Source organism: Chlorocebus sabaeus, chromosome 4, assembly GCF_047675955.1.
Source record: "Chlorocebus sabaeus isolate Y175 chromosome 4, mChlSab1.0.hap1, whole genome shotgun sequence".
Taxonomy (NCBI): Eukaryota; Metazoa; Chordata; class Mammalia; order Primates; family Cercopithecidae; genus Chlorocebus; species Chlorocebus sabaeus.
Genome location: NC_132907.1, coordinates 93,581,154 through 93,651,382, shown reverse-complemented (window position 1 = coordinate 93,651,382; position 70,229 = coordinate 93,581,154). Strand labels below are relative to the sequence as shown.

The 70,229-nt window shown below is 51.7% G+C and overlaps 1 protein-coding gene and 1 pseudogene across 4 annotated transcripts; one reads left to right on the top strand and one right to left on the bottom strand.

Annotated features, from left to right (window-relative positions):
* Positions 1-23,865: 23,865 nt before the first annotated feature.
* Positions 23,866-26,543, bottom strand: LOC103215233 (uncharacterized; annotated as a pseudogene).
* Positions 26,544-34,729: 8,186 nt separating this feature from the next.
* On the top strand, positions 34,730-69,645 carry CEP72 (centrosomal protein 72). Of its 4 annotated transcripts, none has more exons than XM_007961084.3 (12): positions 34,730-34,833; positions 41,659-41,786; positions 42,671-42,863; positions 47,195-47,303; positions 51,964-52,142; positions 54,470-54,682; positions 56,403-56,704; positions 57,846-57,981; positions 59,118-59,314; positions 62,636-62,762; positions 66,287-66,398; positions 69,084-69,645. In XM_007961084.3, exons 1-12 carry the CDS (start codon positions 34,752-34,754, stop codon positions 69,247-69,249), a joined length of 1,944 nt encoding a protein of 647 aa, XP_007959275.3. In that variant the 5' UTR covers positions 34,730-34,751; the 3' UTR covers positions 69,250-69,645. The 4 variants fall into 4 exon arrangements, 2 of the variants coding, with proteins under 2 accessions (XP_007959275.3, XP_072870976.1); XR_005237353.2 differs by lacking the exon at positions 69,084-69,645 and adding an exon at positions 63,721-63,926 and having other exon boundaries at positions 34,733-34,833; positions 66,287-66,393; XR_012092828.1 differs by lacking the exons at positions 66,287-66,398; positions 69,084-69,645 and having other exon boundaries at positions 34,733-34,833; positions 59,118-61,080; positions 62,636-62,733.
* Positions 69,646-70,229: the final 584 nt, after the last annotated feature.

Genomic DNA, 70,229 nt, shown 5'->3' with positions numbered 1-70,229 from the left:
GCACCCTGCGCCTCCAGGCAGAACAGGGTCATTGGCTTGCAGGCAGCCTCAACCCAGCCTGGAGCTCCTCCACAGCAGCAGGGCCACGGCCCACTTGTTCCCTCACACCCAAGGCAGAGCTGGGTGCACAATAGGTGCTCAAAGGTGGCTTCGCTTTGCAAATAAGAATCTTTGGCAAAGCCCCAGGATCCGTGCAGGGGCCCGCCAGAGTTCACCACATGAGAGCACAGGTGTTAACCCAGTGCGTGAGCATCCTTTTAACATGATCCTTAAGTTGGTGGCAGAATTTCCTTCTCCGATAAGCTCTGCCGTGTTTTGAATTTCGTCCTGCCTCCCGGTGTGTGTTTTAAAGATCTCTTTACATTTGCTCTGCCCAGGTAGAGCATTCATGGAACGCCAAGACCAAGGCGTTTCCTTCTTTGCTCTTAATTCTTAAATTCGGCTGGTATTTAATATTTTCAACTTTCAAACATTCACACGCGGATCTTTACTAACCTAGATCAGATTCATTTGTGTTCCTGGTTCCTACAGAATTAGAAAAACAGGAAGAGAATGAACAAAGTAACTCATTTCCGGGGCAGGTTCCCCAACCCTGTCTTCACGTTTCAGCTGTGGACGGCAGGACCTGTCTGCGTGGTGCATACCTGAGCTGCCCAAGTCACCTCAGAAGGCGAGAGGATTCCGGACTTTTGCAGCCACAGCGAGGACACGGGTGGGCGGGGAAGCATGGGATTTGAGGAGGGTGAACACACATCCACCATGCGTAGTTGTAAGTTTTCAGCACGTTTACATCCAAAGTCACTTAGGAAATTAGTAACTTTGTTATTGGAGGTAAATGTTCAAGCTGCTGGTTGGACCTGGCATTTTGTTGTTGAAGCTCTAGATGGAGGCACAAGCAGCCGGAACGCAGGGACAAAACCCTCTGCCATTTTCAGTTCGTGAGGAAAACGAGCCACAGACAGGGAAATGCTGCTTGGTGCAAACGGAAAAGAAAATGAATACAGAGATGAGCGCATACCAGACCTGTTTCTGAAAGGAAGAGTGAAGAGCAAAACCTTGGCAGGGCTGACCTGGCCAGAGGCTGGGCAGGTGCTGCTGGTTTCTCTTCATGCCTCTCTAGGTTGAAGCTCCTGGTATCACCCACCTGCACTTGATTACTTTCTAAAGACACAAGCAGAAGTTTTATAAAGAGTGAGGTACTAGTCTACTTTTTGTTTTCTCTTTTGTACTTCTCTGAGTAAAGGACACTGAGCCAGCATCCCCACAAAGGCTAAATGCATGCCGAGCCACCTTCCCCACAAACGCTCAGTGCATGCCAAGCCACCATCCCCACAAACTCTGAATGCATGCCCAGCCAGCATTACCACAAATGCTGAATGCAACACACACCTCAGTTGGCAGACGCCATTAATCTGCATTTCCGGGACAATGCGAAAAAGTGGGTGTGGCCTAGGGATTGGCTGATGTGAGGGAATCGTGCTTGTTTGGGGCCTACCGTATTGGGCTCCATAGGAAACAGGACTTATTCTTTAGAGACATCTGCTCTGCTGAGTTCCCGAGGGGTCTGATGGCTTGCTGTCTGTAAGTCGAGCCGGGTCCCTCCACCAAGATAATAGGTGAAGTAAACACGGCCAAATGTGAGTGTGTTCAAGTGGCTGGGTGCGGGGTGGGCTGGCTCTCTCTGCCTCCCTGTATGTTAGAAACTTTCCATAATTAAAACTTTCTGGCTGGGTGCAGCGGCTCATGCCTGTAATCCCAGCACTTTGGGAGGCAGAGGTGGATCACCAGAGGTTAGGAGTTCAAGACCAGCCTGGCCAACAAGATGAAACCCCATCTCTAGGAAAACACAAGGCATGGTGGCAGGCGCCTGTAATCCTAGCTACCGGGGAGGCTGAGGTGGAAGAATCGCTTGAATCCGGGAGGCGGAGCGGAGGTTGCAGTGAACTGAGATGGCGCCACTGCAATTCAGCCTAGGGGATGGAGTGAGACTCCATCTCAAAACAAAAACTTTCTTTTGCCCTCTGTCCAGTGGATGCAGCCAGACCCTGGCATAGAGGCTGCCTCCCTCTGTCCCCTGGTTCCCTTGTGTCCGGAATTGGTTCCTTCCAGTGGGTTCTTGGTCTGACTTCAAGAATGAAACCGCGGACCCTCATGGTGAGTGTTACAGTTCTTAAAAATGGTGTGTCTGGAGTTTGTTCCTTCAGATGTTCAGATGTGCCAGAGTTTCTTCTTTCTGGTGGGTTCGTGTCTTGCTGACTTCAGGAGTGAAGCTGCAGACCTTGTCAATGTTACAGCTCTTAAAGGTGGCGCGTCCAGAGTTGTTTGTTCCTCCCGTCCTCCCGTCTGGAGTTGTTGGCTCCTCCGGGTGGGTTCTGGTCTCGCTGGCTTCAGCAGTGAGCCTGCAGACCTTCACCATGAGTGACACAGCTCATAAAGGTCGTGCGGACCCAAAGAGTGAGCAGCAGCAAGACTGACTGCCAAGACCAAAGAACAAAGCTTCCACGCCCTGGAAGGGGACCCTGGCAGGTTACAGCTGCTGGTGCAGGTGGCCAGATGTTATTCCCTTATTTGGCCCCAGGCACATCCTGCTGATTGTTCCATTTTACAGAGTGCTGATTGGTCAGTTTTACAGAGTGTTGATTGGTCCGTTTTTACAGAGTGCTGATTGGTCAGTTTTACAGAGTGCTGATTGGTCAGTTTTACAGAGTGCTGACTGGTCCGTTTACAAACCTTTAGCTAGATGCAGAGTGCTGATTGATCCGTTTTTACAGAGTGCTGACTGGTCCGTTTTTACAGAGTGCTAATTGGTCAGTTTTACAGAGTGCTGATTGGTCAGTTTTACAGAGTGCTAATTGGTCAGTTTTACAGAGTGCTGATTGGTCCATTTTTACAGAGTGCTGACTGGTCCGTTTTTACAGAGTGCTGACTGGTCCGTTTACAAACCTTTAGCTAGATGCAGAGTGCTGATTGGTCCGTTTTTACAGAGTGCTGATTGATCCGTTTTTACAGAGTGCTGACTGGTCCGTTTACAAACCTTTAGCTAGATGCAGAGTGCTGATTGATCCGTTTTTACAGAGTGCTGACTGGTCCGTTTTTACAGAGTGCTAATTGGTCAGTTTTACAGAGTGCTGATTGGTGTGTTTTTACAGAGTGCTAATTGGTCAGTTTTACAGAGTGCTGATTGTTCCATTTTACAGAGTGCTGCTTGGTCAGTTTTACAGAGTGCTGATTGGTCTGTTTTTACAGAGTGCTGATTGGTCCGTTTTTACAGAGTGCTGATTGGTCCGTTTTTACAGAGTGCTGACTGGTCCGTTTACAAATCTTTAGCTAGATGCAGAGTGCTGATTGGTGCATTTACAATCCTTTAGCTGGACAGAAAGGTTCTCCAAGTCCCCACCTGATCCAGAAGCCCAGCCGGGTTCACCTCTCACTACCTTCTGCAGTTTCCCACCTTCAGCAAGGCTGCACGTTGCCCACCAAAAGCCCAGGCTGGCCACCACTGCATCTCATCCCCTGCCTTTCCTGCCGCTTTCCTTCACCCACACTCACTTCTTAATTGTGCGGCTCTCTGTGTCTATTTTGCCTCTTCAAATGCTTTTGACAGCTAAACAAAAGTATGTGTTTCCTATGTCAGCTTTACTCAAGAAGCACCCATGACTGGGGATCACTCTGCCCTTGGCACAGGTGTCTCTGGCGGCGGGCAGCCCACCTGTTCGGGGCCGGCAAAGGCTCCAGGTGTTGAAGTGGTAAAATCATGAAGCTGCCCAGCCCGTCTCTTACCCCTGCTCTCCTGTGCCTCTTCCTCCTCAGGCCACCCCACCCAGCAGCCTTGCTATAAAGATTTTCCGAGGGATCCAGCAAGACTGTGGCTCTCACTCAATTACTTCGCGTTGCCCACTCCTGGTGCCCTTGGACACCTGTGAGCAGAGAGTGGGAGAGGCAGTCCTGAAGGAAATTCGAGGTGCTGACACCAGGAAAAAGGCAGTGGATGCTGGGCTGGCAGACACAGCATGTGTGTCGTGATGGTGAGGGGTGAAGAGGAGTCACTCCAGTGTGAAGCACATTATCTGAGAACTCCACGAGTGAGCGCAGGGCTGCGGGGGGCTGGGGCAGTGTGTGGGAGGTGGAACAAGCAGGGGATGTGTCAGGAGCTTTCCCTGCAGGCGGGCAGTAGCAACTGACGAAGGCTTGCAAACAGAGGCAAGTGTACATGCTGGGGAGGTCACTCTGACTGCCAGAAGTTTATAACATCAGCAAGTGTGCAAAGCTTGGCACCTAGTAAACCTTTAATAGATGGATGAACAGAGAGGTGAATGGGTGGGTGAGTGGGATGGTAATGAATGGGTGGATAATGGATGCATGGATTGCATGGATGATGGATGGATGATGGATGGATGATGAATGAATGAATAAATGGGTGGGTGGGTAGATGAATGGATGGGTTGATAAATGGATGAATGGGTGGGTGGATGGATGGTAGGTAAATGGGTGGATAAATGGGTGAGCGGGTAGATGGGTGGGTGGGTTGGTGGCTGGATGAGTGGCTGAGTGGCTGGGTGGATGGAAGAATGGGTGGGTGGGTAGATGGCTGGGTAGCTGGATGGATGGGTGAGTGGATGGGTGGGCAGGTGGATGGATGGGTTGCTGGATGGGTGGGTGAGTGGGTGAGTGGATGGGTGGGTGGGTGGATGGATGGGTGAGTGGGTGGATGGATGGGTGGATGGTTGGCTGGGTGGGTGAGTGGATGGGTGGACGGATGGGTGGGTGGCTGGGTGGGTGGATGGGTGGATGGATGGGTGAGTGGTTGGTTGAGTGTGTGAGTGGGTGAGTGGATGGATGGATGGGTGGGTGACTGGATGGGTGGATGGATGGATAGATAAATGGGTGGGTGAGTGGCTGGATGGATGGGTGGGTGGATGGGTGGGGGCAGATGAATGGGTGGGTGGGTGGATGAATGGGTGGCTGAATGGGTGGGTGGGTAGATGGGTGACTGGATGGGTGGGTGAGTGACTGGATGGATGGATGGATAAATGGGTCGCTGGATGGGTGGATGGATGGATGGATGGATGGACGGACGGAAAAGTGGGTGGCTGGATGGGTGGATGGATGGATGGATAAGTGGGTGGCTGGATGGGTGGATGGATGGGTCACTGGATGGATGGGTGGGTGGGTGGGTGGGTGGGTGGATGGATGGATGGATAGATAAGTGGGTGGCTGGATGGGTGGATGGATGGATGGATAAGTGGGTGGCTGGATGGGTGGATGAATGGATAGGTAAGTGGGTGGATGGATGGGTGGATGGATGAGTGGCTGGACGGGTGGGTGGGTGGATGGATGGATGGATGGGTAAGTGGGTGGCTGGATGGGTGGGTGGGTGGATGGATAAGTGGGTGGCTGGATGGGTGGATGGATGGATGGATGGATAAGTGGGTGGCTGGATGGGTGGATGGATGGATGGATAAGTGGGTGGCTGGATGGGTGGATGGATGGATGGATAAGTGGGTGGCTGGATGGGTGGATGGATGGATGGATAAGTGGGTGGCTGGATGGGTGGATGAATGGATAGATAAGTGGGTGGATGGATGGGTGGATGGATGAGTGGCTGGACGGGTGGGTGGGTGGATGGATGGGTGGATGGATGAGTGGCTGGACGGGTGGGTGGGTGGATGGATGGGTGGATGGATGGGTAAGTGGGTGGCTGGATGGGATGGATGGATGGATGGATGGATCACTGGATGGGTGGGTGGATGGATGGATAAGTGGGTGGATGGATGGGTGGGTGGATGGATGGATGGGTGGATGAATGGGTCACTTGATGGGTGGGTGGATGGATGGATGGATAAGTGGGTGGATGGATGGGTGGCTGGATATGTGGGTGGGTGGATGGATGGATAGATGGATAAGTGGGTGGATGAATGGGTGGGTGGATGGGTGGATGGGTGGCTGGTTAGGTGGGTGGGTGGATGGGTGGATAGATGGATGGATGGATAAATGGGTGGGTGGATGGATGGATGGATGAATAAGTGGGTGATTGGATGGGATGGATGGATGGATGGATGGATGGATGGATGGATGGATGGATCGCTGGATGGGTTGGTGGATGGATGGATGGATGATAAGTGGGTAGATGGATGGGTGGCTGGATGGGTGCGTGAGTGGATGGGTGGGTGGATGGATGGGTGACTAGAAGGGTGAGTGGATGAATGGATGGCTAGAAGGGGGAGTGGATGAATGGATGGCTAGAAGGGTGAGTGGATGGATGGGTGGCTAGAAGGGTGAATGGATGGATTGGTGGCTAGAAGGGTGAGTGGGTGGCTGGATAGGTCAGAGAGTGGGTGGGTGGGTGGATGAGGGAATGAACAGGTTGAATGGTTGGACTCAGAGATGGATGAGAAGGCAGTGAGGCATGAGAAGACCATGGACTTTGACAACATGCTGATTTGACCCTGGCCGTGTCACTCACTGGCTGTCCCATCTGAGACAGACCTGCAGCTCTTGGGTCTCCATCTCCTCATCTGGAAAATGGGATAATATTTCTGCCCTGGCAGGACTTGATGTAAAGGTAACGGGGTTATGCAGAGCCTGGCACCCAGCAGGTGACTGAACACGGGGGCAATGGCACTCCAAGAGTGCTCTGCTCCAAACGCAGCACTGGGGGGTGGGGCATGGGGGGGAGGTCAGGGTGTGTCCCCACTCCCCCCCATCAGCTTCAAAGGCAGGACCCTCAATCACACAGAACTCTAGGGAAAGAGCCTTGTTTGAGGTCCCCTCCATCCAGAGGTGCTGAGGCTGCACCCCTGAAAACACACATACTGAAAGTCAATGTTAGAGGTGGTCTAAATCTCATCCTGAAGAAACTCCAGTCAGGTGTGGCAGCTCATGCCTGTTATCCCAGCATTTTGGGAGGCTGAGGTGGGTACATTGCTTGAGCCCAGGAGGTTGAGGCTGCAGTAAGCCAAGACTGCACCACTGCACTCCAGCCTGGGTGACAGAGTGAGACCCTGTCTCAGGGAGAAAGAGAGAAGGAAAGAAAGAGAGAGAAAGAGAAGGCAGGAAGGCAGGAAGGAAGGAAGAAGGGAGAGAGGGAGGGAGGAAGGAAAGAAGGAGAAAAGGAAGGAAGGAAAAGAGAAAGAGAAAAAGAAGGCAGGCGGGCAGGCGGGCAGGCGCAAGCTCCATGCAGCATCATTAGGAAAAGAAAAGGTGAAGCGTAGTTTGTTGTATGAAATCTTTTGTGTAAGATGGGAGGAGGGTGATGAACTTGCACAAGCGTTCACTTGCATTTGCAAAAGTAATTCTGGAAGCCTGAACATGAAAGCAACAGGCACAGAGTCCAGAAGGTGTGAGAGCTGTCAGGGGAGGGGGCGGCAGTGGGACTTAGGCTGCTGACTGCATAACTTTTTGCTGTTTGATTATCAAGTCACACAAATGCATTGCCTTTTGTTAAAATCAAAGAAAATTAAAACCGCATCTTCCATTTGAGGGAGCAGTTAGCAGGGGTTGAGCCACTGAGGCACGGTTCACTGACTTTCCGCTGAGCCCCTGGGGTCGGGGCCCCTTCCTGGCTAACCTCGCACCACCCCCTGGGCTTCTGCTGCAAGGTGGCGGGGGCGGGGAGGGCAGCGTGTGAGGGTGCGGGCAGCTCTGACTCGCTGTTTAGGATCATTTCTCCATTGACACCTGAGCCTGGTGGCCCTCACCTTCTGCGTCCATCCTGATGTCCAGCTGCAGCAGCTCAGTGGGCGCCTGCCCCTTCTCTGTAGCTCCCACTGGCCCAAGTGCCCTCTCTGTGCCCGCCCTACGAGGTGCTCAGCCCTTTGGCTCTGCAGGGGCAAGCAGAGCCTCATAAATGCTGAGCTGACTGTGGGCTGCACACTCGACAGCATCTTTTTGTCAAAGATCCTGGTTTCATTGGCCAAGTGGTGCCCAACAAGCCCCCAGCCCCCCGGTGGATGGCATTTGTGGTACAGGTGCTGGCTGAACATCCTCAAGCTGGCATGGTGCCAGGCCTTGGGGGACAGAGTCCTGCCCATCCCTGCAGAGACCTGATCCCGGGGCAACCAGACCACGGGAGGTGCCCTGGACAGCCTGACTGGGTCTGAGTCCTGGGAGACTGGCTGGGCACCGTGCAGAGTCTGCGGCACCTGGGGCTGCTGTGTGGCCTCTGGGTGCTGCAGCTTTGGGGACAGCTTCACCCCTGAGACCCACAAGGCAATGACATCACTCCATAGGTGTTTTTAGAAAAATTAGTAGACTTTATTTTTAGAGCAGTCTTAGGGTTATGGTGAGCAGGAAGACAGAGGTTCCCATGTACCCCTCCCTCCCTCCCTCCCTTATTAAATCTTACGTTTGTGTGGAATGCTGGTTAGACGGATGAGCCAATATTGGTAAATTATTATTAATAGACATTGCACCTTATGCAACAGTACACACTATTCTGAGCTAATGGGTGCTCTTACTTCCTGGGCCTCCCAAGGCTGCAGCTTCTCAGGGTGGAGTGGGGCCCTCTCAGTACCCACCTTCCTGGAAAAGTGCCTCGAACATGGAGACACAAGCGTTGAGCAGACTCACCTGATCAGGATGCCAGGTGCCTGGCTCCTGCTCCGCCCCCACCTGCTTGTGAACTTACTCTTCCGGATCATTCCAGGCCACCTTGCAGTGCACAGAGCAGGCCCTGACACATGGAGGTGGTGTGTTCCATATGTGGAGGTGGCACGTTCCATGTGTGGAGGTAGCATGTTCCACGTGTGGAGGTGGTGTGTTCTGTGTGTGGAGATGGCATGTTCCATGCCAGGAGGTGGTGTGTTCCATATGTGGAGAATCTGTGTTCCATGCATGCAGATGGCATGTTCCATATGTGGAGGTGGCCTGTTCCATACATGGAGGTCCTATGTTCCATATGTGGAGGTGGCCTGTTCCATACATGGAGGTCCTATGTTCTATATGTGGAGGTGGTGTGTTCCATGCGTGGAGGTGGCATGTTCCATACGTGGGCTTGCATGCAGAGCTCTGCACAGTTCACACAGAGACTCAGGTGCATCCCCTGCTGGTTGGCTCATCCGGACAAGGCAGTGAAAACCAGGCCCTGGATTTATCAAGAGGGTGGGAGTCCGGGGTGCAGCACAGACCCTTCCGGTCTCGGCCTGTCTATCCTTCCAACATTTGTCAGGCAGCAGACAGGGCTGTTATGGGAAAGATGGAAGCATGGTCTTGCAGCCACCGTGTCCAGTAACAACCTCATTCCATCACATTTGCTGGAGAACACGCTCCTGTGAGTTGCCCCAGAGCACAGCGGTGGGTACAGCCGAGATTCTAGCCTAGTTTTACATCTTGCCCCAGCGGCCAAGCCTCCTGATACTAATTGTTATTTTTGTCAACTGTCTTACATTGTTTTTATGGACGCATCATTCACACACGTGTCTTCCTGCAGAACACCTGCCAGTGCTGTGCTGTGTTTCTGCGACACGTCAAAATGTTGTGTGGGCGAAAATGAAGTGGTGACAAAGATGTTCTGTTGAGGTTTCCTATGAAATCTTTGGGGCAGGGCACAGGTGTGAGGCCTTCTGTGTCTGTCGAGGCATCAGGGTCAGAAATTATCATGATGTTTTCAGTCTATAACCTTGAAATAAAAATGAACGTGGAATCATACCTGTCCCCAAATCCACAGAATGCGCCAGGTTGCTCCCTGCACATGTGTGAAATGGAGCCCAGGCTGTGCCTCGTTCTCTGAGCAGCAACCCTGAGGTGGCAGTGGACCCACAGCCCATCCAGGCTGGAAAGTAGAGGGTGTGTGTTATTCTCGGCACCCACCACGCCCACAACTGTCAGCACATTGGGGGGTCATCCTGCAGTTCACCAGCTCTGGAATTTTCTGCCTCAGAAAGAGGAAAAGCATAACTCCACACTGTCTGACACTGACACCTCCAGGAAGGCATCCTCAGGAGTGCCAGGCTCAGCAGATGCTGCTTTCTCAACCATGAATTCGAGTCAGGTGTTTTCTCGATTTCAGGATGCCATGATCTATGTCCTTGTCTTGCAGTGACACCATTGCCTTGCTAAGCCATAAATAATGTGATCGGGATCACATTTTGGCTTTGAAGACAGAAGCTCCCAAACCATCATTCATATGCAAGAGGGAGAGGAAGGCGTCAGCTGCCCACATAGTTCACACCTCCACCTCGGCTGCACCCTAACCATCCTGTTGAAAAGTGTATCCATTATCCATGGCTGTGTAACAAATCTGCACAGCTCAGCAGCTTGAGCGACAAGCACTCACCATCTCACAGTTTCTGTGGGTGAAGAAACTGGGAGTGGTGTAGTTGGGTGGTTCTGTCTCAGGGGCTCTCACATGGCTGCTGTCCAGCTCATGCCTGGGGCTGTGGTAATTTGAAGGCTCGACTGGGGCTGCAGACCTGCTTTTGAGGTCTCTCAAATGAGTTTGGCAGGAGGTGCTATTAAAATATCAAAAATAATGGCAAAGACTGCAATTAGTTTTGCACCAACCTAATAGTTTCTCTCCTTAAGTATCTCCCAGAGCCAGTGATATGAGAGTGAGCATGGAATGGAGCCATGGTTTTCCACAGTCTGATCTCAGAAGTGACACCCACCACATCTGCCACTGAGGCATCGTCAGGTTGTGGCACCATGGAGGCTGCTAGCACCAAAGTGGGCGTATTCAAATGCACTTCCTCTTGAAATGGTTTTTTCTCATGCTGCTATAAAGAACTGCCTGAGACTTGGTAATTTATGAAGCAAAGAGATTTAATTGACTCACAGTTTCACAGGGCTGGGGAGACCTCAGGAAACTTACAATCATGGTGGAAGGGAAGCCAACATGTCCTTCTTCACATGGCAGCAGTAAGAAGAAGTGCAGAACGAAGGGGAAGCCTTTTGTAAGACCATCAGATCTTATGAAAATCACTCACTATCATGAGAATAGCATGAGGGTAACTGTCCCCATGATTCAATGAGTTCCCACCAGGTCCCTCCCATGACATGTGGGGATTATGGGAACTACAGTTCAAGATGAGCTTTAGGTGGGGACACAGCCAAACCATATCACCTCTGTTGTAAACATTTACTGGCTGCCTGATGTATTTCTAATGTGTTGAATGCTATAGGAAAAAGTCATATATCTGACAGGACATGAACAATTACGCTGTTTAATTTTCCAATTTTGCTGCAGAAGGAACTTGCCTAAATGAGAGGGACAGAGACTTGCCCAAGATACAAGACACAATTAGCTAGTGATAGAGTTGTTATCAGAATTTTTGTCTCTAATTCCCATTTCTATTTCAGTCCACAAAATTCCAAAAGAAAAAGCACAATCCTTGCCTTTCAGAGTCTGAAAATATTCTTAGGGTGCTAAATGCTTTTTAAACAAGTTAATGAATCATGGCCATAGTATTTTATAAAATCTCAGAGTTTCCTGTAACCAAACAAGCGAATGTTAGGTATAATTAGATATGTTCCCCCAATATCCTAAAAGAATTTTCTTTTAAGAATGTTGATGTGTTGTCATGAATATATTATTTATATTGGAAAATATAGATTACCATTTTAGTCAATAACAGGTTGTCATGAACCCCATATATCAGCGAGGGCACAATCAAGAGACAGAAACCACAGCAATCATTTGAGCACAGAAAACCGAAATGAAGGATTGTTAAGCAGACTTGGAGTTTAGCAGGTAACTAAAAGATATCTTGAAGGTAAAGGCTACTAGAGGAAGCTACTATGCCTGTGGCCGGGGGAACAAAGGGAAAATATTGGAACTACTACTGTTATAAAACCAAGAACTCTGACGAGGGGCACCTGCCAGCTTTAGCTGTTGTCTCGGGCTTCAGAAGAGGGGCCCATGTCAGGTGGATGTTGCATTTCATCCATGTCTCCATGGAGGAGACATAAAACTGACCATTTTCTGAAAGGATTGCTTTTTCCCCCTACTGCTTTATCAGCATCTTTATGGTTCTCTCAGTTTTGTTTCATTTTGTCTTTGTTATAAAAATAGCTTTATTCTAACTTTGTTCTTGAATGATATTTTTACTGGGTATAATATCCTAGGCTGGGAGTTATTTTTTCTTTCTCACACCATTTAAAGATTTTATTGCATTGTCCTCTGGCTTCCATTGTTTCTGCTGAGAAGTTGGATGTCTATCAAATTTTTGCTCCTTCTAAAGTAATTTTACTTTGTATGCTGGTTGCTTTTATGAGATTTATTTTTATTTTGGCTTTCTGTAGTTAACTATAGTGTGTCTAACATGTGGATTTCTATTTATGCTATCTATTTCACTGGAGATTTTTCCCTTCAAATCTTGTATCATTTTTAAAAAATTTCATAAGTTGGACTTCACCTTTCTCTAGTAACTCCTTGATTAGCTTAATAATAGACCTTCTGAATTCTTTTTCTGACACTTCAGGGATTTCTTACTGGTTTGGGTCCATTGCTGGTGAGCTGGCATGATCTTTTGGGGGTATTAAAGAATGTTGTTTTGTTGTATTACTCAAATTGTTTTTCTGGTTCCTTTTCATTTGGTAGACTATGTCAGAGGGAAGATCTGAGGTTCAAGGGCTGCTGTTCAGATTCTTTTGTCCCACAGGGTGTTCCCTTGAGGTAGTGCTCTCCCTGTTCCCCTAGCGATGGGGCTTCCTGAGGGCTGAACTGCAGTGATTGTTCTGCTCTTCTTGGTATCTAGTCACCCACTGGAGCTACTAAGCTCCAAGCTGGTACAAGGGATTGTCTGCACAGAGTCCTGTGACGTGCTCTGTCTTCAGGTCTCTCAGCCATGCATACCAGCACCTGCTCTGGTGGAGGTGTCAGGAGAGTGAAGTGGACTCTGAGGGTCCTTGGTTGTAGTGTTGTTAAGTGTGCTGGTTTTGTAGAGGTTGGTCTCCAGTCAGGAGGTGGTGCTTTCAAGAGTGCATCAGCTGCGGTTTTACAGAGAAGATACAAGTTTGCCCTAGAGCCTGCAGGAAATTATGTCCTTTGTCTTCAGCTACCAGGACAGGTAGAGAAAGACCACCAGGTGGAGGCAGGGTTAGGCATGTCTGAACTCAGCCTCTCCTTGGGTGGCGCTTGCTGCAGCTGCTGTGGGAGATGGGGCGTGGTTCCCTGGTCAATGGAGTTATGTTCTCTGCTGTGTCATACAGGTCGCCAGTGAAGTGTGGGGAAGCACTCAGTTACAGGCCTCAACCCACTTCCACACAGCCAGCAAGGCCAGTCTCACTCCTGCCACTCACCCCCACCCCCAACAGCACAAAGTCTCAAAGTCTGTCTCCAGGCAGTGGGTGAGCAGGGCTGCAAACCTGCCCCAGGCTACCTGCTTCCCAGCTGAGAAAGTAAGCAGAGTTTTAAGGCTTCGTGCCTCCCCACCTAGACACACCAGCGGTCTGGGAACACTAACCCAGGATCAGGGACGGGGTGTCCTGGAGTTCCCAGATGACTTGGAGTTGAGCTGCAGCCCCTGGCAGGCTGGTTGACCTCAGTTTACCTTCTATCCCCATGAAGAGCTATATAGGTTCTCTTCTCAAACAGGGGATACAGAGCAGAAACTTTATTCCTCCTGGGTCTTTGTGCCAACACTTGTCCCCTGACCCCGAAGTACTTTCAAAGGAAAACGCTGATTTTTAGCCACTGCTCCTGGAATTGGCATGGCCCATAGAAGGCATGTCCCCAGATCCCAGGCTCACCCACCTACAGTCACATTTCTCTTCCCTTGCTACGGGCCAGGCATCTCTACACTACTTGGTTGGCTTCCAATGCCTTCAAGCATACGGTTCTATTTTGTCCAAGTTTTCCAGTTGTCCTTGGCATCTGGGTGGGTATAGATGACCTAGACTTCCATTTTTGGAAGTGGAATTTCCTGGGTTGATTTGTTTTCCAGTTTAATATATAAAGATGCACTGTGGGCCATGGGCGGTGGCTCACACTTGTAATCCCAGCACTTTGGGAGGCTGAGGTAGGTGGATTGCCTGAGGTCAGGAGTTTGAGACCAGCCTGGCCATCATGGTAAAACCCTGTCTCTACTAAAAATACAAAAATTAGCCGGGTGTGGTGGTGCGTGCCTATAATTCCAGCTACTCAGGAAGCTGAGGCAGGAGAATCATTTGAACCAGGGAGGTGGAGTTTGCAGTGAGCTGAGATTACACCACTGCACTCCAGCCTGGGTGACAACGAGACTCCATCTCAAAAACAACAACAACAAAAACAAAAAGACACACCATGCATGTCCCTGGCCTAGGGCAGAAGTCACAGCCCAGCCTGTTGCCATTAGACACTCTGTTCTGTGACATGTCCCACTAGTCCCACACATTGCCCAGGCCAGATCTTTACTGACCACTGGAGCCACCTTATGGCTGCAGGATGTGGCTTTGCTGACGTTTCTGTGGAAGAGGCACTGCCCCATCCATGGGCCACCCTGTGCTGTGATGGGGAGCCTGGCAGCTGCACTCACACTCGGGGTGGAAAGCAAAGCCCGACCCCTCATTTAGCTGGTGGGACTCAGGAGCAGGCCATTCACTCCTTCAGTTCTCTCCATGCTGAAGAGACCCCAGGCCCCTGGCGAGAGGCTACAGAGCCTCTTGCTTCCCTCAAAACCTCTCCTGGGGACAAGTTCCTGCTGTCCCTAAGTCAGTAATGAGGCTGAACCAAAAAGCAATGTGGCCAGGCCAGGGAAACCTTCTCTTCATGACCAAGAAGTGGGAATCTGCATCTTTGGCCAAAGCAGGCCTATGGGATTTAAGGACAAAGAGGCTAAATACACAAAGAAAAAGTGTGTGTATGTGTTTCCTAGGACTTCTATAACAAATTATTGCATACTGCATGACTGGAAACACTGGAAGTGTATTCTGTCACTGTTTCAGAGACCAGACGTGTAATTCAAGGTGTCCACAGGACCATGCACCCTCCAAAGGCTCCAGGGAGGAAACTTCCTTGCCTCTTTCCCTTTCTGGTGTTGTCCACAATCCCGGGTTGTCTTTGCCTTGTGACAACATCACACTATGCTGGCCTTCCTTCTCTGTGTGTCTGTGTGTCCAAATCTCTCCCTCTTATAAGGGTGTCATCATTAGGCTCACTCCAGTCCAGTGTGATCTCATCTTATTTAATGACATCTGCAAAGACCTGATTTCCAAATAAGGCACTGGGAGTTGGGATTTGGACATACTTTTTGAGGGAGGACACAATCGTACCCACAACAGCGTGCCTCCTCTTTTGCACAAGCTGGGGAATGGTTCCCTCTCTCTGGACCTGATACTGCTCTTTCCCCAAAGGTCATTGATAAGTCAACATGCTCCCTGGGGCTCATGTCAGCCAGGGAGGGCAATTGATTTCTAACCACCTGTCAACATCTGCTTTACCCCCTGGGCTGAGAGCTGAGTTTCCCACAGTGACAAGTAGGTGATAAATGACAGGTGTCCAAGTGTTTGCTGGAGAAAAAGCACTGGTTTAACTCATTTAATTAGTTCCAGAGAAGCAGTCAGACAGAAATGACACACCCCCTACAGGGCACAATAATCCAGACTGCAATTTCTCATCAGATGCTGTGCAGACCAGGATGTGGAAGAACATTGAAAATGAGAAACCAAAGGAAGCACCAAGCCAGAGTTGTGCATCTGCAAGAATTTCAGAAATGGAGGAAAAATTGACGTGAGAATACCCTTCAGAAATGAAGGACAAATCGAGGCGAGAATACCCTTTGGAAAAGAAGGAAAAATCGAGGTGAGAATACCCTTTAGAAATGAAAGAAAAATCACCCTTCAGAAATTAAGGAAAAATCGATGCAAGAACACCCTTCAGAAATGGAGGAAAAATCAACGCCAGAATACCCTTCAGAAAAGAAGGAAAAATCGACATGAGAACACCTTTTGAAAAGAAGGAAAAATCGATGCGAGAACACCCTTTGGAAAAGAAGGAAAAATCGACATGAGAACACCCTTAAGAAAAGAAGGAAAAATTGACGCGAGAACACCCTTCAGAAATGAAGGAAAAATCGAGATGAGAATATCTTTCAGAAAATAAGGAAAAATTAATGCAGGAACACCCTTCGGAAATGGAGGAAAAATCAAGGTGAGAATACCCTTTGGAAATGAAGGAAAAATTGATGTGAGAACACCCTTTGGAAAAGAAGGAAAAATCAAGGTGAGAATACCCTTCATAAATGGAGGAAAAATCAACACGAGAATACCCTTCAGAAATGAAGAGAAAATCGACTCAAGAATACCCTTCAGAAATGAAGGAAAAATCGAGGTGAGAACACCCTATGGAAATGGAGGACAAATTGAGGCGAGAATACCCTTTGGAAATGAAGGAAAAATAGACACAAGAACACCCTTCAGAAAAGAAGGAAAAATCGAGGTGAGAATACCCTTAGGAAAAGAAGGAAAAATCAAGGCAAGAATACCCTTGGGAAATGGAGGAAAAATCAAGGTGAGAATACCCCTCAGAAAAGAAGGAAAAATCGACACGAGAATACACTTTGGAAAAGGAGGAAAAATCGAGGTGAGAATACCCTTTGGAAATGGAGGGAAAATTGACATGAGAACACCCTTCAGAAATGAAGGAAAAATTGAGGTGAGAATGCCCTTCGGAAATGGAGGAAAAATCGAGGTGAGAATACCCTTCGGAAATGGAGGAAAAATCGAGGTGAGAATACCCTTTGGAAATGGAGGAAAAATCGACATGAGAATACCCTTCAGAAATGAAGGAAAAATTGATACCAGAATACCCTTCAGAAAAGAAGGAAAAATCGACACAAGAATACCCTTCGGAAAAGAAGGAGAAATCGAGGCAAAAATACTCTTCAGAAATGGAGGAAAAATCGACATGAGAACACCCTTTGGAAATGAAGGAAAAATCGAGGCGAGAATACCCTTCGGAAATGGAGGAAAAATTGACGTGAGAATACCCTTTGGAAATGAAGGAAAAATCGAGGCAAGAATACCCTTTGGAAATGAAGGAAAAATCGAGGCGAGAATACCCTTCGGAAATGGAGGAAAAATTGACGTGAGAATACCCTTTGGAAATGAAGGAAAAATCGAGGCAAGAATACCCTTTGGAAATGAAGGAAAAATCGAGGCGAGAATACCCTTCGGAAATGGAGGAAAAATTGACGTGAGAATACCCTTCAGAAAAGAAGGAAAAATCAACACAAGAATACCCTTCATAAAAGAAGGAAAAATCGAGGCAAGAATACCCTTCAGAAATGGAGGAAAAATCGACATGAGAACACCCTTTGGAAATGAAGGAAAAATCGAGGCAAGAATACCCTTTGGAAATGAAGGAAAAATCGATGTGCGAATACCCTTCGGAAATGGAGGAAAAATCAAGGGGAGAATACCCTTCGGAAGTGAAAGAAAAATAGACATTCTCCAGTGAGGACGCACTAAGATAATTTGTAGCCAGGATACCTGGTTTAAAAGATACTAAAGCAAGTTCTTCAGCCTGAGGGAAGATACCAGAGGAAAACCTACAACCCCAAGAAGGAAGAAAGGGCAAGACAAGCAGTAAATATCCAAGGAAACACAGCATACTATTGTTCTCCTCTTTACCCCGAGTGACTTTTCTTGCTCTGAGTCTATTTTGTCCAACATGAATAGAGCTGTCTGAGGATTTTTGTGTAACTGATGTTAGTCTGATAGGTCTTTTCCCATCCTTTTACTGTGAAACAGTCTATATAATTCATTTAAAATGGATTTCTTGTAGACAGCATGTAGATGAGTCTTTGAAGTACATATGATGGTTGAAAGTGACACAGAACAACATTGTGTGGTGGAATTTTCAATATGTGCAGACGTGATACAGTGACTGTGACAAAGGGCACAGTGAAGGGGCCTTGGTGGGGACAAGATCCCAGCATTCCAGCCAGAAGTGGTAAAATATTAATTCTGCATAGACTGGAAAGGTGAGGAGGAGTTAGAACGTATATTGCAATCCTTAGAACGATAATACACAGAGATAGAATTCAAGGAACCATATAAATCAAAATGAAATACTACAAAATATCCCAATAATCCAAAAGAAGGCATGCAAAGGGGAAAAGAGGAAAAAATCAGAGGCACCAAATAGAGGACATGCAAGAAATGCTGGACCTGAATTCAGATGCATCAGTAATGAATATAAATGTAGATGATCTAAACATACTGACTAAAGGCAGAAATTATCAGACTGGGTAATGGCAAGTCTTATCTACAGGCTGTCTACAAAAACCCTCTTTAAATACAACACATAGGCAGATTAAACGTAAAAGGATAGAAAAAGATATGCCAAGCAAACACCAATTAAAAAAACTGGAGTGACAAAGCAGATTTCAGAGCAAGGAAAATTACTAAAAGAGGGACGTTGCATAATGACAAAGGGTCAACTCCCCAAGAAGACCTAGTAATCCTAAATACATGTGCACCCAACAACAGGGCTTCCAAATACACAAGACAAAGATAATAGACCTGAAAGGGAACAGGCAGCTCCACACTGGGATTGGTGACCCCAACATTCCCATCTCAGTAGGCTGGGGCTGCCATGTCAAAATACCACAGACTGGGGCCTTAAAGGGCTAAAATTTGTTTTACTTGTTTTCTCACCATTCTGGAAGCTGAAGGACCAAGATGAAGACTAGTGAGGTTGACTTCTCGGTGTTCTCACGAGGTAGGGGTTGACTCTCAGTGTTCTCACATGGTATTTTTTTGTGCTGGTGTGGAGAGTGAACGATTCCTGGCTTCTTTCCATCTTCTTATCAGGACACAAGTCCTATTGAGTCAGGCCCCCTCATATGACTTCTTGCAACCATAATCACCTCCTTACAGGCCCTGTCTCTAAACACAGTTACATTGGGGGTTAGGACTTCAACGTGTGAATTTTGTGAGACACAAGTCAGTTCATAACAACTCCTCTCTCAGTAGCTGACAGAAAAGTGGACAGTAAATTAGCAAGGATATGGAAGAACTGACCAGCTCCAGGAACCAACTGGACCCAACCAACATTTATAAAACGTTCTACCAAACAACATCTACATACACTTTCTTTTTGGTCATAAAATGCATGTGAACAAATTTACAATAACAAAAAACCTACAATGGAGTGAAACTGGAAATCAATAACATGAAAATGCCTAGAAAACCTCCAAATAGGTGGAAATTAAACAACACACTCGCTAGACAATGCAAAAGTCAAGGAGGATGGCTCAGAAAACTGGAAATCACTTGAACTGAATGAAAATGAAAAATACAATATAGCAAAATGAAACAGGGCTTAGAGAGAAATTTACAGAACTAAATGCTTATATTAGAAGCATTTAGTTAGAAAAGAATGAAGAAATGCTAATACTAAAAACAGAAGAAAATTATAAATCAACAATCTAAGCTTCCACTTTAAGAAATTATAAAAATAGGAGCAAATTAAACTGAAAGCAGACAGAAGGAAGGAAAGAGCAAAGATAAGAGAAATCAATGAAATAGAAAACAGAAAGACAACAAAGAAAAATCAATAAGCTAGAGGCTGGTTCTTTGAAAAGATCAGTAAAATTGATAAAGCTTTAACCAGATTGATTAGCGAGGAAGAAAGAGAGAGAAATTACCAGTATCAGTAATGAAAGAGGATGTATCACTATTGACCCACAGACATTAAGAGGGCAAAACACGAACATTATGAATTGCTCTGTGCACATACATCTGACAACTTTGAAGAAATGAGCCAATTCTTTAAAAGCCACAAACTACCAAAACTCGCTCAACAAAAATAGATGGCCTGAACAGCCCTTTTGTATTAAAGTAATGAAATTCATAGCAGAAAAACTTTCCGAAAATGAAAATTCCAGACACTGACGGTTTCATTAGCAGATTTTATGAACATGTAATGAAGAAATATTACCAATTCTGCACAATCTCCTCCAGAAAATAGAAGAGAAACACTTCCCTACTCATGTTATGAAAACAGGATTACTCCAGTGCCAAAGCCAGACAAATGACAGTACGAGAAACAAAACTACGTACGAATATCTCTCATGAACATAGATGCAAAAGTCAGCAATATAGAAGAATCAGCACAAATTGTGACAGTAGCATGCAAGGCTAAACATTTGAAATTCAGTCAGTACTCTCCACTGTACTGACAGACCAAAGAAGAAAACACACATGATCATCTTCAATGATGCAAAAAACAGTGACAAAATTCAAGAATCATTCATGGAAAGAGTCTCAGCAAACTAGGAACAGTGAGGAACTTCCTTAACCAGATGGAGCGTATCCATTAAAAACCCGCAGATGATATCACGCATAGTGGTGAAAAACTGGGTACTTCCTCCCTAAAATCTGGAACGAGAAGAGGCGGTCCCCACTCCCATCCCTGCCAACATCATCCTGAAAGTACCAGCTAGTGCAATAAAGCAAGAGAAGGAAATAAAAGGCATTCAGACAGCTGGGCGCGGTGGCTCAAGCCTGTAATCCCAGCACTTTGGGAGGCCGAGACGGACAGATCACGAGGTCAGGAGATCGAGACCATCCTGGCTAACACGGTGAAACCCCGTCTCTACTAAAAAATACAAAAAACTAGCCAGGTGAGGTGGCGGGCGCCTGTAGTCCCAGCTACTCGGGAGGCTGAGGCAGGAGAATGGCGTGAACCCGGGAGGTGGAGCTTGCAGTGAGTTGAGATCGGGCCACTGCACTCCAGCCTGGGCGACAGAGCGAGACTCTGTCTCAAAAAAAAAAAAAAAAAGAAAAAGCATTCAGACAACAAAGGAAGAAAGAAAACCATCTCTATTTACAGAGAGCATAATTGTTTATGTAGAACATTCCGAGGAATTTACCGGAAAAGACACACAAACCTCACCGATAACTAGTCCATGAGTTCAGCAGTGTCGCTTGTTACAAGATCAGCACACACGTGTCCACAGCATTTTTATCTAATAACAGTGAACACATTGGAATTGAAGTTTAAGTCAGTCTCACTGACAGCCCTGCCAAGACAACGAAACACAAACACATTTAACACAACGCAAGTAGATGAATAATGGGCAAAAGAGGGAACAACTCATTCACCAAAGACATTTGCATGGCAGATAAGAACACGAGCTGCTCGACATCTTCAGCCACGAGGGAATAAAAACATACACCACTGGCGCGTGGAACCACGACACACCTCTGAGAACAGCACAAGGAAAAGGCAACGCGTGGCCACACCCAGCGCTGGCGAGGATGTGCGGCAGCTGCTGCAGACGACAAGGTGGCAGTGTATTTAACATTATGTCTACGCTTCCCTCGGGAGTGGGCAACCCCCTGCCTGGACGTGCACTCTGGAGAGATGAAAGTCTATCTCACGGGAAAATCTACACGTGACCGTTTATAGCGGCTTCACTCCAGGAATTAGAAAATGAACCGTTTACTTGAGTCCAGTGAATAGTCACCAAAACAACCAATCAGCTGACAAATGTGCAAACAACAACACTGAGACCTTACGTGAAACAGACAATACCTGCGGACATATTTGAGCTGTTTGCCCGTTTTGCCTCCGTGGACTTCCATTCCAATTCTTCATCCTTCCAATACCTACGACTATTTCTATTTAAGGTGTTAAATGAAACGTTTGACTGATCAAATAACTGATATGACATTTATCTTACTTTACTTTTGAAATTTCAACTTTTATTTTAGCTTTAGCAGGCAGCCGTGCAGATTTGTTACATGAGAATATTGCGTGATGCTGAGGTTTGGAGGACGCGTCCCATCACCCAGATGGCGAGCATCATACCTGAAGGCAGTTCTTTAATCCCCATCCCCAACCCTCCAGGAGGCCGCAGTGTCTTTTGTTCCCATATTTTTGTACACATGTCCTCAATGTTTAGCTCCCACTTGTAAGTGAGAACATGCCATATTTGGTTTTCTGTTCCTGCATTAATTTGCTTAGGAGAACGGCCTCCAGTTGCATCCATGTTGCTGCAAAGGACACATTTTCATTCTTTTCATGGCTACGTAGTATTCCACAGTGTATACATACCACATTCTCATTCTTTTCATGGTTGCGTAGTATTCCACGGTGTATACCTACCACATTCTCATCCTTTTCATGGCATGGCTGTGCGGCACTCCACAGTGTATACCTACCACGTTTTCATCCTTGGCATGGCTGTGGCTGCACGGTACTCCATGGTGTATGCCTATCACGTTTTCATCCTTTGCATGACTGCGCGATACTCACGGTGTATACCTACCACATTTTCTTTATGTAGTCGTCTACTATTGATGGGCACCTGGGTGGCTCCATGTCTTCCTATTGTGAATAACGCTGTGATGAACATATGTGTCATTTTGGTAGAATCCTTTATTTTCTTTTGGGTATATACCCAGTAATGGGATTGCTAGGTTGAGCAGTAGCTCTGTTTTAAGATCTTTGAGGAATCTTCAGACTGCTCTCCACAGGCCTGGGCTAATTTACATTCCCACCAGCAGTGGGTGAGCATCACCTTTTTTCTTTGGCTTCACCAGCATCTGTGGTTTTTTGACTTGGTAATAATCGCCATTCTGACTGCTAAGCTGACATCTCATTGTGGTTTTGATTTGCATTTCTCTGATAATGAGAATTTTTTCTTATACTTGTTGGTCACTTGTATGTCTTCTTTGGAGAAGTATCTGTTCCCGTCCTTTGCCCATTTTTTAATGGGGTTGTTTTTTGCTTGTCGATTTAAGTTTTCTATAGATGCTGGATATTAGGCCTTTGTCAGATGCATAGTTTGCAAATATTTTCTCCCATTCTGTAGGGGTCTGTTTCCTCTGCTGGCAGTTTCCTCTGCTGTGCAGAAGCTCTTTAGTTTAATTAGGTCTCACTTGTCTTTTTGTTTTTGTTGCAGTTGCTTTTGGGGACGTAGCCAGAGTTCTTTGCCAACGCCAACGTCAAGAAGAACATTTCCTAGGTTGTCTTTCAGGATGTTTATAGTTTGACGTCTTGCATTTGAGTCTTTAATGCATCTAGAGTTGCTTTTTGTCTATGGGGAAGGGTAAGAGTCCAGTTTCCTTCTTCTGCCTGTGACTGAGCTGGTTATCCCAGCACCATCTCTCAGACAGGGAGTCCTTTCCCTGCGGCTTGTTTTTGTTGGTCTTGTCAAAGATCAGATGGGCGTAGGTGTGCAGCTTCCTGTCTGAGTTTTCTATTCTGTTCTATACGATAATGAAACCAAACAAATGTCTCTGCTCAGACACCTTCTGACAAGGTCTGTGGCGCCCACCACCGCGTTAGGGCCGCAGCCGCCTGCCCCATGTGCCTGGCCAGGCTCTGCCCAGTTCCCTGCAGCTGCGCCAGTGTGTGCTGTGACTCGTGCTCCTGGTTTGTCATCTGCCCCCTCAGTAGACACCACGGCCCTCAAGCTTTCTCCGCTCCGTGACCAGCACCTGGGATGGGACCAGCAGTGCCTGCGGCTCTGGATTCATGCTTGTTGAAGGACTGACTGAACAGAGGCTCCCTTACAGAAGTGATCGGCGTGGCCCTCCCTGAGTCCCGGCCTCGCTCTGGATACCAGGGAGCAAGGCGGTCAGGGATCAGAGGCTGAGGCTGAGATGCTAGAGCAGAGAGATTGCCTGGGCGGGGGCTGGCGGGTGTGGTGGAACTGCAGGTTCTCTCCTTGACCTGCCTGTGGGGGAGCCTTTCTCGGCCCTCTCTCCGCTGGTTTTCACCCTTCGGCGTTTTTCTTGCTGGTGCATGCCATGCCTTGCACCCCACCCCAGGGATCCAGGAAGGGGACGTGTCGGCCGAGTGAGAGCCAATTTCTGAACACTCTGTGAAGTTGGTGAGAATCCAGGTGCCTATCGGCCGGGCTCCACCTGTGCACCAGGTGTGGCCGCCTCACTGTGACTTCAAAGGACCCCAGGGAGGAAGGAGGCTCCCAGCTGCACACAGGTGAGTCAGTCCCATTGTTCTGCGTGTCTGAAAAATCAATCGGGTCCAAAGTAAAAATATTTATTTAATGAGCAGAAATGTATGGCCAATCAGTTTCTAAAGGATATTGCTTCCTGCTCCTTGATACTGAAAAGAGGCCTTTGACAAAATTCATTTGCAGGGATTGAGTTCTGGGTGAAATAAGGACAGAAAATAGCACAGCACCCACCAAAGACAGCTCATTCTCTTCCTTGGGGTGCTGGGAGACATGGACACCCCTCAGGGGCAAGAAGATCCCAGCGGGAGGACACTGGGCACTGCGTGAAGTCTCCCCTGGGAGCCCCAGAGAGACGACGGCCCTGGGTGTCCCTAGGTCTCCCAAACGCAGGCCTGGGCTTCTCTTGGAGGAGGACTCCACCCTGCAGAAAAGAAGGGTCTGGGTCAGAACCCAGTGAGTCCGGGGCTCCCTCCGCCTCCTTCACTCCCTGTGAGATGGGCATGGAGCCTGGTGGTTCTCGGCTAAGATGGCACCCTCGCGGCACCTGCTGGGGACATGCCTGCTGGCCACCACCGAGCTCCTGCAGCTCCGGTCTGTGAAGAGCACTGCCCCGATCCTCACGGCTCAGAGAACCCCTGGTGCGTTCTGTAGCGTCAGCATTTGAGTACTGGGTCTGCTGCGCTCCCTTCCTAGCACGGCTCCCCATTCAGCTCCTTGCAGGCGTCGAGACCTTGCTGCATGGCTCCTCTTCCAAAACCCACAAGGTTCTGAGTTCCTGGGGCTTTGTCCCCCAAGTCTGTGGCCGCGGCAGGGCCTCCTCCTGGACCAGCCCGAAGGGCACACGGGGATAGCGCCTCAGGGCACAGACGTCCCGAGGACCCCGGGAGCGGCCGTGTCCTGCCTCTTGGTCCCCGAGGACCCTGGGCCTTCCTGGCAGTGGAGGCTGGTGTCTCCCGCTCTGTCCAGTGCAGGCCAGCGCACAGCTCCCGAGGGGAGTGAGGACCCAGGACTCCGAGACGGTTCTGGATGAGGCTCTCCAGGCGCCAGGCCTCGCGTCAGAACAGGACTCAACTAAATGCCTTCGGAGCTCTGGGTGAGACGTGCAGCACCCGTCACAGTCAGTCTTTGTGTGTTGGGGTGTGATGGAGACGATGTCTCAGCCCTGTGTTCTCACCAGGCTGTGTTTGGGATGTGTCAGTTTCCCGTGACTGCTGGAATAAGTTACCCCAGCTTTAGGGGCTCAGAACAACATGCAGGACCCTCACGCTTCTGGCACACGGCCCCCACTCCCTCTGGAGGCTCCGGGCCAGGATGCTCCCATTGCCTCCAGCTTCTGCTGTATCTCTCCACGGCTGACTCCTCTGTGCCTCTTCTCTGTGTCTCTCTTCTGTCTCTTACAAGGACACGCATGATTGCATTTAGACCCCCCACCTCCCGATGACCCAGGAAAAGCACCTCTCAAGATCCCTGCGTTTGTCACAGCTTTTGCCTCATAGGTGACATTCAAAGCGCTGGGGTTTTGCACAGATTTGAGGGAAGGTCTTAATCAGCTCAGGTGGCCGTAGCAGAAAATCACACATGGGCGACCTGAGCTGCAGGCACAGGTTTCCCGCCACTCTGGAGTGGAAGCCAGAGATCCGGGCACCAGCTCACTGGCCTCCTGGTGAGGGTCCTTCCTGGTTTCCTGGTGCAGCAGAGGAAGGGGAGGGCAACCCTCTCCTATGAGGGCACTGATCCCACTGGGAGGACCCTACTCCACACGCCGCAGCACTGGGGTTGGGATTCCACCTGTGACTCCTGCGGGAGCACAGACCTGCAGCCAATAGACCGCGTGCCTCTGGGCAGCAAAGGTCCCCTCTCACCCGCACTTCATTCTCCTGGTGCTGCCTCTAAGGACAAGGCTGGCTCCAGCAGTCTCGGTGCTGACTACCAGGAGGCAGGAGGCCCGCGCGCTCACCGTAGCTGTGAAGCCAGCTGATTACACTTCAGGCTTTTGTTTGTTCCCCACCCTGACCGGCTCCTTCATCCACACAGACTGCTCGGACCTGGACTCAGGCCAGGTGGACACCGGGCAGACAGAGGGACATCCCCAGCAGCCAGCACTCTCTGTCCGAGCAGACAGAAGGATGTCCCCAGCAGCTGGCTCCCTCTGTCCAAGTCCTGGGAAGGTGGGGTCCTCCAGAGCTCCCCTCCGCAGCTCCAGCCACTCCCATGCTCCAGCTCCTGCCCCCTCCTGGGGCTCTAGCTCCCCATGGAGAAAGGGGGTCCCTCGGCTGGGCAGGCACAGCCTCCTTCCAGGCCTTCTTACAGGCACCTTCACATGTGCCTGTGCCACCTATGCTGTGCCCACCACCTCGACAGATGCCAGGGTCCACAGGAAGGCATTGGGCACAACAGTCACTCAGCTGTCGTGTTTTCTTTCTCTTAGCCGCAGTCTAGGCCTAGCAGCGGTGGCCTTGGTTTGGAGCCCAGGTTGGGCACGTCTGTGATGCCAATTTTCTTTGCCCTCATCATCCCAAGGCGGCTGCTGCAGTTTCAGACATCACAGCTCTGTTCAGCGCAAAGCAGAAGGGGGACAGGGTATGTGCCACTTACACTTGTTTCTTCTTCTGGAAAATCTAAACTTTACCCCAAAATGCCACCGTAGCCTCATGCTTGCTTCTCACCAGTCTGAGCTGTAAGAGATGGCTCCATCCCCCACACCAGAAATGGGCAAGGCCCAAGAGGGCTGGGAACTGCCAGTCCCCTGAGGGCCCTCTTATTTTTACTTTTTAGAGACGTGAAAACTGGAGTTCGGAGATGGGCTTGTGCATGGCCACACAGCCAGGGAACCTGCTCACCCCAGTGCGTGCCCAGCCGGAAACCTGCGTCTGAGCCCCCAGAGCCTGGGATCCTCACAGCGAGGACCCACCATGTCCACTGCCTGCGGGAACCGACAGAGGCTGTGATGCTGAGCCCCGGCCTCAGCGACAAAGCTCCGCCCAACGGAACGCACCCAGTGGCAGCCAAAGTGGCCCTGGAGCCTGCGGGGTTGAGGCGGTGGAGCTTGGTCAGCGGGGGGGTGGGGAGTGGGAGGGGGGACGTAGCCAGTGGCCAGGGGCCAGGGAGCAGTCAGGGCTTGTCGGCTGACCAGAGGCTCAAGGAGAAGGCGAGCTTTGAGTGACAGTCATGGGGCCATATGGGGTGAGGCGGCTCTGGCTCTGAGAGAACTCCTGCTTGGAGGAGGCCTTGGGCTTCCTGAGGCTGGTGGCCCCCAGGCAACACTCTGTCCTGGCCTAAGGGACTCTGAGCTCTGGGCTCCCCAAAGCCTCAGAGATGAGGAGCAAGCAGCTGCAGGTCCCCAAGCCATAGTGGGGTAAGCCTGGGACTTGGCAGAGGACGCCAGATTATATCTGATGCTGGCCCCTGGTCCCGATCAACCTGTGTTTAACAGCAGATGGCGGAAAGAGAGGCAGAGGCGGCGTACTAGGCCGTTCTTGCATTGCTATAAAGAAAACCTGAGACTGGGTAATTTATAAAGAAAAGAGGTTTAATTGGCTCACGGTTTTGTAGGCTGTACATGAAGTATAGCGTCAGGATCTGCTTCTGATGAGGCCTCAGGAAGTTTCCAATTGTGGTGGAAGGTAAAGGGGGAGCAGATGCATGGCATTGTGATAGGGGGGCAAGTCAGAGGGGGGAGGTGCCTCACATTGTGAGAGGAGAGCAAGTCAGAGGGGGGAGGTGCCTCACATTGTGAGAGGAGAGCAAGTCAGAGGGGGGAGGTGCCTCACATTGCAAGGGGGGAGCAAGTCGGGGGGATGCACCTCGTACCTCACACTTTTTTTAAAAGGAAATTGAGATGGAGTGTCACTCTGTTGCCCAGGCTGGAGTGCAGTGGCATGATCTCAGCTCACTGCAACCTCTGTCTCCCAGGTTCCAGCAATTCTCCTGCCTCAGCCCCCCAAGTAGCTGGGATAACAGGTGCATACCACCACACCCAGCTAATTATTTTTGTGTTTTTAGTCGAGACAGGGTTTTGCCATGTTGGCCAGGCTGGTCTTGAACTCCTGACCTCAAGTGATCCACTCGTCTCAGTCGCCCAAAGTGCTGGGAGTACAGGTGTGAGCCACTGCGCCCGGCCACCACACACTTTTAAACTACCAGATCTACCAGGGTGAGAACTCACTCATCACCAACAGGATGACCCATGTCATTCATGAGGGACCCACTCCTGTAATCCAAACACCTCCTCCAGCCCCCACCTCCAGCACTGACAATTACATTTCAACATGAGATTTGCGGGGACAAACATCCAAACCATATCGGGTGGGCTCAGGAGGCAGCAGCCCTGGAAGATGCCAAGTGCCTGGGAGGTCAGAGGAAGATGCTGAAGTTCACGGGTGCCACGTGCAGGCGCAGCTCCTGCCAGGTGGCTGAAGATGCGGCTCCAGGTGGTGGCAGTGCCTCGGCCCCACCCATCCTTCCTGGGGAGAGGGTCACGGCTCAGTGCCTGAGGGGCTAGGGGGCTTTTCTGAGAGGGGTGCATGCCCGCCTGTCAGGCACTTTCGGAAAAAGCTGGAAACCAAGATTTCCCTGAGAAGTCCTGGGCTTTCCGGTGTTGGAAACTGCAGGAAACAGCTGGCCTCTACCCCCCCGCAGGGTCCAGGAGAGAATTTGTTCTGGACAAACCCCTGTAGGCCACGTGCTTGGGGCACCTCTGACCTCGCCCAGTGCCGTACCCCCCAGCTGAGGCCCGGCAACTGCTAGGGAGTGGTTCAGGGATGTGGGGCCTGGCACTGGTCCGTAGGCCTGTGGGAGCCCTCTGGGACCCTGGCAGAGTGGGGCAGCACTTGGCCGAGGACCGCAAGGGCTGAGCTGTCCTGACCCAGTCCTGCGATAGCAGAGCCGCCCACCCTGCCTCGGGTCTCCTGGACATCTCCTGCAGCCACGCCACTCATAGCTGGGCTCTATGCATGCTGTCAGTGCAGCCCCAGCAGCCCAAAGCGGTTCACTAGCTCCCAGACCGACTGTACCTGCTCCAGGGCAACTCCTATGAGGGCACTGAAACTTCCCATCATTACAGGGCTCTGGCCCACAGCCATGGGGATGCCCCGTCCCACACCAGCTCCTGCAACTGGAAGGCTGCAGGCCATTCCCTCTGAGGTCTCTCCTTTCCAGACACAAGGGCAGGAGTCAAGGGCAGTGGCAGCATCCCCCAATGATGTCGATGGACGGTGTTTCAACCTAAACCGGACAGCCACTGTCCCTCCCTGGCCACACAGCGGGACAGAGACCAGGACACAGCGGCCCACCCGCTGCCCTCACACTCCCTTCCACGGTGTGAACTAAACTGCACACATGGCCTGTCACTCGGACAAGGCTGGAAGGTGTGGCCCCACCCCCTCCTATAACGTTACGATGCAGGGAACCCCCAAGCCCACCCTCAACTGTGCTCACCTGAGACGGCCCAGCAAGGGCTACGCGTGCCTTCCCGTTTCCCATTTGGGAAGGTTAGTGGGTAAAATGCGATACTGACAGTTCTCAAATATTGATGTTGATCTTAACTGCTAGAGATACCGGGAGGGAAAAGAGCGCTTTTGTTCAACATTTATGAATGGATAAAGGAGGAACTGAAACCAACAAAGGGGCGGCTGGCCCTGGACCAGGTTTAGGAGCTGTGGGCAGGGTGGGCCAGCACCTCCTTTCCTCTCGAGAAGGATGTGAGCAGCCGGTGGCTCGTACCCCCTGCCTCCTCAGCCTCGTTCACACCTCTGCACTACCCGCTGGGCTCCTGCCCCCTTGGAGTGGGATAGAGGTTCACGTGTGGGTGTGTGACTGGTTCCAGTGGATGGAGGTCCACGTGTGGGTGTGTGACTGGTTCCAGTGGATGGAGGTCCACGTGTGGGTGTGTGACGGGTTCCGGTGGATGGAGGTCCACGTGTGGGTGTGCAACTGGGTGTGAGACTGCGTGTGGGTGTGTGAGCGTGTACACGAGTGTGGATGTGCTCGTACAACTGTGTATGTATGCAGTGTGAGCAGGTGTGTGAACTGACTGTACTGTGGCTGTGAGCGTGTACACACATGAACTGAGCATGACAGTGCAAAGGTGTGTGCCACGAGTTCCACTGGCCACATGAGCACAGGCGAGGCCGCTCTGCTAGGCTGTGGATGTCCAGCCTGGCCACGCTGGACGCCCGTGTCTTCTTCTCAACACGGGGTGGAGAGAGGACAACGCAGGACGCATCTCCGAGCTTGGCTCAGGTGCCCAGCAGCAGCTGGGGTTGGGTGCAGCCGCTCTACGTAGCCCTGGCTTGGATGCTGTGAGCTGGGTGGGCCTGGGGTGAGTGCCCGTCCCTGGGGTGGGTGGAGACCCCCATTTCCCTCTCAAGTCCCTCCCACCCCACATCGCAGCCTCCTCCCACCCCCACTCCATTTAGATAAAGGTCAGAGGCCCCTCAGGCTGCACCTCCAGCCCTCCTCTCTTGACCACGTGGGTCTTCCTGTTTCCTTCCACTGGCCTAGTCTCTGTAGGGCCCACTGAGCCTGCAGTCTGGGACCCACAGGCTTGAGGATTGAGGCTCAGGGCCTGGGAACCTCCCTGGAATGTTCTAGAAAGCTATGGAGGGGCACCTTTCGGGGAGACAGCACACGGAGAGCCTCTTCTGCCTGGGTCCTGCCACAGCGGCCTGGGCCTGTGGGCCGAAAGAGCCACTCCAGACTTTAACTGGGTTTGAGGGCTGGTGCCCTGTGAGGAACCCGGGTTAGAACCTGGGCACAGAGGCCTCCATAGTCCTTGGGAGTGGTAGGTAGCCCATGGGGTCATTGTGATCATGGTGCATCATGGGAGCGTGTGCTGGGATGGGGAGGGGTCATGGTGATCATGGCACAACGCACTTTCCTCTGGTCTAGGTTTAGGGATGCCAGTGAGACCCGCTGAAGCGTTGGGGCCCCACCCGAGGTGAGGCGTGCCCAGGTCTGGGGACTCCTGTCTTGGGGCCCTTCCCAGGAGAACCAGCCCCCTCCTCTGGCAGGAAGCCCCCAAAGCCATGGAGGAGCCCTGGGCCCACAGCATCCCTGCTGCTGGGGACCTCAGGCCTGTGCATGTGCCGCTGCCATGGGGCTGATGGGGCCCAGCCCAGCTACCTCAGCCCCTGTCTCCGCTTTCCAGGCTTCTCCGCGGCTCTCTGCTTTTGCGGCCCCACTCCAGGCCAGAAGGCTCCCGTGCCTCCATGGATCTTCACGATGTGGCCAACCAAGGTAAGCACCATGAGGAAGTGGAGACAGACACAACGTTCAGCCGCAGAAGACAGGATAATAAAGTTGGGTTTGGTTTATGATCTAACGTGACCATTAAAAGTGTTTAATAAACAATATTAAAGACTACGTAGTGGCAGATACATACGGCAATGCTTAGCATAACCTCATGACTGTCAACACGCACAGGCTTGAGAAACACCTGCAGGATACATGTGGGCATGCTAGTGTGGGTTAACTCAGTAGGGCGGCATATCGAATCTTGGTGCCCTTCTGTAGTGTCTATATTTTCTTTTCTTTTTTTTTTTTCTTGAGACGGAGTCTCGCTCTGTTGCCCAGGCTGGAATGCAGTGGCCCGATCTCGGCTCACTGCAAGCTCCACCTCCCGGGTTCACGCCATTCTCCTGCCTCAGCCTCCCGAATAATTGGGACTACAGGTGCCCGCCACCACGCCTGGCTAATTTTTTGTATTTTTAGTAAAGACGGGTTTCACCGTGTTAGCCAGAATGGTCTCCATCTCCTGACCTCATGATCCACCCGCCTCAGCCTCCCAAAGTGCTGGGATTACAGGCGTGAGCCACAACGCCCGGCCTGTAGTGTCTATATTTTCTACAGTGAAGCTGGGATACTTGCATTGTTTTCAAAGTTCCCATCGGCACTTCCATCACATCCCTGTGTGGTTCTGTCCTGGACCGGCTGCCCACTGAGGTCCCACTCACCCCTGCCCTGCCCTGTCTGGCCAGCCAGGTACCTGCCCAGGAGGAAGAGGCTCAGTGTTTGGGGCCTGTATTATGCCCTGAAAATCCACTGCTGTTGAGTGAGGGCCCATGAGGCCTTTAGTTTGCCACTGTGTACTTCTGAAGAGCTGGGATGCTGTCCACTATTGTCTGTCTCCTGGCTGGACAGAGTTCCACTCAGTGCACACCAGGAGCAGTGATGGGGCTGGGGGTGTGAGGGCTCAGCTGTGCCCCGAACTCCTTCACAGTCTTGCAGGAGGGGTCAGGGAGCCATATCTGGGTTTGCAATTTTTGGAAAGTTACGTGACGATCTGCACTCAGGAATGCTGAGTGCTCAGCAGGCCCCATGAACGGTGATTAAATATGACGCTGTGTGTCCCACAACCTAAGGGCTGTGGCAGAGACCAGGAGGGCCATCAGCTCCCACAGCTCTCGAGTCCAACTCAGGGCTCCTCCCTGCTGACCTCCCTGGATTGTCGGTGGAGACAGCCATCCTCCCACAGAGCACCTGCCTGAGATGGGCCAGGCTGCCGTGCCTTGGCTCTTGCTGCACATGCTGAGGTCAGCACAGAGGCACCCTCGGACACCAGCATGCCCTCGGGTTTGCAGCTTGTCAAATATCTGATGAGGCAATCTGGCCAAATGTGCTCTAACACCACTGGACCAAGAGAATGTCCTGGGCTGACCAGATGCAGCCTTGCATCCACTGTCTGCCACCACCCACTGTGTACACCCCCTGCACACACCTCTGTACACACTCCCCCTGCACATAATCTCTACACACAGCCTGTGTACACTCCTGCACATATCCCCTGCACACACCTCCTGCACACGCCTCTTGCACAATCCTGTGTATACCCGCTGCACACACCTCTGCACACACTCTCCCTGCACACAACCTGTGTACACTCCCTGCACATATCCCCTGCACACACCTCCGTACACACCTTCACACACCGTGTATACCCCCTGCACACACCTATGCACACATCTCCTGCACACACCCTGTGTATACCCCCTGCACACCCTCTGCACAAACCTCCTGCACACACTGTTGCACACACCCCCGCACATAGTCCCTGCACACACCCTGTACAGACCCTGTGTGCATCCTCTGTACACACTCCTTGTGTATACTCTCTGCACACACCCCCTACATGTACACCCTCTGCACACTCCTCCTGCATATACCCCATGTACACCTTCTGCACACTCCCTGCACACATTCTGAGTACACCTACTGCATACCCTGTGTGCAACCTCTGCACACACCCGCTACACACTCCCCTACACCACACACACTCCCTGCACACATTCTGAGTACACCTACTGCATACCCTGTGTGCAACCTCTGCACACACCCGCTACACACTCCCCTACACCATCCACACACACTCCCTGCACACATTCTGAGTACACCTACTGCATACCCTGTGTGCAACCTCTGCACACACCCGCTACACACTCCCTGCACACAACCCCTACACACTCCCCTACACACTCCCCTACACCATCCATACACACTCCCTGCACACAACCCCTACAGACTCCCCTACACACTTTCCTGCACCATCCACACACACTCCCTGCACACACCCCCTACACACTCCCCACACCATCCACACACACCCCCTACACACTCCCCTACACCATCCACACACACCCCCTACACACTCCCCTATACCATCCACACACTCCCTGCACACATTCTGAGTACTTACTGCACACCCCGTGTACAACCTCTGCACACACCCCCTACACACTCCTCTACACCATCCACACACACTCCCTGCACACAACCCCTACACACTCCCCTACACCATCTGCACACAACCCAGTGTACAGCCCCTGCACACACCCTGTATACACACTCTGTGCACACACACCCGTGTACACCCTCTACACATATCCCTACACACTCCCTGTGTACACCCTCCGTGTATACCCTCATCTACTACCACCATACGTACCCCCACTACCCTGCCTTGTGTATCACTCCCCAGGCTGTGAAATACCAGGGACGTCGCCAACGAGCTGGTCTAATCTGAGGTGAGGGTTTCTGGGTGCCCCCTAGACACCAGGAGAAAGGCGGGGAGGGGACACCCCTAGGGCTTTGGACTCACTCCACGAGGCTCTGGGTCACAGTGGTACAGTGACACAGTAGATGTCCTGAGCGGGATTAAAGTCTTCCCAATGAACAGGCTGAACTCTGTCTTCCTTGAAAGCTCTGTAGAAAGATCTCACAGGGATAAACACAGGGAGACCCTCCAGGGCGCGGTCAGCCACGAGCCACAGTGCTGGGCCGGTGACATCTCTGGAGGTTCTGGGGTGGAGAAGGACCGGCTGTGGGGAGTGACTGGCTGGGGAGAAGCTCAGCTCCCGCCCACCTCTGGGAGGCCCGGGGCTGGACGGGAGGTGCAGCAGACAAGGCCCCGGACGGGTACTGGGGGGTCTGGAGGGGTCTCCGCGTGGGGGGTCGGGTGGCGGGGAGTCTAGGAGAGTCAGGGATCCCCGGGGCGCGGGGTTCAGGGTGGGAGCGGAGTGTGAATGGGGAAGGGTCCCCACGCGCACCAGCGGCCGCGATTCCACCGCGCCTACTCGGGCTTTCCCCGGGAGGACACGGCGTGTGTCAAGGACCCGGGCCTAGAAGGCGGCCGCGCCCAGGGAAGCCTAGACGGGGCGCTATCTGGGGCGGGGGCTGGGGTGGCGGAGCCAAGCGCCTAGGAGAACCGCCATTCAGGAGACCCCCTCGGCCAGGCTCTTGGTTCCGCCCACGCAGGTCCCGCCCCCTATCGGGGCGTCTCTCCCCGCCCCGCCGCGCAGGCCCCGCCCCGTCCCGCCAGACTCTTGGTTCTGCCCACGCAGGTCCCGCCCCTCTCTTAGCCTTGCCCCGCCCGCCGCGCAGGCGCCGTCCGAGGGCTCCGTTTGAAACATGGCGCGGGCTGGTCCGCGGCTGGTGCTGAGCGAGGAGGCGGTCCGGGCGAAGAGCGGACTAGGGCCACACCGCGACCTGGGTGCGCCGGCGGGCGGGGGTGCAAGCGTGAGGGTGGCGGGGGGTGGGTGCCGAGCTTCCCGGGGCGGCCGCGCCTGGTTGCCTGGGCGGCGGACCGTGGGCAGGTGGGGCCCCTCTGCGCAGGCGCCGTGGGCGTCCGGAACGGTCTCGGGCGGGAGGGCGGGGCGCGCGTGCCCAGGTGAGGACCCCGCCCCTCGAACCCAGGTGCGGCCCCTGCCCGCGTTCAGTCCTGGAGTCGCGGCTCCTGCCTGTCTGTCGGGTCATTGTGGTACCGTGACTGGCGGTTATATCCGCCGAGGAGAGAGAGCCAGCCTTGCTCTCCGGGAGCGCAGCCCGCCCTCCCACTGGGGACCCCTCTCCGTGGTTCTCCTGGGCCCTCTGTATGCTGATTGTTGGGCTTGGCCTTCTTGAGCATGTTGGTGGCCGGTTTCCTTCTTTTTGGACTGTTTTTGTCTGGTTTTGGCGTCAGGGGGAAGCCGAGCTCATAAACTGTTGAGAAGTGTTGCCTTCTCATATTTAGAAGAGGTTCTGTAGAGTTTGTGCTCATTGTTTGAATGTTCTGTGGAATTTTCCAGTGAAACCATATGGACATGTCAATTTCTGGTTTTGAAGCTTTTAAATGATCAATTCTGTGTCTCTGGTTGTCAGAACCGTTCATATTATCAGTTCACCTTGAGTCTTGGCTGTGTGGGGTTTTGCGGAGTTGGCTTATTTGAGCTAACTTGTGGAGTGTGTGTGTAGAGTTGTTCCCGGGGTTCTGTTCTTAGCCTGTGAATGTCTGTGTGTGGTCTGCAGGTGTTACTGGACCAACAGGTTCAGTCAGGTGCTGTGGGGCCACAGGCCAATACACTGAGACAGCAGGGTTTGCAGCAGAGAAAGTTTAATGTTGGCAGGAGCCAGCAGGGAGGTGGAAGGAGGCCTCAATCTATCTCCCCGAGGAGATCTGAGCTGGGTTTTTTGTTTTTTGTTTTTTTTGAAATGGAGTCTCACTCTGTCATCCAGGCTGGAGTGCAGTTGCATAATCTCAACTCAGTGCAACCTCCACCTCCCAGGTTCAAGTGATTCTCCTGCCTCAGCCTCCTGAGTAGCTGGGATTACAAGCGCACACCACCAAGCCCGGCTAATTTTTTGTATATTTAGTAGAGAGGGTGTTTTACCATGTTGGCCAGGCTGGTCTTGAGCTCCTGATCTCAGGTGATCCACCTGCCTTGGCTTCCCAAAGTGCTGGGATTACAGGCATGAGCCACCACGCCCAGCCTGAGCGGGGGTCTTGAAAGGAACAGGATTGTGAGGGGCTGGAAAATTGATGTTGTCAGTTGGTCGAGGTAAGGGCCATGGAATTATCAGGGTGTGGAAACTGCATTCTTTGGTGAATCCGCTTGTGGGGTCCTTTAGACCAGCTGGCATCAGTCCCCAGGTCCTCAAAGAATATCTCACATGAAAAACTTAACGTTTTGTAATGTCCAATAATCTGTAGAGGAGTTCTCTGTAGAGTAGTTAAGGGGAACAGTAACATCGTGATAAAGTCCACGTGATCCTGAGGCAGTGATTTCTGATTTTTTAAATTTCGTTCTTTCTGCTTGCTTTGCATTTATTTTATACTTTTTCTAGATTCTTGAGGCAAAAATGTAGATGATTGTTTTGAGACTTTCTTATTTTCTATTATAAATAGTGCCACAAGTTTCCCTCTAAGCACTACTTTAGCTGTATCCACAAATTTTCCTATGTTGTATTTTAATTTTCATCCAGTTCAGCATATTTTAAGAATTTCCCTCAGTACTTCCTGTTTGACATGTGGTTTTATTTATTTATTTATTTATTTATTTTTATACGGAGTCTTGCTCCATCACCCAGTCTGGAGTGCAGTGGCACAATCTTCGCTCACTGACAGCTTTGCCTCCCATGTTTACGCCTTTCTTCTGCCTCAGCCTCCTGAGTAGCTGAGACTACAGGCACTTACCACCACGCCTGGCTAATTTTTTTTTTTTTTAATTTTTTAGTAGAGACGGGGTTTCACAATGTTAGCCAGGATAGTCTCAATCTCCTGACCTTGTGATCTGCCCGCCTCTGCCTCCCAAAGTGCTGGGATTACAGATGTGAGCCACCGTACCTGGCCTGACCTGTGGATTTTTAAGGAGTATGTTTTTAAGGTTCCATGTGTTTGGAGATTTTCCGGTTATTTTTCTGTGTGATTACATTATGGCTAGAGCATAATCTGTATGATTTTAATTCTTTTAAATTTGTCAGGGTTTGTTTTATGATCCAGCATCTGGTCTATATTGTTGAATGTTCCAGGTGCACTTGAATGTGTGTGTATTCTGTTGTTGAGTGGACTGTTATGTAAATACATAAATATCAATTAGATCCTTTTTGTTGATGGTATTCAATTCTTCTGTATCCTTGCTGATACAGAAGCTTCTGTCTAGTGACTCTATTAATGACTGAGAGAGGGGTCTTGAACCCTTAACTGTAATTGTGGATTTGTCTGTTTCTTTTTTCACTTTATATGTTTTGAAGCCCTGTTATTTGTTGAATTGAATATCTAGGATTTTTATGTCTTCTTAGTGGACTGACCCTTTTAGTATATGTAGTCCTCCACTTTTTTTTGTTTTGTTTTTTTTGAGACAGAGTTTCCTTCTTGTTGCCCAGCCTGGAGTGCAGTGGCACGATTTTGGGTCACTACAACCTCTGCCTCCCAGGTTCACACGATTCTCCTGCCTCAGCTTCCTGAGTAGCTGGGATTACAGGCACCTGCCACCACACCCGGCTAATTTTTGTATTTTTAGTAGAGACGGGGTTTCACCATGTTGGCCAGGCTGGTCTCGAACTCCTGACCTCAGGTGATCCACCGGACTCCCAAAGTGCTGGGATTACAAGTGTGAGCCACCGTGCCTGGCTCTTGTTCCTCTTTTTTCCTGGTAATTTTGTTTGTTGAGACATCTGCCTTATTTGATGTAACTGTAGCTACTGTAGATTCTTTTGATTGCTTTTTGCATGGCATATCTTTTCCTATCCATTTACTTTGAACTTTTAACCTACCTGTGTCTTTATATTTGAAATTAGTTTCCTGATTCATTATTTTTATTCACTCTGCTAATCTCTGTCTTGTAGTAGTGTTTTAGACCATTTACATTTAATATAATTGTTAAATATTAGAACTGAAGTGTGCCATTTTATTGTTTTTTGATTATTTCCTGTGCTTTTTCCTTCTGTTTCCCTTTTCCTGCCTCCTGTGACTTACTCGAATGTTTTTAGTATCTCATTTTGATTTATCAGTTATGTTTTGGTGTATGTCTCCTTGTATGGTTTTCATAGTGGTAGCTATACAAATTATAATGTACTTATGTAATTCAACACAGTTTACTTGTACAGACATTTTACCACTTCTGAGTGAAATATAGAAACTTTATCACCATTTAGGTCTCTATCTTCTCCCCTTTACAATTTAGTTGTCTTAAGTATTTTCTCTGCATACCTTGAGAACCATATTAATACTATGATTTTTTAAAAACACCTGGACTTTTCAGTAACTCAGGAGGAAACATATTTATCTGTATGTTTCTCTGTTCCGTTATCTTTTCTTCATTCCACAATGCTCTAGGTTTCTTTCTTTTGTCTTTCCTTTATATTTGAAAATATGTCTTTAGCGATTGTCTTAGGGCTGCTTGTGACAGGTTCTCTTAGTTTTCTTTAGAGTTTTTTTTTTTTTTTTTTGAGACTTTGAGACAGAGTCTCACTTTGTCACCCAGGCTGGAGTGGCACGATCTCCTGACCTCATGATCCGCCTGCCTTGGCCTCCCAAAGTGCTGGGATTACAGGCGTGAGCCACCGTGCCCGGCAAGAGTTTTTTTTTTTTTTTTTCTTTTTTGATACGGAGTCTCGCTCTCTCTCCCAATCTGGAGTGCAGTGGCGCGATCTCGGCTCACTGCAAGCTCCACTTCCTGGGTTCACGCCATTCTCCTGCCTCAGCCTCCCAAGTAGCTGGGACTACAGGCGCCCACCACCATGCCCGGCTAATTTTTTGTATTTTTTTTAGTAGAGATGGGGTTTCACCGTGTTAGCCAGGATGGTCTCAATCTCCTGACCTTGTGATCCGCCTGCCTCTGCCTCCCGAAGTGCTGGAATTACAGGCGTGAGCCACTGTGCCCGGCCTTCTTTACAGTTTTATGGTTTTCATCTGTCATCTCCATTTTACTATTAAACTGCTGTTGTGATTTTTTGTTATTGTATTTTTCTTTGAAATTTCTTTTGTTTCTTCTTTATATCTTCTGTTTCTTTGCTAAGACTAGTTTTTCCTTTGTCTCAAGTGTTTGTGATTGCTCTTTGAAGTATTTTTTATGACAGTCACTTTAAAATCCTTGTTAGACCTGACTTGTGTGTTCTTTCTTGGGGGTATCTGTTGATTGACTGTGTTTTCTCATTCAAATTGCCATTTTTCTGGTTCTTGGTCATTTTTTATCGTATTGTGGACATGCTGGGTATGATGTCATGAGGCTCCGCTTCCTGTTTAAATCCCGTTACTTGAGAAGATTCCTCACTCGAGCCTGCTGGGTGCAGCCTCAGTGCCGGGACAGTCGTGGGGCTCCTGCCTCACCCACAGGCTCTGGCAGACCCTACTGGCTGGGAGGGTGAAGGGCACCACCTCGTTCTAGCCAGCCGGGACAGCAGTCAGGATCCATCCTCACACCCCGGTGCTGGCTGCTGCGCAAGGCCAGGTGGACGAGGGGTGTGTGTGTGTGTGTGTGTGTGTGTGTGGTTGTGTATGTGTGTGTGGGTTTGCTTGCAGGAGGGCTGGTGATGTGAAGAGACTCTGTCCTGCCAGGCCCCTCCTGGTCCTTTGGCCATCGAGAGCAGGCTTATGGTTTTTGGTCTTTTGGTGTTTCTGGGCTGCCAGCTTCTGTGGCACCTGGAGTGGGATGTGTAGTAAACAAGCATAAACAAAACCCCAGAGTCGACCCAGGGCCTCAGTGCTGGGTTACTTCTCGAGTGCCGAGGCCCCTGGCCGGTTGGCTTCTGTTCATTGCAGTCCCCCAGTGCTTGTTCTATATGTTTTTCTCCAGGGCGGTGGGTCTAATATGCGGGAGGAACAGGGTGAAATGTGTCCCCTCTATCTTGCCTGGAATTGGAAGAGCTCAAACCAAATTGTAAACTTAATCAGAACATATTCTGGTTGGGCGTAGTGGCTCATGCCTGTAGTCCCAGCACTTTGGGAGGCTGAGGCGGATGGATCACTGGAGGTCAGGGGTTCGAGACCAGCCTGGCCAACATGGTCAGGAAACCACAAGACTGTCACGGAACCCTTTTCTTTCGGGAACATGAGCCAAAAGTCACTGCACCTTGTCCCCTCCTGACCCTGTGCCGGTGGCAGGGTGTGGGGGACAATGAGCTGCTTGTCCTGTGTACCTGCAAGTGGGGCAGAACCACGCAGCGTCCTGCTGTTTAGCTGCGTCTGAGATGACGCCCGAGGGCTGCGTGAGGAAACAGGGAAACATGGGGTTTTAGTAGAAACCCCATCTCTACTAAAAATACACAAATTAGCGGGATGTGGTGGCACGTCCCTGTAATCCTAGCTATTCAGGAGACTGAGGCAGGAGAATCACTTGAACCCAGGAGGTGGAGGTTGCAGTGAGCCGAGGTCGCACCACTGCACTCCAGCCTGGGCAGCAGAGTAAGACTCCATCTCAAAACAAAAACAAAAAACCCAAAACATATTCTAAAACATAAATGTTCCTGGGAAAGTGTTGATGTATTCAGATCTAAACTGTCTTTTTGATTATGGAAACTTTGATCTTGTAGTTAACGTTGATCTAATGACTGCTTATGAGTACACGTTGCAGAGGCATGCAGGGTGCATGGAGCTTGCACAGCGTGACCACAGGTGTAAGAGGAGGACAGCAGACAGGTTACCCGACGAGTGGGTTTCGGATGGTGATGGCTGCAAGGCGTGACAGAATTGAGCAGCCAGAAGTGGAGGCGGGAGATGAATTAGAGGGATGTTCCTGGGAGATATGGTTTTGGAGGCAGTAAAGGTGGGAAGAAGCGTGTGGGCCTGGAGGTACTGCAGAGATAAACATAAGCTGAAACTTCAGGTACATTCCTTGCTCATCAGTGCTGGTAGCCCAACTCCAAAGGAATTGTACTGGGTTCTAGGTGCCTTTTTCAGATTACAAGGATACATATCTCTCTAAGAAAAGCTGAAAATACAGAAATGTGTAAGAGGGAAAGTAAAGGGATTTATTCCACAATAGGACACGTGTTAACATTTGACTCTCAGTCTTTTTACGTGTACTGTGGGAGGAAGAAATGTTTTGAATGACCCTCGTCAGGCACGGTGAGGAAGGCTTTATTCAGAGCCATCGAGGTGGGCCTGGGGTCACAGTGCTGGGATTTTGCAGTGGGGGAGAGAGACAGAGCTCAGCTCCAGGTACAGCAGGGGCAGGGGGAGTTGGTAGCCGAGGATGAGGGCGGGGCAGTGGGTGGAAAATGACTGAGAGGACGCATGAGGAGTAAGGGGATTTGGGCTAAACCGACTGAACGGGATTATTGCGAAAGAGAGGCCAGGGTGACCAGACACCACCTGTGGGATCTGGGGATAGGGAACCTGAGCAGATACTGAGGTGGGGGGTTTTGGCCGCACTAAACTGGACTTTACAAGGAAGGCGCAGATGGCCAAGGAGAAGATTCAGGAGCCTGAGTAAAGTTGAATTAAACCAAGAATCTGTGTCAGTGTCTACTCTATATCCAAACACCAAGAACTTGACCTTTATTATAATAATTGTTTTCAAAAGAAAAGATCAAAATCTCATAATTTTTTTTTAATTCTCAGCTGAGCTTCAGTCATTGTCTATTCCTGGAACTTACCAAGAGAAGATTACCCACCTGGGACATTCTCTGATGAGTTTAACAGGTCTGAAATGTTTGGATCTCTCACGCAACTCCTTGGTTAGTCTGGAGGTAAGTTTAGGTCTCTTTCTTAAAAGAAGATTGATTGCTATCAGCATCAGTGGAAAGTCCATTTGCAGCAGAAACAGCGTGTGTTTTGTAACCCTCTGCTCACACCTGTGAACCGTACACTTGGGGTTGTGGTTTTTTGTGTTTACCGTGGGCTACATTTCATACACATCACGTTACGTTGTGTTGTAGCCCTCTGATGATGGTGGTTATATCTTTAAAGGAAATGAAATGAGACCCCAGAGACTTACTGAGTGGCAGCACAGTGGGCCTGGGGCTGCCTCTGGGCCCCTGGCAGGGTCACCCTGGAGGGAGACGCCTAGATGGTGGTGAGGGGAGTTGTGCACACCTGCCATGGCCTGAGTGGCCCTGACAGAACCGTGGGATGCACCTGCCCCGGGCCTGGTGCCTGAGCATTATGGAGGCCGCGTGTGACACCAGCTTGGGAGTCTGCTCCAAGTCAGATGCGGACCCCGCCCAGGCTGCACCCAGTGCTGCCTCATCTTCCCCCTTCCCAGGCCTCAGCTTTCTCATCTGCGAAGGGCAGACCCTGACAGTTCTCACAGTGTGGAGCGGCGTGTGGATTAAATGAAATTGTGTGTGTAAATCACTCAGCTTGGTGCACACTAGGCCTCAGTAGAGATTAGCTGTGCTTAGTTGCATCACGCCATGGCACATGTGGCTTCCCTGAACGATCATCTCGCCGCGTGAGGCCCAGAGAACTTCATAGATGAGAACATGCTTCATTTTTCCACTTTTCCTGGTAACGACGTGTTTATTGCAAATGCGTTTATGAAGTTTGTTGGTCAGTGTGTGTTGCTGGCTTATTTCGCTGTGTGTTTCTTTTCTAAAGTGTGAACGAATTCACTGTGTTTTCCTGTTGACAGGGCATCCAGTACCTGACTGCATTGGAGAGTCTCAATCTCTACTACAACTGCATCTCCTCTTTGGCAGAGGTGTTTCGGCTCCACGCCTTAACCGAGCTCATGGACGTGGACTTCCGGCTGAACCCCGTGGTGAAGGTTGAGCCTGACTACCGCCTGTTTGTTGTGCGCCTGCTCCCCAAGCTCCGGCAGCTGGGTAGGCGTTAGGCAGGGCCGTGCCCGTGCTTTCGCACCGCGGGGTGTGGGAGTCGTAGTGGGTGTCTCTGTGCTCAGCGTCACGTGCTTGGTTCCTCCTGGAACCAGGAGTTGGTTTTCTACGTTGATGGCTTGAGTTCCTGCAGACACACAGCTCTAGTGGCCCTGTGTCTGGACAGGACAGGACTGGAAGGTGAGCAGCCTGGGATGGCGCAGGGCTGGGGCCGTGGGAGCACAGCCCTGGACCAGGCTGCTCTGTCCTGTTCCGGTGCTCCGCGTCATGGCTGTTGGACTTGGGCACGTTCCGAACATCTCCTGTCCTGTTTCCTCGCATAGCCGCCAGGCATCACCTCAGGTGCAGCTAAACAGCAGGACGCTGCCTGGTTCTGCCCCACTTGGAAGCACACAGGACAAGCAGCGCATTGTCCCCCACACCTGCCACTGGGACAGGGTCGGGAGGGGACCTGAAAGAAAAGGGTTTCCATGACAGTCTTGTAGGCAGAACTTCCAGGGCCCCCACAGCTGTGCCCAGTAGGGAGGGTCTCTGGGTTGGGGCAGCTGCAGGTCACCTTCCTGTCTGCCTCCTGCCTCCCCAGAGGTATCGTTGCTGTTGCTGTGAGCACCTGGTGGTGTCTCTGCTGACCCTACCCCGAGTCACAGATCCAGGAGAGAGAGCTGGGGCCTCAGCCCAGGGGCACACTCCAGAGTCCATGGGGGAAGAAGAGGATGCAGGGTCTGTTACCTCAGTCCTCCTGTGTGAAGTGGGGGGATAAGAATGCCGTGTGGACATGTCGTGGTGGGGAGACCTGAGTTCATATCTGTAAGCTCCCAAACTGCCCGGCATGGCCAGGGACCTATAAACGTTCACTGGTTATTTCTGTTGTTAGGGTCAGACCTACCATGCACTGCTGTTTAAAACCTGCCCCTCCTTCTGAACCTAGGACCTTATCAAAAACAGAAGAATCACAGAGTCCCGACTATCTTGTTAGAAAAAAAGACCAACAGAATCACAGAGGACAGAACACTTTCCCTCACTGCGAGTGCCCTGAACAGGCTGTTTTCCACGGCCGTGGGGAGCGTTCAGGTTCTTTTAGAGAACTGAGATTCTTATGTCAATTTCAAGTAAACAGCAGCTGAAGGAGGCCCCGCAGCTGAAGCACGTCGGTGGGTGATGTGCCCGGCCCCTGGGTACTGTCCGTCCCGTGCATTGGGACTGAGGGCCAGCTGGGATTTTGCCACCCACCAGATGAACACCCAGCGGACCTCACCCTGTCAGCCCTGTGAAGTCCGTGATGTCAGTGAAGCTGCACACAGGAGCTGGGAAAATAGGTGGAGGAGCGTCTGAGCGCCTCAGTCAGTAGACCGGGTAGGCCGTCTTTGGCCATCGTGGAGCCCATGTGGTGTCTTGTCACCTCATCACAGGGAGGACTGGCCTGTGGTGTCTTGACGGTGACGTGATCACACGTGTTTGTAAATGGAATTCTCATATTTTGTGTTATTTTTGAGACATAGTCTCGCTTCATTGCCCAGACTAGAGTTCTGTGGCGTGATCTCAGCTTACTGCAATCTCCGCCTCAAGCATTGCTCCTGCCTCAGCCTCCCGAGTAGCTGGGATTACAGGTGCATGCCACCATGCCCTGCTAATTTTTGTCTTTTTAGTAGAGATGGGGTTTTGCCATGTGGGCCAGGCTGGTTTCGAACTCCTGGCCTGAAGTGATCCGCCCACCCTGGCCTCCCAAAGTGCTGGGATTACAGGCTTGGGCCACTGAGGCTGGCCAAATTCTAACAGTTTACACGGCACTGCTTTGCTGCTTGGAGAAGTTTCTGGAGGTGCTGGAAAGAGCTGTCTGTCAGCATGCAGCGCACACACCGTCTGTTCCCCGTTTGGTGACAGTGTGGGTTAGTGGTATGGATTGAAATCTGTTTAAAGGAGTCCTCTCGTGAGAATGCCCCAGTCTGCCACAGTTTGACCATGTTTTAGTAACTAATGATCAAAACAATTTTTCTCTGACCTTCTGAAAGTGACTCGAGGAGCTGACGGTAGGCCTGGGTCTTGGTGGACTTTGCTTCTGCAGGAGCTCAGCCACCCTGGGCACTGGGGGCTGGCAGTTGGCAGTGGAAGGAGCATCGGATGGGAGGCCAGTGACTGGGGGTGCGTTTGCTGCTCTGCAAGGGCTGGGAGGCGCTCAGGGCGTCTCTGTGGCCAAAGTGAGACCTAGCTCCCAGCATCTCTTGTCAGGGAAGACCCTGGCTCACCTGCTCATGTGGCAAGTGCTGGGCCCTGGACAGGCCCTGCTGCTGGCCTCCCAGAGCCTGAGCAGTGTGGATAGAGCTCTGTGCTGCAGCTCTTGGCAGCGAGGAGCGCTTCCTTGGGAGCGTGTGACGCATGCGCGGTGCGGGCGCCTGAGTGCCTGGCTGTGCTGCCTGACACTCTTCCGACTAGAATGGTGCTGTGGCATTCACAGTGGACCCCCAAGACGCAGTGTCTGTTTCCAAACCCAATGAGGATTTCACTGTTTAATTGTGAGAGACGTTCACAGTGGACCCCCCAAGACGCAGTGTAATTGGGAGAGGTTGGGGGGAAAAGCGTCTGTTTTGTGGCGTTTATTTGGCTGATTAACCAAGTGACTCATAAACACTTGAGTCTGGCTGTTTCAGAAGCTGCTGTCCTTACTCTGGGTAATTTTTGGAATCTTCAGTTCTAAATCATCGCCTCTGTCATCCAGGTTTTAGATTCAGAATCTTAGTGTTTCTACAGAGAAGGAACACAACAGTCTTCCTGCACACGACAGATGCTTCCAGCAGTGGCGCTGGCAGTCAGAGGCGCTGCGGGAACCCGGAGGTGCTGGGCCCCGGGACGGCCTCCCGCCCCACATGGTGCCTCCCGGAGGGGGCTCAGTCCTTGGCTCCTTGTGGGTCATGGAAAGGCCCTGGTGGTGGAGGAGGCAGATAGCAGGGGCCTGCGTGTGAGGTGGAGGCAGCGTTTGGGGAGACTGCGCCAGCAGGAGAGGCTGGGTTTGGGGTGGAGGTGAGTTTGCATTTGGCTTCAGACCTGCCGCCTTAGAATTTATACGACGGTCCAGAGAAATGTTCTTGGAGTGCGGGATTTGGAACTGACTCAGAAGTGAAGCGAAGTCGTGGTGGGCAGAGAGCTGTGCGTCGTCAGTGCGGGGCGGGTGAAGGCCGGGGTGGAGAGGTTGCGGGAGGGCAGGTCTCCTGGTGCCCGTGTCTCCTGGGGGCATCATGTGTGCTGAGTGGAGAGCGCCCCAGGTTGCAGAGGCCTCTGACTTGGCACCTTTGTGTGATTTTCAGAACTCCTCAGTTTTTCTGCTTTGCACATTATGTTGTGCTGTTACTCATTTCTTACTGTAATTATGTAGTTTTCAAGGTGTGCTATAGGCTCAATGGAGGCAGCTGGGAACTTGTCACAGATTTAACATTACGAGTGGGGGCTAAGATGTGTTGCAAGTTCCAGAGTGCCGAGGTTGGAGGCCTGGGGACCTTCTTATCTCCAGGGATTTACATAAGGAAGCTCCAGAAGTTCTGGGTGGGAGCCTGGTGGCCCCGGGCATGCGTGTCCCTGAGGTCCAGCCCTAAGCACAGACCCTAAAGGCCCCCTGGAAGGTGCAGCCTCACGGGCCGGGCAGCCTCCCTCCCTGGAGGCTTCTCTGGGTTACCCGAGTGTGATTGAGAATCCCACCTCACACCCGGTGTGCATTTTAGAGAAAGGGTGTGTGTATGTGTGTGTTATGCATGTGTGTGTGTATGCGTGTGTGTATGTTTGTGTGTGTAGGTGTGTATGCCTGTGTATGCATGAGTGTGTGTGTGTGCGTGTGTATGTGTGTGTTTGTAGGTGTGTATGCCTGTGTATGCATGAGTGTGTGTGTGTGCGCGTGTGTATGTGTGAGTGTGTTTGTAGGTGTGTATGCCTGTGTATGCATGAGTGTGTGTGTGCGCGCGTATGTGTGAGTGTTTGTAGGTGTGTATGCCTGTGTATGCATGAGTGTGAGAGTGTGTGTATGCGTGTGTATGCGTGTGTAAGTGTGTATGCGTGAGTGTGTGTGAGTGTGAATGTGTGTGTGTGAGCCTCATCCGTGTGCGGCTGTTCCTGTGAACAGCAGTGAGCTCTGAGGGACAGGCGGCCTCTGGGCACCAGGCTGGGCATCTCCGGGAAGCTGTGGGATCACCAGAGCCCGGCATTCCGGTACGAGGTCAGCGGGAGCAGGGCTGGCCCTGAGGAGATGGACACCCTGCCCTGTGCAGATGCCCCAGGGTGGACGCAGCCGCCCACCGCTTGCCACCTGCACAGTCTTCTGTGGCCTTTTCTTCTAGACGATCGCCCCGTGAGAGAGAGCGAGCGGAAGGCTTCCCGACTGCATTTTGCATCAGAGGACTCGCTCGACTCGAGAGAGAGCGTCCTAGCTTCTTTGAAAGAGGGCAGGTATGAACAGAAGTGCTACGGATGCCCAGAGTGTTTCTGACTGGCCTGCTGTCAGGAGGATTAACTGAGCGTCGTTCGCTGTGTGCCAGTCTTCCAGGGGTGGACGCCAGGAGGGAGGAAAGCAGAGCCCGGCCGGCGGGGACTCAGTGGATGGTGGGACGGGGGCTCTCTCCTGTTCTCTGCGTTCCTGGAAGTTATTTCTAATATTTAAACTGTTGATTAAGGTAATATGTGTAAAATCAACCCAGGAAAGGGCTTGTCATGACCCTTTTCCCAGGGCTGCAGTTCTCAGTCTGTGATTGCCTCTGCTTGTAGCTCTTGCTTCAGTTACTTTCTTAGCTGTCCATCCAACCAAATCCCATTTCTGGCCATGAGCACATTCAGCAGGACCCACCTGCCTGGATAGAGGAGGACTCCTTCCTCCTCCACCTCTTCTGTGACGGTGCTGGGATGCGCCCTCCTGTCTCCCTCCCCATGGCTGGTGATGGTGAGGCCACTCCGGGGACCATGGGCATGTGTGTGAGCCAGGCCTGCTTCCCCTTGCAGCCCCAGCCCTGCTGTCTGCATTTCTGTGTTGGGTTGATAGTATCTACGTGTATCCCAAAACTCTAGAGAGACTTCGTGCTCTGTTTATGGGTTGATTCAAGGGGCAGAAATCAGGGGACTCTGTCTGCATCGCCGTGGAAACTGGTTGGATTATACACTTTCTTGAGCGCTGTTTGTCTTGTCTGAAGCTTTTAATCAAATCATTTTTTTTTCTTGTGTGAGATGCTTTCGCTCATTTTAAACTCCTAGTGCAGGGGTCAGTCAGCCTTTTTGTGTGAATGTTTTGGGCCCTGGAGGCTGCGTGACCTCTGTCCCATCTGCTTAGCTCTGCCTTTGCAGGGTGGAGGCAGCCATTGGCAGTGTGGAAGCCAGGACGGTGTGCCCGTAAGATGCCTGCCCACAGCGCAGGCAGGGGCCCGCTTTGGGCCATTCTTTGCTGACTTCTGTTCCAGTGTCTCCGAAATGGCTCTGCATCCTCGGGATCTCCTCTTCCCTCAGATACCCGCCCTGCAGCCCTCACCACCCCATTTCAGACCAGACCAGTTGCTGCCTGGACAGCGGCACTCTAGTACCCGCACCTTCTGCTCATGTGAGCCGTGTGGGAGAAGCTGTTCCGTGCCCCTCCTGGCTGCTGGTGGTCTACGCAGCTGCTGGCGTTGTCTCGGAGGGCCTCCCTCCAGCCTTGCTCTCACAAGCCGTCGTCCCCTGTGGCTCTTCACAGAATCTCTGCTCTGTGCCTGTCTCTCTACAGTGCCAGGTTTCCCTTCTTAGGAGGACACCGGTGATTGTGGATCAGGGCCCACCTTAATGGCCTCATGGTAATTTGATTGGCTCTGTAAGACCCTGTTTCCAAGAAAGGTTGCATTCCGAGGCATTGGGCTAAGGACTTCAACCTGTCTTTGGGGCGGAGGGTCGGGGGTCACAGCACCAGTCCTGACACCTGGAATCCTGCACGCTGACTGTCATCACTTGTTAGTTCCATGAGGTTTTCTTTTGGATTCTTTGTCATTTTTTACATAGAAAATCATGTCATCTGTGGACAGTTTTATTCCTTCCTTCCGAATCTGTATACCTTTTATTTCCTTTTCTTGTCTTACTGCCTTATCTGGGGCTTCCAGCATGATGTTGGGAAGTCTGGTGAGAGGGAACGTCCTTGCCTCGCCCCCAGTCTTGCTGGGAGCATCTGGTTTCCAGCGCAGCCTTGCGTCTGCTGGCCGTGGACGATGGGTGCTGTCTTCATGTGGAGAAGCCTCCCTTCTTCTCCCAGTTTGCTGAAAGGATTCATCATGAAAGGGTGTTAGATTTTGTCAAATGCTTTTTCTGCATCTATGATGTGATCTTGTGATTTTCTCCTTCAGCCTGTGGCGTGAAGGATTTTCAAACGTTGAACTGGGCCAGGCACAGTGGCTCACACCTGTAATCTTAGTGCTTTGGGAGGCCAAGGTAGGCGGATTGCTTGAGGCCAAGAGTTTGAGACCAGCCTGGACAACATAGCGAGACTCTGTCTGTAAGAAAACTTTTTTTTTTTTTAAATTAACTGGTAATGGCGGTGCGTGCCTGTAGTCCCAGTTACTCGGGAGGCAGGAAGACCCCCTGAGCCTGGGAGTTTGAGACTGCAGTGAGCTGTGATGGCACCACTGCACCCTAACCTGGGTGACAGAGTGAGAGCCAATCTGTAAGAGAAAGAGGAATAAATGTTGAGCCAGCCATACATACCTAGAGTAAATCCTGCCTAACTGTGGTATGAATTCTGTTGGATTGTTGGATTCAGTTTGCTGATTTTTTTGTTGAGGATTTTTGCGTCTGTATTCATGAGAGATACTGGCCTATGGTTTTCTTGTATTGTCTTTGGTTTTGGTTTTAGGGTCGTGCTGACCGCATAGAATGAGTTAGGAAGTCATCTCTCTGCTTCCATCTTCTGGCAGATACCGTAGAGAATTGGTATAATTTATTCTATACAGTGAGCCCATCTGGCCTGGTACTTTCTGTTTTGGAAGCTTATTAACTTGACTTGATTTCTTTAATAGAGCCCTCTACAGTTTGTCTGTTCTGGCAGATTGTTTCTTTCAAGGAATTGGTCCACCTCATCTGAGTTGTCACGTTGGCGGGCACAGATGTTCATCACATTCTTTCGTTTCCCTTTTAATGTCTCTGGGATCTGTGGTGATAACCCCTCTTTCATGTCAGTTGTTCGTGTCTTCTCTTTTCTTAGTTAACATTTCCTTTGCGTGTTATGGATTTTGAACTTTTGGATTAGGGCTGCTAAACCTGTACATGGAACTCAGGCTGGTGTTTCCACAGCTACTCCTGAGCTGGGAGAGGGGAGTGGACGCGGCAGGTTAGAGTGTCAGTCACGGTCTGTACTGAAAACTGGCTGTTTTCCTGCATAGTTGCTAGCTGGGTTCTGAGTTCCAAAAAAGCTCATTCTGATACCTTTTCTTGTTTTTTATGTAGTTGCTTTTTATGGAGTGCTAGAATTTGGAGCTGTTTTCTCTGCCATTTTTTGCCGACACGACTCCAAATACATTTTTATTCTGATTTACGAGATCGTTTCAAATTTTTTCTCTTTTGTTGTAATACACATAGGAATAAAGGAAGCACTTATTCCGCATGGTTGGAAATGCTGTATTCTAGTCAAAAAATAGCTTATTAGTATTTTACTTGGCTTCAGATTTACTTGTATTAAAACTTTACAGTAGTATTTGATTGGTGTAAAAGTCACAAACTTCACAGAAACTGATGAAAAGAAAGGGAGTCAAAGTCTTCCCCCACCATTCACGCTGCTGACCGTGACCAGCGGCAGCATGTGGGTGCACTTTCCTGCTTCCTCAGGGTGCGTGCAGACACGGAGCACCACTTCACGTAAGATTACTCTTCGTACCACACGCGACTTTAACCTCTAGATGACAAGAACAGAATATTCTTCATACCGAGTAGCACAGACACGAGGGTTAGTGATTGACATGTCCCCGGGTCGTCTTTCTGGACGTTCAGAATCATTGTGTCCTGGCATGAAAGCCTCAGGCATGGATTTTCTCACTTGAGATTGTCCACAGTTCCCATCTTTGATGATCTCAAGACTGAATTATCACGGAGATGAGAGTTCAAGATGACGTGGGCCAATGTCCGTATCACACAGAGGAGGTGGGGGACGCCCACGGAACTGTGCTCAGTGTTGGGCTTCAGGAAGGTCCCGGCCCCAGGACCCAGGCCCCCTTCTTTGTGCAGCGCTCTGGAGATCTCGAGTCGCAGACCCCCGGGAGTGGGACTGGCCGCCTCGGGTGGACCAGGTGTCATATCATGAGCCACTCACAAAAGCAGCGTTCCTGGTCACTGCCCTTGGGTTTGTTTTGTGTAGACATCTCTTAACTGCCTTCGTTGGAAACAAGGTCCCCTTTGAGCACATTCTCCTCTGTATAGAGGGTCACCATGCCAAGGCGGGTTGTATTGTGACACACCTCTGATTTCAGCCATTATGGAAACATTTTCCCTGAATGTGAAAGTGGGCATTTGGGACACTTAACTTTCTTGATCACATGTATCTCCTTGTGGATGTGCTAGGAAAAGCGTAATTTGAATTTTAACCTGCCAAGACATAGCAGAACAGAACTTTCCAGAACTTTAAGTTTTGAACCAATCCTAGTGGTGGTCTGCCCATTGCTGGGATTTGGCCCAGTCTTGGTGGGGTTCTGTCCAGTGCTGGGATTTGGACCAGTCCTGGTGGGGTTTGTCCAGTGCTGGGATTTGGACCAGTCCTGGTGGGGTTTGTCCAGTGCTGGGATTTGGACCAGTCCTGGTGGGGTTTGTCCAGTGCTGGGATTTGGACCAGTCCTGGTGGGGTTTGTCCAGTGCTGGGATTTGGACCAGTCCTGGTGGGGTTTGTCCAGTGCTGGGATGCTGTCATGTTATCACGTGACCTGGCCGTTGCTCACCAGTCGTCCTTGGTGAGTCCCTCTTCAGCATCTCTGCAGTGGAAGCAACAAGACTGGCTGCCCCATGGTTGCATCAAAAGCTCCCCCCGGAGACCATGCAGGTATTTTCCTTCTCGGGGTCTGTGTGGGCCGGAGTGTACGGCTGGCTTGAGTGATGCTGATGCATTTGCTTTTCCTTACAGACCATGCCACCCCAGAGCTAAGTGCACCGAGGCCTTGGCCAAACAGAGCCTGGTCATGGATGCAGATGACGAGGCAGTCCTGAACCTCATTGCAGAGTGCGAGTGGGATCTCGGCAGGCCTCCCGGGAGCACGAGCTCCAGCCAGAAGGAGCGCGAGGCCGACTCTCGTGCTTCCCAAGGTGCGCTGCTCACCCACCAGGAGGCCAGTGGGGCCGCTGGCTCTGGGATGTAGTCGTCACTGGCCTTGGAGTGCACAGTTGCGCTTTTCGTGGGACTTACCTTTAAGGGTAGGATCTTCATGATGTCTTTGTGTGCTTTCGAATGCCAGCCATGTGGACTACAGATTTATAAAAGGACAAAGTTAACGTATTTGAGTATAGTCATACTGCATGATGGGTTAAATTGTGTCCTTCTGTGATCACGGGAAAAGGCAAACTGTCTACAATAGACAAGAAGCCTGGTGTTCTGTGGCAGGTGGGGCTGACGTCTGCAGCAGCCGCAGGGGGCAGAGTCACTGAGCTTGTGGGAAACCCTGAGCTCAGGCTGCCGCGTGTAGACCTTCAGATCCCAACACGGGTGTCACGGAGACTCCATCGCCCGGCAGTGCCGCCCTCCACTGGGACGTGCTGATAGACTTTAGCTTCATTTATTCCACCTCCATTGTGAGTTTCTGAGAACTTTTCATGGAAACAACAGGTGGAGACCTGAGTTTGGGCTGAAATCTTAGGTTCATCTGTGCCAGGACATCTGCCCTGTGGCAGCAGTGCCCGAGCCGCATCCTTGCTAGCACTGGGCGCTGAGTCCTTTAATCCTAGCTCCTCTGTCAGGGGGTTGTGGTACCTGCTTATGGCTTTAATTTGCATCCCGCTGCTGTTGAAATACTGGCCGTGTCTGTCTCTTCTTTTCTCTCCAGGTCTGCCCACCTTTGTTCTGGTGTTGCTTCTCTTAGTGTGGAGTCCTAAGAGGTCTTGGTGGTTTTGACACAAGCCCTGTCTCAGGCACAGGTGCTGCCAGTTTCCTCCCTTCTGTGGCTTGCCTTTTCATGTTTGGAACAGTGCTTTGAAGAGCACAAGTTTTAATTTCAGTACAGTCCAGTTTATGAAGAGCACAAGTTTGTTTTGTGTTTTGGTTTTTTTGAGGTGGAGTTTTGCTCTGTCGCCCAGGCTGGAGTGCAGCGGCACGATCTCGGCTTACTGCAACCTCTGCCTCCCGGTTTCAAGTGATTCTCCTGCCTCAGCTTCCCGAGCAGCTGGGACTGCAGGCGCCCGCCACCACACCTGGCTAATTTTTGTATTTCATCATGTTGGCCAGGCTGGTCTCAAACTCCTGACCTCAGGTGACCCGCCCGCCTCGGCCTCCCCAAGTGCTGGGATCACAGGGTGAGCCACCACAGCCGGCTGAAGGGCACAAGTTTTAATTTCAGTACAGTCCAGTTTTTGAGTACTTTCCTTTGATGGTTTGGGCTTTTGTGTGCCCTGTAAAGGAAGCTTTGTCCACCGCATGATCATGAAGATTTTCTCCCGTGTTTCCTTACAGTTGTCCCATAGTCTTAGTGTCTAGGTGTACAATTCACTGTTTGGAGCTTTTGTGTGTATTGTGAGTTAACGAGTCAAGACATTCCCCTTACATGTACAGTTGTCTGTTTGTATCCACTGGTTTTGAATCTCTGGAGTCAACCAGCCGTGGATCAAAACTATTTGGAAAAAAGCAAAAAAAATTACAATACAGCAATTAAAAAATAATACAGTATAACTATTTACACAGCATTTATTTATTCTGTATTTTTGTAGAGATGGAGTCTTGCTATGTTGCCCAGACTGGATTCAAACTCCTGGGTTCAGGCGATCCTCCTGTCTCAGCCTCCTGAGCCTCCCGGACTGCAGGCATGCGCCACCGTGGCCAGCTACGGTAGCATTTATGTTGTGTTATGTATCGTATTGTAAGTAGGCAAGAGATGACTTAAAGTACACGGGAGGATGCGTGCAGATTATACACAGATACGCCATTTCACGTAAGAGAGTTGCATGTCCTTGACTCTTGCCATCCCTGGGGGTTGCCCGGAACCAGTCCTCTGTGGGACTGAGGAATGACTGTACATCCAGTTGTTCTGTTGCCTGTCATTTACAGAAGTATATTCAGTTGTTCTGATGCCTTTTGTTGAAAAGACTCTTTTTCCTCATTTAGTTACTTGGCACCTTTGACCTGAGACTGTCTGGACTCTGTCTTGTTTTGTGCATCATTTTGTCTGACTTTGCTCCACTTCATGCGGCTTGATTCTTGCTGCCTTGTCCTGAGTTACGCAGGCGAGTGGTGCCAGTTCCCAGTTCCCAGCTCTCCTGTTGTTAGGAGTCACTGTGGATTCACTCCGGTGTCACCAGCACGTGATTAACCCCTCAGTCTGACAGATACCATATGCTATTTAGAAGCTTAAAATGTAATTTTTAATGAAATAAAATTTTTACAATATTTTATGAAATATTTTATTTACAATATTTTAATAAAACAGAATCCAGACATCTATTGAGCCCACAGTTGGTACAGTACCAGTGTGGGGACTCCGGGAAGCAGGGCCACGAGACGAGGAGGAGCAGCTGCAGAGGGTGCCGTCTGGAGAAAACACCGTGGAGCCGGCCCTGTGGAGAGCTCCCGCCACCTTACGGAGCAGAGCTGGAGGCCTCCCGGCCTCCCAGGCCACACACGTACTTCACCCCAGACCCAGGTACTTACACGTGTCTTAGTCTGTTTTCTGCTGCTGTAACAGAAAACCGCGGACTGAGTGATTTGTAAGGAACAGAAGCTTGTGTGGCTCGTGGTTCTGGAGGCTGGGAAGTCCAGGAGCACAGTGCTGGCACCTGGTGCTGGTCCTTCCGTGGCGCAGGCGGCAGCAAGCTCAAGACAAAGAAATGGAGCCAGACTCATCCTTTGTCAGGACCCCAAACCTGCAATACAGCATTCCTGCCTCCCTGAGGGCTGGCCCTGTGACCTGATCACCTCTTAAAGGCCCTCCACTTAATACTGTTACAATGGCAATAAGTTTCCAACTTAGGAACTTTGGGGGATTCCCTCAAGCCATAGCAACGTGAAATCCCTGTCAACTTTTATTCCCTTCAGTTCCTTTTTAAGTAGTTAAATATTTTTCACCATGTTTGCTTTTACTATGAAATTTCTCACGTTCTCTTTGTATTTGTTTGTGGAACTCTCCAAAATGTCTTTGGAAAGAATGCAGCACATTGAAAGTTATAATCCATTCATGGTTTAGATTCATGGTTGGTAAATAGGTGCTTTTTCTCTGCACGTGTGTGTGTGCACACCCTCCCTCTTCCCTACCCTCACCCCTCACCAACACACACACACTTTCTTTTATGTGTATGGGCCCAGGTTATGGCTGTAACTACATTTTGAAAATCAAAGACGAGAAAAGTTAACCGAGAGCGTCACGTGATACCATGTGATGCTCACCTGTGTGGAGTAAGTATCAGAAAACCTCCTGCCGCAAGCAGACCGGACGCAGTGGCTCACGCCTGTAATCCCAGCATTTTGGGAGGCCAAGGCAGGTGGATTATTTGAGGTCAGGAGTTTAAGACCAGCCTGGCCAACATGGTGAAACCAGGTCTCTACTAAATATACAAAAATTAGCTGGGCATGATGGTGGGCACCTGTAGTCCCAGCTACTCAGGAGGCTGAGGCATGAGAATCACTTGAACCTGGGAGGTGGAGGTTGCAGTGAGCCAAGATGGCACCACTACACTCCATCCCGGGCAACAGAGCAAGACTCCATCTCAAAAAAAAAGAGAAGCCTCGTCTCGAGTGACCCTGGCGCCTCCTGGAAGCTCGCTCGTGCCCGGCTGGTGAGGAGCAGGGGACTAGCCAGGTTGTCTGTCAGCCGCTGCAGGACGTGGTGGGGGCCAGGGCTGTGCCAGTTTGGTGCCTTCTCCTGCCTTCATTGTCCTTCCACAGACAAGTTCACCCTCGCCTGGGGCTTGTGTGTCCCGGGGCCTTCGTGGTCAGCACCGTGCACAGGACCCACCACTTTATGGACCGTTAGAGTCTGTCGCCCGTCTTCAGAGATGGATGTGTCCTTAGATGTTGTTTGGAACGCTTTGTTGAAGCGTATTGCACGTCAGTCATCACGGGGTAGACACGCTGAGCTGGGCAGTCCCTGTCTGCTTCATCCAGACCCCCCCAGAGTTCGCGTGTTAGCACGTGTGCTCCAGTGTGCCCCTTCCTCCCTCAGCACCCTCCCTCTGCGTGTGTCTTTGTGCAGGTGGATGGATGTATATATGCACATGGATGAGTATGTGTGTACATATGTAAGTGCGTGTGTGTGTCCGTGTGCATATATGTACGTGGGCACACGCATGCCTTTTAAAAGTTACAGTGCCGAACACTGCACCCAGAGAATTTGGCCTGACGCGGGCCCCGTCCTCTCTGTATTGCAGACTCTGTGGATACTGAGGACTCGGCCTCTTCTCAGAAGTTGGATTTGTCAGCAGAAATGGTGCCTGGTTCCCTGCCAGCCCCCGGAAAGTGCAGGAAGCGAAGAATGCCTGGTGGAAGATTCCAGGCGTTTTCGGACCAGGAGGGTCTGGGCTGCCTGGAGAGAACTCATGGGTCCTCCGTGGCCGCGGAGAGCCTGAGCAGACAGAACAGCTCAGGAAGCAGGAGTGGGAGGACCTTGTCTCAGCCTGAGGCCTCAGAGACTGAGGAGCAGAGGTCTCGGGGCATGACCGACACCAGAGAGGTGAGAGAAGGGCTCGGGGGCAGCAGGCCCACGGTGCCCTGTTCCTAATGTGGGGGTGGTACGGCTTTGGCAATGCCGTGATTACGCCTACGGCACTGGCCGTGTCCCAGGATAAAGGGAACCATTACACTTAGGTTTCCAGGGCGCTTGCTGCTGGGTTTTGCTGGACGTGTGCCTCTGTGCTACACGTTGCCCTTGCAGTGCTGTTCTGAGTGGAAGCCCTGTGGTGGAGAGAGGGGACTCTGCCTTACGGCGTACGGGGCGTTTGTCTCCAAAGTTGGAATCAGGCATCTTGGCCGGCTGAGCCACTGATGACCCTGTCGTGAAGGGAGGATCCTGGAGGTCGTTGTGATGAGAGACTGAGTTCCTCCGTCCTCAGGGTGGCCTAGAGGCTGGGGGGACAACTGGCACAGGCCCAGTCAGAGGTGTTGAGACACGCCTGCTGTAGACACGCACGCAGAACCCCCAGAGGGGAACAGGCAGGCTGTTCACTTAGTGCTTACCACAACGAGGGCTTCGGACTCCCAGGCAGGCAGAGGAGCGGGAAGGTGCGGAATTGTGGGACCGGGAGAGAGGCGTGGCTGGGGCTGGAAGCGGCTCCCTAGCAGCACGGGGTGGGGGGTTCCAGAGCTGGGTGGGGTGTGTTTGACGTCCCCGGCAGGTCCTGAGCTGGAAGGGAGGCAGAAATGGGGGAGGTGGGTGGTCTGTTTCAGGGTTATTGTTTGACTCTGGGCTGTTGCTGGGGACAGCGTCTGGCACGCTGCCAGCCTGACCGTGGGCGCAGGCTGCTTCCAGGGCGGCTCCCTTTCAGCGCAGGCTCCGACCATGGCCTGGGCATGTCTTCCGCTTCCCTGTCTGGGTTGAGGGAAGGAGTCTGGGGCCTCCTTGAGTTGGGAATGTGTGGGCCCCGTCCTGTCGTGTCATCGAGACCTCACTCATCCAGGACCGGTGCACCTGGCTAAGCCTCACTGGGCAGGCACTGCTAAGCCGCCCTCCACCTAGCTCAGGGCTGGGGCCTCACAGCACCTGCCCTCCCCTCCGTGGTGCGAAGGCATCCCAGGGTGTGCTCGGGGCACCTGCTGGCATTCAGGACCTCAGTTACCACACTGACACTGGCCTCATGATTTTGTTTCCATCACAGCCATCTCCCGGGTCACGCTCGGCACTACCCGGGAAGAAGACGACCCTGCAGGCGGCACTCCTGGAGACGCTCTTGGACCTAGTGGACAGGAGCTGGGGTGGCTGCAGGTCCCTGCACAGCAACGAGGCATTCCTCAGTGAGTCAGGGTGGCCGCTGCTCTTGCTCTCCAGGCAGCGTCTGTGTGGGTTCTGGGGTCCTCGGCGTGTGGTGACCTGAGAGTCATCTCAGCCCCAGGTGTCCTGTGTCCCCTCCCACAAGCGTGTGGTGGTCCCACGCCTGGGCCTCCCTGGCAGTCTCCGCCTCTCACAGTGGCCAGAGAGGGCTCTTGGGAGGCACCGCATGGGCCTGGGCCTGTGTGTCCCCCGCTGTGCTCTGGGGTGTTGGGGGGCCTGTGACCTTGTTTTGCTCAAAATGCTGTCCAAAGGGGCTTGGTTCGGAAGGTTGTGTTCACGTGGGGATTTGGAGTTTGGAAGCTGCTCAGCATCTTCTCCCCTGACGTGGACGTGTGGCCTGTGCTGGGCCTGGACTGCAGAGCTTTTGGTCGGTGTGGGGCCCAAGAGGGTGGTCCCTCCCCAGAGAGGACTTGGGTCTGTTTGATTCTGCCAGGCACACTGGGAGACCAGGAGATGCTGCGTCCCTGGGGCACCTTCTCTTTGTCCTGCAGCCTGGGGTGTGGCTGTGTGTGTCCCTCAGGAGCCTTGCCAGTGTGCTCTCCCGGCAGACCCTGGGCACAGCTCTGAGCTGTCTGAGTGCCCCTCACAGTGTTGTAGCCCCTCAGCTCCTAGAATGAGGACGCCCTGCAGTCGAAGCCCACCCGGACCCCAGCCCCGTAAACCTCCCCTCTCCCTAGGCTGGTGTCCTGCGGGAGCCTCCTGAGCTTGTCGTCGGTGGCAGGGGGACTGTCCCAGGCCCAGGCCACTGTCCCAGTGTGGGGTTGCCAGCTGGCGTCTGCACTGCTGTTTCCACACAGGGCGGTTGGTGCTCGTGGAAGACGCAGCGAGTTGCGGCGGTACCACTGAAACCTTGAGGCGCAGCGGCCCCTATTTGCCCCTTTTCTTGGGGTTACCTCTTCTCTTTCTTCAGTTCCCACCCTGCCCGTGTGTGGACGCACAGAGCCTGAGGTGGTTTTGTGGCGCCAACACCCCGTTGCCCCCTCCCTGCCTGCCGTCTTTTTGAAGCATCGTCTGTGAGATTCAAAACATACTGAGCTGATTGTTTATGTGTCATCCTTTAAGCCTGAGTGCTAATGTAATATTTGATTTTCACTCCTAGCTCAGGCAAGACACATCTTGTCATCTGTTGAAGAATTCACAGCGGCTCAGGACGGCTCTGCGACGGTGGGTGCAGACGTGGGCTCCCTGGCTCTGGAGAGTAAGTCCCTGCAAAGCCGCCTTGCTGAGCAGCAGCAGCGGCATGCCCAGGAGATGAGCGAGGCGACGGCAGAGCTGCAACGCACACGCCAGGAGCTGGTGAGCCCGCCCTGGCGCCGTGTCTGTGTCCACGTGACTGGGGGAAACACGGCTTTGACTTCCAGGAACGAGGGCAGCTCCTTGAGGCCATACTGTCCCAACCGCCATCTCTGCAGCCCCACGTCTGCCCTTCCTGCCCGGGACCCGGCCACCCCCAGGAACGTGGCCCTGCCCTGTCTCACAACAGGCCTGGAGCACTTTGGAGACAGCCGTGGCGCTGGCCACCTTCTCTCCTTGGAGGGGCTGGGCTGGGGAGGCGGGCAGGGGTGACGCCAGCTGGAGACGATCTTTAGTCCCCTGTCCTCTGGCGCAGTCTCCCCCGTCCCCTCCCGAGAGGTCCAGTGTACCAGGTGATCGCAGGGTCCCTGCTGCTGCCCAGCCTGTGCGTCCTCCCCCGGACCACCGGGCGCTGCGGGAGCCAGGCCTGGACGTGACTTTGTCTTGCTGACCCGTCTCTCAGGGCCTCGAATTGGAGACAGCTGAGGCCACTCTCCTTTTACGAAGGAGATGACGGCCAGTGTTCCATGGCGAGCTGGGGCTACAGGGCAGGTTACCCCAAAATGAACAGCTGAAAACCCACATTTATCCCCTTGGATTTCTGTGGGTCGGGCCTGAGGCTCAGCTCAGCTCAGCTCAACCAGGTGCGTCTGGCTCCGTCTCAGCCGTGGGCCAGGGCCCCCGGCTCGTCTGAGGCCTCGTGGGGCAAGATCCTCCCAGGCTCCCTCCACACTGCAAGGGCCTCCCCATGGGCTGCTGGCGTCCTCAGGACAGGGAGCTGATGGTCAGAGAGCCACACCCAGACAGAAGCCGCCCTCCGGGAGTCCTGGTGTGAGGGCAGAGCCATGTGAGGAGGTGCACACCCACAGGGGCCTTGTTAGCCTCTGTAAAATGGGAGTGAAGTCGGCCCGGGACGGCTTCGAAAACTGCCTCTGAACTTATCTGACAAGTACATACTATCTGTTTTGTGGGAACCTACATCTCAGAGATCCCACACAGCGCTTCCTCTTTAGAGAAGAAAAAGTACAGATGACAAAACAACACAGGCAGTCTCTGATTAAACGCACATGCCCTTCCCACCGCCGCCCCCGGCCGGGTCTGGAAGCCTCAGCACGTGGCCTTCATCTGGAAGCCTCTGTATTTCAACACACGTGGGTCCCATCCCCCGTCCAGAAGTCTCTGCATTAAACACATGTCCCCCTGTCCAGATGCCTCAGTATTTAAACACACGTGGCCCCCATCTGGGAGCCTCTGTTTTGACACACGTGGCCCCCGTCTGGAAGCCTCTGTTTAGACACACGTGGCCCCCGTCTGGAAGCCTCTGTTTAAACACACGTGGCCTCTCCTCTGGAAGCCTCTGGATTTAAGAACATGTGGCCCCTTCTCTGGAAGCTTCTGTATTTAAACACATGTGGCCCCCGGTCTGGAAGCCTTTGTACTTAACACACGTTGGCCCGCTGTCTGGAAAGTGAGCTGGGCGCCATCACCGATGATGTCTTTTCTGTGGGACGCAGCTGGGCACACCCCTTGCCCTTCTGAGCCTGGGACCAGACGGAGCTGACAGGTGGAGCCCGAAGGTGTGCTGAGCGCCAGTGTCACCGGGGGTGGGAGTCACGTGCACCTGTGGCTGCTGTGGACGCCTGCTTTTTCGCCCTCTGCAGTTTGCCCAACCCTGTCCCTTGGGGCAGCCCTGGGCCACAGGACAGAGCAGCCCCGGTTCCCTGTCAGGACGAGTGATCGGAAGGATCTGGCAGCCCCAGGCCCCGCGGGTAAGGAGCAGTCAGTACAGTCAGGAACCCCGCAGAGGGAGCAGCCAGGCAGGCTGGTGGGCGCTGCCTTCCAGGGAGGCGCACATCCGTCACTCCAGAAGCACCCAAGTTTACTCTGCCACGTGAGGACGCGCATCCCTCGGTCGCATCAGCCTCGACCGTGCTTCCTTTGGAAGCTGCAGTCCAGTGTCCTGAGGCAAAGGTGGCCCCGTCCCAGCTGCTGTGCCTGGCACGGCCTCCGAGGTAGATGGGCTGCGCCCAGCCTGGGTGCAGTCGGTCCTCTGTTCCCTGCGCCTGCTGTGGCCTAGACTCCAAAAAATAAAAATTAAACAATTAGCTAGGCATGGTGGCACGCTCCTGTCATCCCAGCTGTTTGGGGAGGTAGAGGCAGGAGGCTCAGGAGTTGGGGGCTGCAGTGAGCTGTGATTGCTCCACTGACCTCCAGTTTGGACGACAGAGCAAGACTTTGCCTCAAAGAAACTAAAGAAAAAGAGCTGGGAGCTCACAGCCCTGCCTTAAGAGCTCACCGCGTCCTTGGGAGGCAAAACCATGAGACGTGAAGCTGCCAGGAGCTTTCTGGATGACCCAGAGCACCGCGCGGAGGGCAGGTCGTGCTGGTTGGCACCACTGCAGCAGACACCTTGGCAGAAGGCCGCAAAATGAAGAACTGGCCAGGATAAGCCTGAGGGGGACAGTCTCAGACCCAGCGATCAGCTTTCACCATGGGCGTCGGGGCCTGGCGGGCGCGTGCATGCTGAGGGGGCTGTCAGCGGGTGGGCTCACTGAGCGGAGGACAAAGTGGAGACACCCCCAGCACGAGGCTTCTGCTGTACAGACTCAGGCGCTCCCTCCCCTGGTGGCAGTGAGTTGGGGTCTGCTCAGCACCCCCGGCCCCAGGATATGCCTGCTGGTGCCTGAGAGAGCAGCAGCCTGGATCCCTGGGTGCCCTGGTCGCAGCTGCTGGCAGCTTGGATGGCTCACACCTCACCAGGCGCCCTGGGGCCGGGGAGGGGCAGAGGCTGCCATGTGGCTGCAGGCATGGCCCTTTCCCCTCCTTGATGACAGCTCGTCCTGTGTTCTGGGTCTTCTCCATACTTTGAGGATGTGAAAGGAGCTAGAACAAAAGGGGGTTCCTGCAGGGCCACCTGTGCCTCACACTGGCACCAAGGCCTGGGACCCACAGTGTCTGTGAGGGCGTCCTGGAAGAGGCAGGGCTCCCCCAGCCACCACCGGCTGCCCTGCCCAGCATCAGGCCTGCGGGTCCTGCTGGAGCACATGCCTCAGGGAGACTCCGGCGTGGGGCTTTCACAGGGCTGGGGCGCTCCTTTCCATCCCTCTCCTCACTCGCCCCTCCCCTGAGGGTGCTGCAGGGCTGGGCAGGGCGGGCTGGGGGCAGGGAGATGTGCCATGAAACCGAATTATTGCCTTTCATATCGTGACTCCAAGTATGCAGAAGGAACCCTCTGGGGATTCTCAGAAGGTTTCAGTTTTATTTTCTATACACATTTTACTGAATTTGACTTGTGCATTTTAAGTGTATTTTCTGTGTCCCCAGGATGATTTGAGACAACATTTAGATAAATCTTTGGAAGAGAACAGTAGCTTAAAGTCGCTTTTGTTGAGTATGAAAAAGGAAGTGAAGAGTGCAGACACTGCAGCCACGTTAAATTTACAGATTGCTGGTAAGTTTGGTCATTTTGTAAACTGTAAGTGTTCAAATGTGCCTAGGTAATGAGGAAGGCGAGCAGCAGCAGACGCAGTTGGTAAGTGGGGAGCCGAGTCCCTGCCTTGCTGGCTGGCGTGGAGGCTGCCGTGGCTGGAGTTTATGGCACACACGCGTGTCTGGGGCAGTCCTGGCGTGGATGTGGGAGGTAAGGGCACCTCTGTCCTCCCCCTGCCCGGCCGTCCTCCCCTCAGCACAGGGTGTCAGGGCTGCAGCTGCTGGAGCGGCCTGGTCACTGTGGGATTCGCTGCTCCTGTCTGGCGTCCTCCCACGGTTATGCTGCCATCGAATTGGTGAATGAGCCTGTTGCCCAGCGTCTCAGCGTTACAGATTAGGGTTGCATTTCTGGTGAACCCGTTTCTCCCGAGCAGGCCTGCTGTGGTCACTGTTTCATCCAGATCCAGATCTTTCTCATTTCCCTCTCTTCACTTTTTTTGTTCTATTTTGCTATTTTTACAAAAGCGTTTTCAGTATTTCAAGTTCAGATACCTGGATTTTAAATAAGGAAATGCCGACGGAGTCTGCTGTCCATGGTAACCTTCTCAGTGTGGCATGGAGTTTCTTGGAAGTTTTAACTCATACTTCCCTGAGAATGACAAGTGGAGCATCTTTTCCTGGTCTAACCTCTCAGGGGCTCACGGGCTTTTTCTTGAAGTCCAGGTAGTAACTGTTCCAGGGCGCGTGGGCCTCATGGTGTCTGTCCCAACCAGCTGTGGCCTTTGTGGCAGGGAGGCAGCCGCAGATGAGGCCTGTGGCCGCTCTCTCCTCTGAGGCAGTGTCTCCTCACATCTTTCGCCTGTTGGTTTTTATTGGGTTGTTTTATTGAGTGGTAAGAGTTCCTTAGAGTCTTCTTTTTTATTTATAAATTTTGCTTTTCTATCTTCTGTTTCTTTAAGACATTGTTATGTTTACAACAGGTCCTTGAATAACTGTTCATTCAACATCATTTCGTCGGAAAGGTGATGAGAAAAAACAATCAGTTCTCTGCCCGGGAGAACTGTGTGTGTGGCTTGCTCTCCCGGCTCCGTGGTTTCTCTGGGGGCGCTGGTGTCCTCCCATGCCCCGAGGCCGTGCACACCAGGGCGTTGGCGTGTCCGACCCGTCCCATCCCGAGTGAGCGCAGGTACGAGCCGCCTGCTGTGCGATGACGTCTGATCAGGGCTGGTCCCCGCTCCACGCCCTGAGCCGCTGGGATGGGCTGCAGCAGTAAATTATGATCTAACTTGTCTTTATTACTCGGTCTTAAATGTATGCATTGCTTCCATTTATTTTAATGTTTACTATTAGAGGTGTTTTGGTCTTTGGCGGTTTGGTGATGTTCTTGTGACTAGAAATTGCTCTGGGAGCATCACTCTTGCTCCCGTTGGCAGCCTGTGTGGATGGTGAATTCGGCTTCGTTCTACGGTGGTTGCTTTGCTTTGTGGCTGTTTCCGGAACCATCAGCACGAAGCGAGGACTTGCTGGACTTTCCCTTACACTCCTGCTTAGCAACTTCACTTGCCGTGTGAATTTTTTATTTTATTGCTAATTCTTCCCCGAGTTCAGACCTCTCTTTTCTGACATTTCTGATTGTGACTTACGTTGTTTTTTGTTTCTTCTGTCATTTCCTTTTTGTCTTCAGCTTATTTTGAAACAGTGGTTCTGGTGTGGGTCCATTCTGGGGGCGTGGCTTTCACTGTGGTAGGGCTGTTCTTGTGCCCTAACCTTTTGCCTTACAGAAACTGGGATTTGGCTTCAGTACTTTCTGCTTCTTTTTTTGTTTTGTTTTGTTTTGTTTTGTTTTGTTTTGTTTTGTTTTTTGAGACGGAGTCTTGCTCTGTCGCCCAGGCTGGAGTGCAGTGGCCAGATCTCGGCTCACTGCAAGCTCCGCCTCCCGGGTTCACGCCATGCTCCTGCCTCAGCCTCCCGAGTAGCTGGGACTACAGGCACCCGCCACCTCGCCCGGCTAGTTTTTTGTAATATTTAGTAGAGACGGGGTTTCACCGTGTTAGCCAGGATGGTCTCGATCTCCTGACCTCGTGATCCACCCGTCTCCGCCTCCCAAAGTGCTGGGATTACAGGCTTGAGCCACCGCGCCCAGCCTACTTTCTGCTTCTTTTTACATGAAAATTATGCTTCTGAATTTCAAGGAGGCAGGGTCAGGGCACCTTTTCTGACCTCATGGATCAAGGATAGGGCAGTCTCCTTTTGGGGATTCTCAGGCCCTGTTCTCTCCTCCACCCTTCTCTGATGCCGTCGTCCTGGTTGACCTTGACCCTGACCCCACACCAGCTGTTCCTCTTGGTGCAGGCTCTGTTGTAGAAGGGACCAGGCAGGTCAGCTCTGGGGGATCGCAGGGCTGCCTCAGCTTTTCCAGACTGCACAGGGGCCCCTGGCCTCACCCTCATGGGAGGGGCAGAGCTGTGGTTTCCTGGTTGGCCCACTGGGTTTCCCAGAGAGCAAGGGCACTTGGGGGCTGTCCCATTCTCAGAGCTGACGGCCACGGCCACCCCCTGCTGATGGCTGCCTCACCCCCGCAGAAGTGGACGTGATGTGTGACTTGTGGCCGTTGGGGGTTTGTCCCAGCCTCTTGTGTTTGGGGTCCCAAGGCTTCCTTGCCCCTGGGATGCTGCAGTGTTGTCCTTGGGGTTCTGGTTTTGCTATCTAAGGACTCTTGGTTTGACCACCATGGGGACTGGAAGGTCCCGAAACTGTGCCGCCCTGCGTCTCCTTCATTCCTGCCCTCTGTGAACATGTCCGTGGACATAGACTCCACGTGGCGTGGCCTTTACACTGTGGATGCTGCTGCGGCACTGCTGCCTTGTGGGTGAGAAGAGCCTGCCATCGGTGTTACCGTCACGTTTGCCCACCACCTTCCCCCCCGGCTCTCTCACTGCCTCTGTCATGTGTGGTTTTGCAAGAGTGTGTCCACGTGTGGGTTTATTTGTATCCCATGTTTGGATCTGGGGAGCCACTAAATAGTATCTCTCTTTTCCTCTTGCGCTGGAAATCCAGAAACAGGCGGGAATTAGTAGATGGAAACCAGCCACATTTTCACTCACTGATGGATGCAGAGTCAGAGGGCACTTGGGAGACCTGTGGCCACTGTGGGCTGCTTAGTGCTTTTCCCGAAACCCACAGGCCCTGCCTTCAGGGGTAGAGTGTGCTTCCTGGTGGAGGAGAAACCAGCAGACAGGCCAGTGGAGGGGCTGCCAGCCGGTGCTGCCTCTCCCTGCCCTCACACAGGGATGTGGCTCCGTGGGGGCCTGTGGAGGGCAGACCACACAGCTTCAGCCTGGGGAGGGCCCAGGGTAGAAACAGCACAGGGTGGGGCCGTGGCATTCATGCTTGCCCTGTCTTTGAGTCTCGTTAAAACTGATCTTTTCCAGCTATATTCTTTTTCTGGTAACCAAGATCTAGTTTAAATGTAGAATTGTTTTCATTTTCAAAATGCATGAATGAGTTTTACTAAATAATGGTACTTTTTCTTTCTTTCTCTTTCAGGACTTCAAACAAGTGTGAAGAGGCTGTGTGGTGAGATTGTGGAACTGAAGCAGCACCTGGAGCACTACGACAAGATCCAGGAGCTCACGCAGATGCTGCAGGAGAGCCACAGGTGCCTGCCCATGAGGCTTGGGTGGGCCCCGGAGGGGAGGAGGCCCAGGCACAGGGAGGGTGGGGCCGGACTGGGTCACACCCAGAAGGCACAGAGGAGCAGCTCCTGAGTCTTGGCCGATGATATCCAGGACCCACTGCTGATTTGAAACTTCCATAAACTTTCCTCTCTGAAAACTGAGGCCCTTCCTGCTGTTGGATGTGTGAGCCATGGATCATGAAGTGTGACCCATGAGGTGTGACTGTGAGGTGTGGACTGTGAGGTCTGGCCATGAGGTGTGACTGTGAGGCATGGACTGTGAGATGGGACTGTGAGGTATGTGACCATGGGGTGTGGGCTGTGAGGTATCAACCCTGAGTGTGAGGTGTGAGTGTGACTGTGAGGGGCGTGGACTGTAAGATGTGACTGTGAGGTGTGACTGTGAGGTGTGACTGTGAGGTGTGACCGTGAGGTGTGGACCGTGAGGTGTGACCGTGAGGTGTGACTGTGAGGTGTGACCGTGAGGTGTGGACCGTGAGGTGTGACCGTGAGGTGTGACCGTGAGGTGTGGACCGTGAGGTGTGGACCGTGAGGTGTGACCGTGAGGTGTGGACTGTGAGGTGTGACCGTGAGGTGTGACCGTGAGGTGTGACCGTGAGGTGTGGACCGTGAGGTGTGACTGTGAGGTGTGGACTGTGAAGTGTAGACCGTAAGGTGTGACTGTGAGGTGTGACTGTGAAGTGTAGACCGTGAGGTGTGACTGTGAAGTGTAGACTGTGAGGTGTGACTGTGAGGTGTGACTGTGAAGTGTAGACTGTGAGGTGTGACTGTGAGGTGTGGACTGTGAAGTGTAGACCGTAAGGTGTGACTGTGAAGTGTGACTGTGAAGTGTAGACCGTGAGGTGTGACTGTGAAGTGTAGACTGTGAGGTGTGACTGTGAGGTGTGACTGTGAAGTGTAGACCGTGAGGTATGACTGTGAGGTGTGACTGTGAGGTGTGACTGAGGCATGGCTGTGAGGTGTGACTGTGAATTGTGAATGTGAGGTGTGGAGTGTGAGGTGCGGACTGTGAGGCATGACTGTGAGTTGTGACTGAGGCATGACTGAGGTGTGACTGAATTGTGAATGTGAAGTGTGGACTGTGAGTTGTGGACTGTGCGGTGTATGACCTGCATGCAGTGTGACCAGGGGAGACAGGCACATGAGAGATGGTCGGGCATGGCGGGGCAACCTGGTTCCCCTGGGCAGCTGTGCTTCCCCCTTCACTGCAGTTCGTGTTCAGTTGGAAACATGGAGATTTCACCTTTACTCCCTGGCTATAGGGGGATGGTTAGAAGGGGGCTGGGTGTGAGGGGATCTTCAAGGCAGAATCTTAGTTCGTCTTTAAAGAATTGTGTGCTGGGAAGTGGTTGGAAGCTGGGTGCAGAAAGGAAGAGGCGAACTGCTGGAGGAGGCAAGGACAGGTTGCTCTGGGCGGTTTTGTGGGTGCTGTTGTGTGAACCCCTGTTCCTGTGGCCTCAGCAGGGAAGGCTGCTCTGGTCAGTTCCCCTCCCCCTCCCATTCCCTCTTCCTTTCCCCCCATCTCCCAATCCTCCTCCCTCCCCTAGTCCTCAGGCTGAGGCTGCCACACTCACCTGGGTTCGAATACAGTCTGGACATAGGTGTAGCCAGGCTCTGCCCCTTCCAGGATAAAGGCCACAGACCCCCGTGGGCCCATCACAGTTAAGTTATAGAGGGGAAGGGTCCTGAAAAGACTGGGCCAAGAGATGCAGCGGCGCAGAAGGAAGGGAACTGTGGCAGCCATGGGTGCAGTGCACACAGTTGTGGGCAGGGCCACGTCACTCCCTGGAACCTGGCAGGCCTGTCTGTGGCAGGTCAGGGTAGAGTTGGGGGTCATGCTCCTTGAGCACTGTCCTGGACGTGGACAAGGTAGGGTCACAGCTCCCAAACACGGTGGGATCAGGCTTCTGCCCCCAGGATTCATGCTGGCTTCATCCAGTCTTGACCTGCGGCTCTTTTGGTGTCCAAGCAAACAGGACCTGGCCCTGCACAGTGGTCCCATCAGTGGGGTGCCCATCTCTGTAGCTAATGTGGCTGAGGTCAGTAGGCCTTGCCTTGTCTAATACTTGTAATGCCCTGAGTATTCTCAATTCATTGCTGACTGGGTGAGCAGGGCAATTTGGAAATGACAAAGTTGGCAAAATGCAATAGCACTTTATTTCTAAAATAAAAATGGTCAAAAGCATTAAAAACTAGGACTCTTCTATTACACTATTACGATGTCAAAATTATTATATTTGACTGGGAATTAGAAATATTTCAGTCCCTGTATCCTTTCTAGAATTAGAACATTGTTTTGCTAGCCATGAAGTTTATCATCCTCTTCTCATAAAACTGGGTGTAGCTGGAATAGCAGAGGCGCCATTCAGTCACTCATTAGCCCGTTCAGCTCCTTCATTCATTCCATAGGTGTGAGCAGCACCTCCAAGGCTGCTCCCAGGGGTCAGGGCAGTGGTTGGGAAGGGAGGAGGCAGGTGGGCGGTAGCCAGTGGGACACAGAAGGTGATGGGGCCACAGAGACAGGTCTGTGTGCAGGGCCAGGGCAGCTTCGTGCCCGTGCAGGGAGGTGGGCAGGCCCAGCAGGTGAGGGCGACACCACTGGAGAGGACGGAAGTGCCAAGAAGCTTCTCCCCTGTCGTTCTGCAGCTCCCTGGTCAGCACCAATGAACGCCTGCTGCAGGAGCTGAGCCAGGTGCGGGCGCAGCACAGAGCCGAGGTGGAGCAGATGCACTGGAGCTACCAGGAGCTCAAAAAGACCATGGCCCTGTTTCCACACAGCAGCACCAGCCAAGGTGGCTGCCAGGCCTGCTGACTGCTGCCGAGAAGCTGGGCCGCCCCTTAAGCTCCTTGCTAAGATGACATCGTCTGCACCTTTGTTCTTCTTTACTGAGTGTACTGGCTGGCAAGAGTTCTCTCTTCTGTTTGTAATTATTTAGGATTTTTGGAATGTATTCAGGGCCTGTAGCATGGTTTTCTAAAGCACTTCCTAAAATGATATGATTACTCCAAGCCCTTTGCATGTTTTCAGACAAAACACATTGACATATTTTAAGACAAACTGACCATTAATCTTTTATCCAGTATCCTGAGATGAAGTAAATGCAGTGTTTTACTGCCTGATGTGAAAGAGAGCTACGTATGATCATTAAAGAAAATAATTTTCTGTGTAACAAGCAATCTTTAATAAACCAATACATTGTTCTGAAAAGTTATTTTTTAAGTGGCTGTATACAAATTGTAACTGAGTTTGTCATTGAGTTATTTTATAGAACAAGCTGTGCACCATGATAGGTGAGCGGGAATAATTAAGTTCAAAGACGTAACACAAGTAACACTTATAGATGTGGGGGAAAAAAACCTTGAAAATACTGTCTTATGATATTAACATATCACAGCAAAAACATCTACCCAAGCCCTGGCGCGCTCTCTTGTTTGCAGTGTAGTTCTGAAAATTACATCATAATAGGACACTAAACTAGATTTTTAGTTTGGAAACTTCGTATCTTATGTCATACTTGCTGTGATTGGTAAAACAAGGTCATTTTTTAAAAATGACGTTTAACTGATATTGGGAAGAATGAGCAGGCCTAAGAAGAAAATGCAGTGTGCTAGCTGTGTGTGTGTGCACTTGCTGTGTGTGTGCACTTGGTTTGTGTGTGCTAGCTCTGTGTTCGTGTGGTTACTGTGTCAGCCGTGTGTGTGCTTGTATGGGTGTGTGTGCATGCATTCGCCTTATCTGTGTGCTGGCTGTGTGTATGCACACGTGTGTGTGCTGTGTGTGTGCATACTTTG

Bases quoted from the DNA above. Each gene is read 5' to 3' on its own strand.
- CEP72 (XM_007961084.3), top strand. From the start codon at position 34,752: ATGGCGCGGGCTGGTCCGCGGCTGGTGCTGAGCGAGGAGGCGGTCCGG. The intron at 54,683-56,402 runs GTACTTACACGT...TCTGTATTGCAG, and splicing joins GTACTTCACCCCAGACCCAG to ACTCTGTGGATACTGAGGAC. The intron at 62,763-66,286 runs GTAAGTTTGGTC...TTTCTCTTTCAG, and splicing joins GTTAAATTTACAGATTGCTG to GACTTCAAACAAGTGTGAAG.